Here is a 72,089-nt window from a genome sequence, read left to right as displayed (position 1 = left end):
GGCCGCCCCCAGGTGTTAAGGGTAGGTAACAACACATCCGCCACGCTGATCCTCATAACAGGGGCCTCTCATGGGTGCGTGCTCAGTCCCTTCCTGTACTCCCTGTTCACTCACGACTGCACAGCCAGGCACGACACCAACACTGTCATTAAGTTTGCCAATGACACAACAGTGGTAGGCCTAATCCCTGACAACGACGAGACAGCCTATAGGAGGAGGTCAGAGACCTGACCGTGTGGTTCCAGGACAACAACCTCTCACTCAACTTGATCAAGACAAAGGTGATGATTGTGGACAACAGGAAAAAGAGGACCAAGCACTCCCCCATTCTCATCGAAGGGGCTGTAGTGGAGCAGGTTGAGTTTGAGTTTATTTTATTTTAACAGGTACAGTGCACATTAATCAACGTTTCAGTAAAAGTGACGGTTTTAGCCAGCCGGCTAATTTTCAACCGCAGTCCCTGGGCAGGTTATTAAAAACAATTACAATATAGACAATCATTGAGCAGTGAGCACACGCATAGCAACATAGGACAAGCAAGACATAGCATACAGACAGAGCAACATAGGACAAGCAAGATGTAGCATACAGACAGAGCAACATAGAACAAGACAAAATCCATAAAAGCAACAGTGTTTCCACACCTCACAAGCTACAGACAACAGACAACATGGAAAGCAGCAATACACAGCTAGGGATTATGTTTACAAATCTGATTGACCTTTAGCCATGTCTTCATGCATTTTGTGAAAGTGTGATATGTGGTGCAGTTATGTGTGTCTGATGGCAGTGTATTCCAGACATGGGAAGCTCTCACCAGAGAAAGCGGATTTACTAAAAGTGCTTTTCCTTAAGGGAACTATACAGTCACTTCTCATGGCAGACGTTGTGGATCTGCTGCCATATGTTTGGGTTTTCTGTTTAACAAAAATACTGAGTGGCGGGGGAGCCAGGCCATTTAGGATCTTGAATACAAGACATGCGTCGGTGTATTGCACAAGATTTTCCCAACTCAGGAGCTCATGCTTTTTGAGGATGTAACAGTGATGATGGCTATTGGGCTTCCAATCAAGCACTTTGAGAGCCTGTTTGTAGACAGACTGAATAGGTTTTAATGTTGTACAACAAGCTTGGGCCCAACTAGTCAAGCAGTATGATAAGTGGGGGAGTATCATAGATTTGAAGTACAGTTTTGCTACCTCTGTACTCAAACAATTTTGTATATATCGGGAATTAGCTGGGTTCAATTTGGTTATTTGAATGACCTTTTTCACATGCTTTTTAAAACAGAAGTTGGAATCAAGTATGATGCCAAGGTACTTAAAATCAGATACCACCTGGAGTTTCTCCCCTGACACATAGACATCTGGCTCAGTAGCATCTCTTGCCCTCTTTGTGAAGAACATGCAAACAGTTTTTTTCACATCGAGATGCAAACACGAGTCATTGAGCCCCTTTGTAACCTAGACCATTACAGTAGTGAGTTCTTGTGCAGCTTGTTGTTTGCTCTTTGCATGCACATATATCACTGTATCATCTGCATACATTTGAACTTCAGACCCAGTACAGACAGAGGGCAGATCATGAATGTACAGGCTGAACAGGAGGGGCCCCAGTATTGACCCTTGGGGCACGCGCACATCATAGCTAAGAGTGGGCGACAGCGCATTGCTCACTCTGACACTGAGTTCTGCCTTCAAGGTATGATTTCATCCATCTCAAGGCATCGGGGGAAAAGTTGAACTTGGACAATTTTGTGATGAGAATCTCATGGTTAACAGTATCAAAAGCCTTCCTTAGGTCCAGAAACACAGCCCCAACAACGCACCCTTTGTCCATCTTGGACTTCACATTTTCCAGAAGAAAGCAGTTGGCCGTTTCTGTGGAGTGTTTCGCTCCGAAGCCAAACTGCATGGAGTGTAATGTGAAGGGCCTGTTGTTAAGGTGGGCAATCAGTTGTTCTGCTACACACTTTTCAACAACCTTTGACACCACAGGTAGTATACTAATGGGCCTGTAGTTACCCACGTCAGCAGGGTCGCCCGATTTAAAGATGGCCGTTATTATGGCCGACTTCCATACACTTGGAAACACCCCCAGACCAATAGATGTGTTGGTGACCTTAGTAATGGGGCCAATGAGTGACTCTTTGTAGTTTTTAAGAAAGGTAGAGTCCAGCCCAAACACATCTTTGGATTTAGAGTTCTTTAGTGAGCTAATCACCTTGTTCACCTTTGACTCAGAAATCTCCCTTATGATGAAGACAGGTTGAGCGTCATTCACTAGCACTGAGCCCAAGAAACCAGTGGAGGGGTTCTGTGTCAGTACCCTGACAGAGTCAATAAAGTAGGAATTGAAGGCTATTGCTATTTCGACTGCATCCTGTGTTAGATTGTTATTCACCATGATTTCTAGTCTTTTTGCAGTGTTACTATGGTCTTTGCCTGTTAAGTTTTTTAGATTCTCCCAGATCAATTTAGAATTTCCCTTTGCCTCACCAATTAGGTTAATAAAAAAGTTTGCCTTGGCCTGTCTGATTTCTTTCATCACCTTATTTCTCAACATGGTAAACCTACGTCTGTCATGCTCTAATTTGGATTTTAGGGCTGTTTTTAGAGCATAATCTCGTTCTTTCATCAATTTCCAGATTTCTCCATTTAGCCAAGGAAGAGTGCTCTTTTGGCCAGGTTTGGATTTGATTTTCTTTAGGGATAGATTGTGGATAGAAAAACCTGACTATCAGCTTCCACGTCTGTATAGGACAAGAGATCATTCCAGTTAATTCCATTAATTGCGTTTTCAAAATATTTGAATTCACTCTTAGGTATTCTTAGTTGATCCGTCTTTCTAACAGTAGAGAGGTTAAACCTGCTCTTAGACAGCTTTCTGGCTATAAGTGTCAGGTTATGATCAGATAGCACAGTAACCATATTGAATGATTTAGTCACTCTCTCTGGTTTATTACTGAACACCAAATCAATCTGTGTTTTAGAACAACAAGTCACCCTGGTTGGCCCTTTAACTAGCTGTGTAAGGTCAAAGGTATTAGTGATCCGTTTGAGGCTTTTCCTACAAGACTTGTCTTCATAATTAATATTAAAATCTCCCATTAAGATGACCTCTTTCCCAAAATCACATTCCCTAAGCATGTTATTAAACTGATCAAAAAACACACTTTTGGTGGAAGGTGGTCTATACATTCCATAAGGGTAAAAGACATTTGGGGAGACAGTGTAACGTTCAGGCCAATACATTCCAGTTCATTATCACATGACCACTCAATTTGTTTACATCGGATATGTTCTTTAATGTAAATCATCAGACCCCCTCCTTTTCCTTCAATCTTGTCTCTCCTGAAAACATTGTAGCCAGGTACAATCAAAGCAGCATATGGAGAGTTTTTATGGAGCAATGTCTCTGAGAGGCAGAGGAAGTCAAGGTTGGAGTCTGTGAGTAGATGTTGAATTTGATCACTTTTTGGAATGACACTACGAATGTTCAAGTGCCCCCCTAGTAGTCCCTTGGGCATAGCTTGTGGGTTCCAGATGACTCGAGAGTGATTGACACATTGAAAAAAGTTAAATTTTCTGTGTTTTCTGACGGCTGGGTTTAAGCCGTTTTGTTTCGTTTTGATTAGGGGCGGCTTGGGTATGTTTGAAGAGTCAAAATCTATCCTGGAGCCGGGTGGGTCGGCTCATAAGACTCAAATGGCTACCCAGACTATTCACATTGCCCCCCCCCCCTTTTTGCACCGCTGCTACTCTCTGTTGTTATCATCTATGCATAGTCACTTTAATAACTCTATATGTACATATTACCTCATTTACCTCGACTAACCAGTGCCCCCGCACATTGACTCTGTACCGGCTCCCTCCTGTGTACAGTCTCACTATTGTTATTTTACTGCTGCTCTTTAACTACTAGTTACTTGTATTTCTTATTGTTATTCATATATATATTTTTAATTGCATTGTTGGTTAGCATTTCACCTGTTGTATTCGGAGCATGTGACTAATAAAATGTGACTTGATTTTAAGGTGCTGGGGGCATAAGGCAAAATCTCTTCAAATGTTGATATTTGGTTGCGTTGACAATCAAACACAATTCAATATCACTAACTATCATTACATGCTAACCACAGCTTGAAACCCTAGGCCTACTGATTTGTCTATTTTTAGTTGAATTCTGGGTTGAATTTAAGCAATAGCTGTCGTGGCAAATGCTATAGGCTTAAATGGCATCATTGATGATGAGTGATAAAATATGGTCACACTTTATTTGGTCTGTTAAACCTTCCCTTTGGAATGACTTCAATAGCAACAGTGAATCTATTTTTTTTAAATCATTCTCAAGAGGGCACATTGGTAATAGTATCACGGAAAATTACAAACTCTGTCATGCATATGCACTGTATAAGCTTTGAACCCGTACATTTCCACTGTCTGTTTGTTTCATGTAAGAAGATGCCAGTGTTTTTCGTCTCTTGTTTTGAGTAACTTAGTCATGCGGCCAAAGACAAAGGGCCATTTGAGCAGTGTTGCCATCTCATTTTCAGGGGAAGTTGCTAGAGGCAGGTCGATTTGTTGCTAACAGTTGCTAAATTACGTTGTGATGTCATTACGTAATAACGTAAAACTGCGTCATTACGTAGAATACACAATAATGTTACTCAATTGACTGGCTATCTTGGCGAAAAAATATGATTTGACGTTTGTTAGTGTAACGATCGTCATGGTGGATGGACCAAGGCGCAGCGGGTTGAGTGCTCATATTCACTTTATTTGAACACTATTGAACAAAACAAGGAAAAACGACCGACAAACAGCCTTGCATGCAACACACAGCTACGCAACAAACAACCTCCGACAAAACCCCATGAAAACAAACTCCTAATTATAGGACCTTCAATCAGAAGCAACGATTACCAGCTGCTTCCAATTGAAGGTCCAACCCCAATAAACTAAACATAGAACTACAATAGACTAGACAGAACATAGAAACATACTAACATAGAACAATTACAAAAAAAAACGGAATACATAAACCAAACACCCCTCTACATACACACACAACCCGAACCATATAAAACAAATACCCCCTGCCACGTCCTGACCAAACTACAATAACAAATAACCCCTATACTGGTCAGGATGGGACAGTTAGTTTATTATCACATATTTTTATTTGTAAAAGTAATATAAACACAACACATTTTATATGATCAGATATTTTATTTTTAAACACAACACATTGAAATATTGAACAATTACACATTACAAACTATTGAACAATTACATTTGATTTATTTTCTTTTTAACTAGTAAACCTACACATTCTGAACAATTATAGTTTTAAGCAGTGTATTGGTAGTTAGTTAATATGCAACCTAACTGATCAACAATTATAGTACAAGCTAATAACAAGGTATATATGCTATCTTTTTGAACAAGCAACTTAACTCAAATAATGATGTGTGCACCATGCATCTCTCTCCAGCTCTCTCCAGGTTGTTGTGCTGCTTGGCTGTCTAGCTGCTCAATGGTTTCCTCCAGATATTGCCACTGTTCTCGCTCACACTGCAGTGCACACTGCCACCATCAGCTGTGTGTCTCCGCCAGTTCCAGATAGTCCACTCCTTGCATACGTACTGTAAATATGATGAATCAAAGATTGGCAAGGAAATCCTCTTCATCTACACTGTCCAACTGCATTGTCATGGAGCTGGAACCAGCAGAAGAGGATGGAGTGGCCTAAAAGCTGTATGTTGCTGTGGTGCCAAACTGCTGCAGAACTTCACTTGGTAGTTTATGCTGGTAACAGGTATCATCAGCCAGCTTCAGTCCATACCGCACCAGGATTATGGAGTTGAGAGTGTGCAGTGACATTCTATTTCTTAACTTTGACTTAACCACACTGATTTGGCTGAACAGCCGTTCAACCTCCGCATTTGAGTGTGGCAAGGAGAGGGCACGGAGTGCAGCTTTGCACAGTTCTTCAAATGGATTTGTCCCGGAAGAGTCCGTTTAGTTATTCACTTCACTCCAAAACTCGACTGTATTTTCAGTTGAGTCCCACCTAAACAGATGGATGTTTCTACATTTGGAAACAATTTTAGCAATTGTTTTGGACTAGTACTCCAGTAGCTCAGCTACTTTAATAATTTCAGTGGTGCCTTTATTGTACTTTAGCTTTTCCTCGTCAGTGAAGAGCACTTTTTGCCAGTCCTGTCTGCTCCAGCAACGGTGGGTTTGAGTTGACTTTGAGTTGACCAAGGCCAGTGAGCATTGCTACATGGTGGATGTGCTCCACGCCATGTACATGGACAAGACCAACTATATCTACCTGACATTCTTAAAATCAATCCTGTCCAACGTACAAGTTGCAGTGAAGTCAGTCCATAAGATTGCAAGAACAGCTCAAATAAGCAAAGAGAAATGACAGTCCATCATTACTTTAAGACATGAAGGTCAGACAATGCGGAAAATTTCAAGAACTTTGAAAGTACCTTCGAGTGCAGTTGCAAAAAACATCAAGTGCTATGATGAAACTGGCTCTCATGAGGACCGCCACAGGAAAGGAAGACCCAGAGTTACCACTGCTGCAGAGGACAATTTCATTAGAGTTAACTGCACCTCAGATTGCTTCACAATTAACAGACAAATCTCAACATCAACTGCTCAGAGGAGACTGCTTGAATCAGACCTGCATGGTCAAATTGCTGCAAAGAAACCACTACTAAAGGACACCAATAATAATAAGAGAATTGATTGGACCAAGAAACACAAGTAATGGACATTAGACCAGTGGAAATCTGTCCTTTGGTCTGATGAGTCCAAATTTGAGATTTTTGGTTTCCAACCTCTGTGTCTTTGTGAGATGCAGAGTAGGTGAACGGATGATCTCAGCATGTGTTGTTCCCACCGTGAAGCATGGAGGAGGAGGTGTGATGGTGGAGGGGGCTTGGAAAAGTGTTCCTCATGAAGCTGGTTGAGAGAATGCCTAGAGTGTGCAAAGCTGTCATCAAGGCAAAGGGTGGTTACTTTGAAGAATCTAAGATCAAATATATATTTTGATTTGTTTAACAATTTTTGGTTACTACATGATTCCATTTGTGTTATTCCAAACCCTTGAATGAGTAGGTGTGTTCAAACTTTTGAGTGCTACTGTATATGTGAAATTAAATTAAACAGTAATGTATGTTAATGTTAATCCTATGCTAGTGCTAATGATAACAATAGCCTAATATATTCAATATGCTGTGATCTGTAGAGAGAATATATTAGAGGGGATGTGTCAAAAAGTGATTGATGAGCTATTTTAGTGTCATGTGTTTATACCCTTTTATGGTCATCCTGCCCGGATGTTCTCACGCTATCGAGTGAGTGTTTATGTAACATGATAGCGCAGCTGTTCCTTTGAAGTAAAGCAAATGTTTGCAATAAACATGTCCTGGTGATAATGTGTTGTGACCTTGTTAAACTGTTGAATGTGTTTGAACATTTGAAACAGTTGGGAATTTATGTAGTGTGTGGGGGAGGCCTGAGTTTGAAAAGTTTAAACATTTGGGAATTTTTGTAGTGAACTTATGGACTTATGAATAAGTCATTTCCGGAGAAGGTCTGTCTGAGTATAAGTAAGTGTTAGGCTAGTCCTGTGCCATGTCTAACACAGATAAACTATAGAAAACATGTCTCCTAGACCAATTCTAGGTGTATTGTGTGCTTCATGTCTGGGACACAATGACAAAACCATCTTAAGCCATTTTCTCCTGCATTTCGCTTGAGAGAATGACTTAAGATAAGACTGTCAGATCGAACCGGCCCTGGGTGGAACATCCCTGCCTGGCTATGCATTGTGAGAGGACATCTGCGGGCGAGATGATTTGAAAGCCATAAGAATCTCTTCAGTCTCATATAGTCCAGACTCAAAAGTGACCATTTTAGGTTATTCCAAATTCAATAGCTCAAATGCCACCAAATTTGTTCGTTAGTATGTATCTTCAAAAGCATGCACAGAGGTCAACTATTTTGTGCTTGTCTTTAGCTTCAGGTGGGGAGATTATTTTAAAGTGCTTGATATCATGAAACAAGTACAGCAGTTTTTTTTACCATCGTGAACATTTACGAATATGGGCCCTTCTGTCCTCAAGACATAACTTGGGCTGAACGGCAAGAAGGTTGATCTATCATGGTGTAACGATCGTCTGAAAGAGGGGACCAAGATGCAGCGTGGTTCGTGCTCATCATGAAATGTATTTACTGAGAACACTTTAGACAAAATAACAAAACGACCAACAGTTCCGTCAGGTGCAAAACACTAAACAGAAATAACTACCCACAAAACCCCAAAGGAAAACAGGCTGCCTAAGTATGGCTCCCAATCAGCGACAACGATGTACAGCTGTCCCTGATTGAGAGCCATACCAGGCCAAAACAAAGAAATACAAAAACATAGAAAAAAGGACATAGAATGCCCACCCAAATCACACCCTGACCAAACCTAAATAGAGACATAAAAAGGCTCTCTCAGGTCAGGGCGTGACACATGGAAAATAAAATATTCAAAACCTGTAAGGCCCTGGAGATCCAGGGTGGAAGAAACATTGTCTGAGGTGCTCACTGCTTGAATAAGGGGATTTGGAGACTCATGGGGGTGTTGGGTTAGAATTGGCCCTTCCCAAGGGCTTCTTTTTCTCTAAGAAAGGAATTAAAGAATAATTATACATATAAACATGTATTGTGTAGTAAAGTGTATGATATCTATAAAGATTTAGAATAACATGAAGGTTTTTAAAAACCTTACATTCAATGAATGAAATCTCTCCTCTAAGAGATGTGTGTGTGTCTGAGGCCTGGTGTCGGGTTACATGCAGCGAGTGAGAGAGAGAGAGAGAATCCCTGAGCAAACCTTATTTTCATGAACAAAATACATTTTTAGAAATAGTCTTTCCACCAAGTGTATTTATACATATAAACACTTATTGGTGTACTATTGTGAAATAATATGTATGATTTATATACAGGTTTAGTAAAAATAAAAAAACAATAATACAAAAAAGAACATTCTGGCATATTTTGATATTGTATAGTAAACTTTTAATAATTGCAATATGTTTACATTTATGTACTAAAGTTTAGAAAGAAAAATAAAAGGACTTTAAAAAGAAAATTGTATTTACCTTCAATGAATGACAGCTCTTCCTCTGGCCCTATGTCTCTGTGTTCGTGTTAGATTACAAGCAGAGAGAGGTACAAAGAGAGAGATCCCTGAAAAGGATAAAAAACATTTCCTACAAAAAAACACAAAAAATACAAAATAATGATTATACATGTAAACATGTGATGGTATTACAGTTTAATAATAATATGGAGGATGTGTATAGATTTTTAGAAGAAAAAAATAATTTTTATAAGAAAAAAACATTATGGTTATAGTTTCATAGTACACCTTTTAATAATAGTATTATGTTTTAAGGTCTGTACTAAAGATTTTGAATTAAATAAAGGGGTTTAAAATTGTATTTACCTTCATTGAATGAAATCTCTCTGTCAGTCTCCCCGATCTGTTTCTCTCTATCTCTACACAAGAGAATGTGGTTCTTAGGGATGTGTGTGTGTGTGTGTGTGTGTGTGTGTGTGTGTGTGTGTGTGTATGTGTGAGCGTGTGCATGTCTTTGAAAACAACTGTCCGGGGGCCTCCGAGGATGTCCCCCCACCCAAACAGTTGGCACATCAGGGACGTCTGGACCTCTGTCTCTCACCCCGTTGGTGCGAACGTGTAAGTATGTCTATTTGAACCAACGTTTTTTAAAACCTGTCTAACCTTTAACCTTGTAAAAAAGAGTTCTCATCAAATCCATATGTAAATAGTCAACAGGTTGGCCCTTACACATTAGGTTACTATATGTACATAAGGGTCCCCCCAAACAACTGTTGTTTTTTTCCCCGAGGATGTCCGTTGGATATGTCCAAGGATGTCCGGGGTGTCCAAGGATGGAATGTACGTTGTATGTCTCTGTCAATCACACCCACCTCTTTGAAAGGGTTATTGTATTATTTGTTTTAAAGATGGGCCCATTTTAATGATGACCTAAACAGATCCATTTTACCCCCTTAGTAACCTTTTACTGCAGTGGGCTAAATCTGTGGAAAACAGAGAGTTTCTTGGTGGTCTTAAACAAATATGACCCTGATAATCATCTATAGTATGAACATTGGAACATCTTGAATAACAATAAGGGGCACATGTACTCTTAAATGTCCACTCAGCACAGCCCTCGGAGCGTGGTTCCTCTCTAATTTTGTTCCTAGGTTTATGACTTCTAGGGAGTGTTTCCTAGATGCTGTGCTTCAGCATATACATTGATGGGTCTTATATTTTTAGACTGCGTATCTCTAAAACACTTGTGACAACTGCTCATGCAAAAAGGGGTTTTAAGAAGTACATTTGGTTGATTGACAGATTTGTATTATTATAAAAAGTGTCACGCCCTGATCTATTTCACCTGTCCCTGTGATTGTCTCCACCCCCTCCAGGTGTCGCTAATTTTCCCCAGTGCATTTATCCCTGTGTTTCCTGGCTCTTTGCCAGTTCGTCTTGTATGTTTAGTCAAGTCAACCAGCGTGTTTTTCCCCATACTGTCATGTCCTGACCAGTATAAGGGGTTATTTGTTATTGTAGTTTGGTCAGGACGTGGCAGGGGTGTGTTTGTTTAGAGTGTCTCGGGGTTTGTTGGTCTATGTGCTTATGTAAGAGGGGTGTTTGTTTAGAGTGTTCCGGGGTTGTTGGGCTATGTTCTATGTTAGTATATTTCTATGTTAGTTCTAATCTTTCTATTTCTATGTTTAGTTTATGGGGTTGACCTTCAATTGGAAGCAGCTGCTCCTCGTTGCTTCTAATTGAAGGTGTTATTTAAGAGGGGTGTTTTTTCGATTGGGATTTGTGGGAAGTTGTCTCCTGTTTTGTGTCTGTGCACCTGACAGGACTGTTTAGTGTCGTTTATTGTTTTGTATACGTGATTTGTTTGTTTTCCTTCTTCAAAATTAAAAAGAAGATGAGTATACACGTTCCCGCTGCGTTTTGGTCTGATCGTTACGACACCCGTTACAGAACTACCCACCAACAACGGACCAAGCAGTGGAGGAAGGAGCAGCAGGTGGACTAAAAGGAGTCGTGGACATGGAAGGAAATTCTGGATGGGGCTGGACCATGGCACCAGGCTGGTGAAAACCGTCGCCCACCGGAGGAGATAGAGGCAGCCAAGGCGGAGCGGCGCCGTCATGAGGCTTTATACGCGCCGATTGGGAAGCACGAGAGGCACCCCCAATAAAAAAAAATTGTTGCAATTGCAACAAATAATCTGCTCAGACCCCAACCAAGGAGCATTAAAAGTCGTGCTATAAATTCTCAGACAACCCAAAGATTCCTTGATGCCCTTCCAGACTGCCTCTGCCTACCCAAGGACGTCAGAGGACAAAAATCAGTTAACCACCTAACCGAGGAACTCAATTTAACCTTGCGCAATACCCTAGATGCAGTTGCACCCCTAAAAACTAAAAACATCTGTCATAAGAAACTAGCTCCCTGGTATACAGAAAATACACGAGCTCTGAAGCAAGCTTCCAGAAAATTGGAACGGAAATGGCGCCACACCAAACTGGAAGTCTTCCGACTAGCTTGGAAAGACAGTACCGTGCAGTATCGAAGAGCCCTTACTGCTGCTCGATCATCCTATTTTTCCAACTTAATTGAGGAAAATAAGAACAATCCGAAATTTCTTTTTGATACTGTCGCAAAGCTAACTAAAAAGCAGCCTTCGCAAATGGAGGATGGCTTTCACTTCAGCAGTAATAAATTTATGAACTTCTTTGAGGAAAAGATCATGATCATTAGAAAGCAAATTACAGACTCCTCTTTAAATCTGGGTATTCCTCCAAAGCTCCATTGTCCTGAGTCTGCACAACTCTGCCAGGACCTAGGATCAAGGGAGATACTAAAGTGTTTTAGTACTATATCTCTTGACGCAATGATGAAAATAATCATGGCCTCCAAACCCTCAAGCTGCATACTGGACCCTATTCCAACTAAACTACTGAAAGAGCTGCTTCCTGTGCTTGGCCCTCCTATGTTGAACATAATAAACGGCTCTCTATCCACCGGATGTGTACCAAGCTCACTAAAAGTGGCAGTAATAAAGCCTCTCTTGAAAAAGCCGAATCTTGATCCAGAAATTATAAAAAACTATCGGCCTATATCGAATCTTCCATTCCTCTCCAAAATTTTAGAAAAAGCTGTTGCACAGCAACTGACTGCCTTCCTGAAGACAAACAATGTATACGAAACGCTTCAGTCTGGTTTTAGACCCCATCATAGCACTGAGACTGCACTTGTGAAGGTGGTAAATGACCTTTTAATGACGTCAGACCGAGGCTCTGCATCTGTCCTCGTGCTCCTAGATCTTAGTGCCGCTTTTGATACCATCGATCACCACATTCTTTTGGAGAGATTGGAAACCCAAATTGGTCTACATGGACAAGTTCTGGCCTGGTTTAGATCTTATCTGTCGGAAAGATATCAGTTTGTCTCTGTGAATGGTTTGTCCTCTGACAAATCAATTGTAAATTTCGGTGTTCCTCAAGGTTCCGTTTTAGGACCACTATTGTTTTCACTATATATTTTACCTCTTGGGGATGTCATTCGAAAACATAATGTTAAATTTCACTGCTATGCAGACGACACACAGCTGTACATTTCAATGAAACATGGTGAAGCCCCAAAATTGCCCTCGCTAGAAGCCTGTGTTTCAGACATAAAGAAGTGGATGGCTGCAAACTTTCTACTTTTAAACTCGGACAAAACAGAGATGCTTGTTCTAGGTCCCAAGAAACAAAGAGATCTTCTGTTGAATCTGACAATTAATCTGGATGGTTGTACAGTCGTCTCAAATAAAACTGTGAAGGACCTCGGCGTTACTCTGGACCCTGATCTCTCTTTTGAAGAACATATCAAGACTGTTTCAAGGACAGCTTTTTTCCATCTACGTAACATTGCAAAAATCAGAAATTTTCTGTCCAAAAATGACGCAGAAAAATTTATCCATGCTTTTGTTACTTCTAGGCTGGACTACTGCAATGCTCTACTTTCCGGCTACCCGGATAAAGCACTAAATAAACTTCAGTTAGTGCTAAATACGGCTGCTAGAATCCTGACTAGAACCAAAAAATTTGATCATATTACTCCAGTGTTAGCCTCCCTACACTGGCTTCCTGTTAAGGCAAGGGCTGATTTCAAGGTTTTACTGCTAACCTACAAAGCATTACATGGGCTTGCTCCTACCTATCTTTCCGATTTGGTCCTGCCGTACATACCTACACGTACGCTACGGTCACAAGACGCAGGCCTCCTAATTGTCCCTAGAATTTCTAAGCAAACGGCTGGAGGTAGGGCTTTCTCCTATAGAGCTCCATTTTTATGGAATGGTCTGCCTACCAATGTGAGAGACGCAGACTCAGTCTCAACCTTTAAGTCTTTACTGAAGACTTATCTCTTCAGTAGGTCCTATGATTAAGTATAGTCTGGCCCAGGAGTGTGAAGGTGAACGGAAAGGCTGGAGCAACGAACCGCCCTTGCTGTCTCTGCCTTGCCGGTTCCCCTCTTTCCACTGGGATTCTCTGCCTCTAACCCTTTTACAGAGGCTGAGTCACTGGCCTACTGGTGTTCTTCCATGCCGTCCATGGGAGGGGTGCGTCACTTGAGTGGGTTGAGTCACTGACGTGGTCTTCCTGTCTGGGTTGGCCCCCCCCCCCTTGGGTTGTGCCATGGCGGAGATCGTTGTGGGCTATACTCGGCCTTGTCTTAGGACGGTAAGTTGGTGGTTGGAGACATCCCTCTAGTGGTGTGGGGGCTGTGCTTTGGCAAAGTGGGTGGGGTTATATCCTGCCTGTTTGGCCCTGTCCGGGGTATCATCGGATGGGGCCACAGTGTCTTCTGATCCCTCCTGTCTCAGCCTCCAGTATTTATGCTGCAGTAGTTTATGTGTCGGGGGCTAGGGTCAGTCTGTTACATCTGGAGTATTTCTCTTGTCCTATCCGGTGTCCTGTGTGTATTTAAATATGCTCTCTCTAATTCTCTCTTTCTCTCTTTCTGTCTTTCTCTCGGAGGACCTGAGCCCTAGGACCATGCCTCAGGACTACCTGGTATGATGACTCCTTGCTGTCCCCAGTCCACCTGGCCGTGCTGCTGCTCCAGTTTCAACTGTTCTGCCTGCGGCTATGGAACCCTGACCTGTTCACCGGACGTGCTTGTTGCACCCTCGACAACTACTATGATTATTATTATTTGACCATGCTGGTCATTTATGAACATTTTAACATTTTAACATTTTGACCATGTTCTGTTATAATATCCACCCTGCACAGCCAGAAGAGGACTGGCCACCCCTCATAGCCTGGTTCCTCTCTAGGTTTCTTCCTAGGTTTTTGGCCTTTCTAGGGAGTTTTTCCTAGGGAGTTTTTCCTAGCCACCGTGCTTCTTTCACATGCTTTGCTTGCTGTTTGGGGTTTTAGGCTGGGTTTCTGTACAGCACTTTGAGAATATCAGCTGATGTACGAAGGGCTATATAAAAATAAATTTGATTTGATTTGATTTGATTTGGGGGCACACGGGTAGTTTGGCTGGGCCAAGGGTGAGCCCTAAGCCAACTCCCCATGCTTATTATGGGGAGCGTATGGAGTGGAGAGCGCCGGAGTATGCGGAAGTGCGCACGATCTCGCCCATGCGCACGCATAGTCCGTTGCGAGCGATCCCAGCCCCTCGCAAGTGCCGTGCTAGAGTGGGCATCCAGCCTGGAAGGAGGATGCCTGCGCAGCACATCTTGCCACCAGTGCGCCTCCTCGGCCCAGGCTACCCTATGCCTGCTCTACGCACGGCAACCATCAGGCCTCTGCACAGCCCAGTTCGCACTGTGCCAGCACTCCGTTCGTACAGGGCTACTATTACCATCCAGCCAGGACGAGTTGTGCAGGAGGTATGCTCCAGACCTCCAGTGCCTACTCATGGCCCGGTGTATCCTGTTCCCACTCCTCGCACTAGCCTTGGGGTGCATGTCTCCAGTCTGGTACCTCCACTACCAGCCCCATGCACCAGGCCTCCAGTGCGTCAGCCCAGTCCAGCTCGTCCTGCTCCTCGCACTAGCCATGTGGTGCGTGTCCCTAGTCTGGCGTGTCCTAAGCCAGCCCCACGCATCAGGCCTTCAGTGTGCAGTCCCCGTCCAGAGCTTCCGACGACAGTGCCTCGTCCAGAGCTTCCTGCAACAGTGCCTCGTCCAGAGCTTCCGGCAACAGTGCCTCGTCCAGAGTGTCCGGCGACAGTGCCCCGTCCAGAGTGTCCGGCGACAGTGCCCCGTCCAGAGTGTCCGGCGACAGTGCCCCGTCCAGAGTGTCCGGCGACAGTGCCCCGTCCAGAGTGTCCGGCGACAGTGCCCCGTAGAGAGACGGCCCACAGTCCGGAGCCAGCAGAAACGGCCCACAGTCCGGAGCCGAGAGAGACGGCCCACAGTCCGGAGCCGAGAGAGACGGCCCACAGTCCGGAGCCGAGAGAGACGGCCCACAGTCCGGAGCTGAGAGAGACGGCCCACAGTCCGGAGCCGAGAGAGACGGCCTACAGTCCGGAACCGGCGCAGCGAGAGTCGCCCTACAGTCCGGAATTAGCGCAGCCAGAGTCGCCCTACAGTCCGGAATCGGCGCAGCCAGAGTCACCCTTCAGCCCGAGGTCTCCAGCAACGCACATCAGCCTGAGGTCTTCAGCGATACGCCATAGCCCAGAGACTTTGGGAGGGGTAAAGTTTAATGAGTATTTAGCGGGGGTGGACAGGTTAGGTTGGAGAGTAAGGCCGGAGCCTGATCCACCTCCATAGTAGGTGGGTTGGGGAGGGGGGGTGTAGCACAAGAACCGTCGGTGACGGTGGCCACCCTCCCTTCCCTCCCATTAGTTTGGGATTATTTTTGTTTTGGGGTTATTTTTTTTGTTTAAGGTGCATCCGGGGTCTGCACCTTTGGGAGGGGTACTGTCACGTCCTGACCAGTATAAGGGGTTATTTGTTATTGTACTTTGGTCAGGACGTGGCAGGGGTGTGTTTGTTTAGAGTGTCTCGGGGTTTGTTGGTCTATGTGCTTATGTAAGAGGGGTGTTTGTTTAGAGTGTTCCGGGGTTGTTGGGCTATGTTCTATGTTAGTTCTAATCTTTCTATGTCTATGTTTAGTTTATGGGGTTGACCTTCAATTGGAAGCAGCTGCTCCTCGTTGCTTCTAATTGAAGATCTTATTTAAGAGGGGTGTTTTTTCTATGGGATTTGTGGGTAGTTGTCTCCTGTTTTGTGTCTGTGCACCTGACAGGACTGTTTAGTGTCGTTTATTGTTTTGTATACGTGATTTGTTTGTTTTCCTTCTTCAAAATTAAAAGAAGATGAGTATACACGTTCCCGCTGCGTTTTGGTCTGATCCTTACGACACCCGTTACACATACTCCTTTTCTATTCTCTTTTGCTAGTCTTCCCGGTTTTGACCACTGCCTGACTCGACTTCTTTCCGCCTTCCTGATCATCCTGCCTGCCCTGACCTTGAATCTGCCTGCCCTTCAGTACCTATTGGACTCTGAACTGGTTTTGACCTTTTGCCTGTACACAATCATTCTCTTGCCTACCACTTTTTGGATTAATAAACATTGTAAAACTCCAACCATCTGCCTCATGTGTCTGTATCTGGGTCTCGACCTTGTGCCTTGATAAAAAGAATAACAATATTATTATAATCATTATTATGTTACAGGTGAGACCTACCCAAATGTTTAAACTTTTCAAACTCAGGCCTCCCCACACACTACATAAGTTCCCAACTGTTTCAAATGTTCAAACACATTCAACATTTCAACAAGGTTACAACACATCAATCACCAGGACATTTTATTGCAAACACTTGCTTTACTTCAAAGGAACAGCTGCAATATCATGTTATATAAGCAATCACTCGATAGCGTGAGAACATCCGGACAGAATGACCACAAGAAGACATAAACACGACACTAAAAATAGCTCATCACTCACTTTGACACATTCAAACTTTTCAACCGCAGGTCACCCACATTCACCACATAAATTCCCAACTGTTTCAAATGTTCTAACAGATTCAACAGTTCCACATCAATCACATCACATCAATCACCAGGAAATTTTTATTGCAAACATTTGCTTTCCTATAAAGGAACAGCTGCACTATGATGTTACATAAACAATCACTCGATGACATCTACAATATTCTCTCATTGTCTAACAGTTTCACTCAATTCATTTTAATTAAAAATAATAACTATGACTCACCCCCTCTAGTCATTAGTTTGCACTAATTGCACTGTTTTGTCTACATAACCTGGCTCAAGCATTCATGACATCACCCTGAAGAAGGCACAGTGATGCCGAAACATTGGTGGTTTACCCAATAAATTACGGTGAGTTTATACATAGAGTGTGCGACTCTCTTTGTTTTTATAGAAGCATTTATAGTGAACATAAAGTTAGGATTATTTACTTTACATAGGTTACACATAGACTTCAATTTGATTTGTATTTCTCTGTATTGCCAACTTAACTTTTGGTTTTCTGTCAATCACTTGTATTACTGTGACATCAACGTCATGTTTACTATAACTGGAAAAATAACAAATTAATTTGCTGTTGAGAGTGGGGTGTAAATAAATAAAACGTACAGTGCAGATGACTGGAGTGACATACTTCAAACAGTACTTAATGATGGGTTATGGTCATTAAGTACATGTCCTCTATATTATCGTACAGACGGTCTGCACCTGTGGAGTAAACATATCAACAGAGTCTCAAAATCACAGCAGTCAATAAAAGGGTCTGGTCAGTTGGTCTGTCAAATACCCAGGTAAACATTCTCAAACCACCAAGTGACAGACTGGTTTAAACAATTGCAGATCAGGAAACCTGGACAACAGCTCTAACCAGGGTTTCCCAAACTCGGTCCTGGGCCCCCTATAGCTGATTCAAATAACCAACTCATCATCAAGCTTTTATTATTTGATTCAGTTGTGTAGTGTTATGGCAAAAAACAAAACATGCACCCAGGGGTGGGCCCCAGGACCGAGTTTAGGAAACACTGGTTCAAGGTGCCTGTATTTATTTGTTTAGAAAACAAGAGCTCACGTTATGGCCAATCTTCTGAAAAAGTGGTGAAAAAAAATCTAAGTAATGTAAAAAGAGGACCAGTGTCACGAATACTCTCTCTCCGGCTCTCTAGGTCACCAAGCTGCTCATTATTACACTCACCCATCACCATCGTTACACGCACCAGTGCTCCATCAGACTCACCTGGACTTCATCACCTTCCTAACTACCTTCCCTATATCTGACACTTCTTTTGGTTTCTTCCCCAGGCATTATTGTTTCTGTTCCAGTGTTCATGTCTGTACTCTACCTGTGTTTCTTATTATGCTAATTTTTTGCTTCCCCAGTCCCAGCGTACACGCTACAGAATAACGCCTCACCAAAGGGGAGCATCAATGTCTTTAGTTTTTTTGTGTTGGCAGGTGATGTCGGGTCCGGGTCCTCGGCCGGCTTGTTAGGCTTCGCTCCTGGTCCCCGGGATCGTTCCTCTGGTTGGCGTCCTGCGGCTAAAGACGTGCGTCAGGGAGGGGGTACTGTCACATATACTCCCTGTCCGGCGCTCTAGGTCATCAGGCTGCTCATTATTACACACACCTGTCACCTGGAATTCATCACCTTCATGACTCCTAAACAGCTAATCAAAGGGCTACCCAGACCCCTCTTTTACGCTGCTGTTGCTCTGTTTAAAATGTATGCATAGTCACTTTAACTCTGCCTACATGTACATATTACCTCAATTACCTCGACTAAACTATGTCCCCGCACATTGACTCTTTACCGGTACCCACTGTATATAGCCTCGCTTGATCTTTAGCTGCTGCTGTTAAATTAGTTGTTACTTTTATTTTCTATTTTTTACTTGACACTTATTTGTTTTCTTAAATTCTTAAAGCATTGTTGGTTAAGGGCTTGTAAGTAAGCATTTCACTGTAAGGTCTACACCTGTTGGATTCAGCGCATGTAACAAATAACGTGTGATTTGATTACCTTCCCTACATCTGCTACCCCTTTATTTCCTTCCCAAGGCGTTATTGTTTCTGTTCCAGTGTTCATGTCTAAACGCTACCCATCTTTCTTGTTTTGTTCGAATGTATGTTCACTTAGTTATTAAATACACTCCCTGAACTTGCTTCCCGACTCCCAGCGTACATGTTACAACCACAACCTGCGATGTGAATAATCAAGGACTCAGGACTATAAAGTTATATCTGCAAAATGTATAGTTTTGAGATAATGAGTATTTTTAAGTCCCAAATCTCAGAACTGTTTTGTGATGTCCTCCTGTTTTCAAGTATATCACCTTACTTATGTACAATTATTTGTTATTGACAACACAGCATTGTGTGATTGGATTGCATATAGAACCTTAAAGCACCAAGTTAAAAGGTGTTTGCGTAAATAGAACTTCCGATTTTTTAATTTTTTTTCATTGTAAATGGACTTAAAAAAAATCTGACATATCTCACATGTAAAGGACCACCTGAAGAGCAACTCTATGTGAATAATTCATTTTTGACCAACATGTCAGAACTTTAAAATCCCCAAATAACGAGGTGTCGTTTCACATCAATGTCCAAAGTGGCAATGTGTGCCAGAGGAACAACTTGGATAATGCCATAAACACCTTGAACAGAAACATCCTGAGGGAAGCTGACCTGCAATTAGGGTTTCTGTGATTGATTATCTGTGATTGAAGGAATGGGGCCATGCAGGGTATTTTACCACTCCTTGCTATCAGGGATCCTTGGGACGTTCCTACTCCATTGAAGTGGACAATTAAAATAGTTAGGGTGAGGGTAGGGGTTAAGGTTAAGGTTAAGGTTCAAGGTAGGGACATCCCAAGGATTTCTGATAGCACTGATTTTACTATTATGTTTTCATAAGACCTACAATGATAGTGGTAAAACGTAATAATAACTTACATGAAAATACCTTCATAAATGTTTGTAATATAATACAAGGTTTAGATAGCTGGCTAGACTAACTTACCTAGTAAACAATAACATGTTAGCTGACATGGGTTAATTGGGTGAATGTCGGTGACTGACATAACAAGAGGAAAACTGCGGCTGCACTACCACATTTCAAAATGTCACATTGTGTATTCTACTATCTTAACTAACAGTAGGTTGAGAACCTGACTGACATTGAACAAAAGTGATTGCGGGCCCTAAGTGGCCGCTTATACCTAGAAACGGCACTGGGAGTAGGCCGGGCTAACTCACCATAAACCCAGCTGATACACACTGACTGTAGTATAGAGAAGAGAAGCAGAGTCATCCCACTGCAGGCATAGTAATCAAACAGCTGGAAGATATACAGGCCTCCCTGCAAATAGAGGAGGGGTAGAAAGAGAAAGAAAGTATAAGGTACAGTCTTACTGAGCACAACAATATGACTATAATCTACCTCCAGGGTGTACAAAACACTCAGACAATGATCGTAGGTGTGTCCAGCAGCCCAATCGCTTACAGAATAAGTGGAATCTACCAACAGTTTTGCGGAAGAGGAGGTATGTTGAAACACAGGGATATGTTGAAACAGATCACTTAGGAGGAAGGCTATCTATCGATCATATATCTGGTTAATGTCATGATAGATCTAATAACGATGGCCTTGAAATTCCATATTTTAAATCCTATGTCCTTATAGAATGATGACTTCAAATGACCTCTCACCTCTGTGACCATGACCAGGCCGATGAAGAAGCCACCCACACTGATGATGATGAGCAGGATTTTACGCCGATGGCCAACCAGGAAGAAGGAGGGATTCATGTCTAAGATAGCTGTCACCAAAGCCTCCACACCTACAAACTGAAAGAGAGAGAATAGGGAAGTTCAGTGGAAACTCTCTTCTTTGAAATACTAGCTACTCCTTCACAGTTTCACATCCATTGAGTTTAGTGATGATTGTAGCATCTATTGTAGGTTATGTAATTATCCTTCACTAAGAAAATATTCCGTAGGCCTTCAGGGACACTCTAACACACCTCACTGTCTAACACCGGTAGGATTATCATGATGAAGAAGAAGATGGCCCAAAGCTGGGGTAATGGCATCATGGCCACGGGACGAGTGTAGGCGATGAATGCTAGGCCTGGACCTGTATGCTGCAACAAAGGTAAATAGTTAGATCCCTCAAATGCTAAGACATCTGTCTTGCAACAAAGCAGAACTTAAAAGGGTTTGTTATTTTGTTTGTTTGTGCATTTGTTAATTTCATATCTCACTGCTGCAACACTTACCAGATTCGACCACGGTTGAGATGTCTGTCCCTTATTCATAAGCCATGAAGCCCAGTACAGAGAAGATAGCAAAACCGGCCACAAAGCTGGTTCCACTGTTCAAAAGGCACAGGTACACACAGTCCCTAAAAAGTGATTCATTTCCCTGTTAGTCACAACACGAAGGCATCCAATTGACCTACAACATGGAGATCAAACTTTCCAGATACCCTACCATTAATGCAACCCAACCTCCAAAGAATTATAGGCACAGGGGAGATTTTTGCAGGCACGTTTACTGTTTGTGTACTTAATTCTTCCACTCACTTGTAACAGTTGTTGTCATGTTTGTTGTAGCTGCCAAGCAGTCAGGCAGCCGAGGCAGATAGCATAGGAAAATAAGATTTATGTTCCAGCATCCATCCACACCAGCATCCATGACTGCTCATGTAAATGAGATATTTATGTATTTCATTTTCAATATATTTTCAAACATTTCCCAAAACATTTTTTCATCACATTCTCATTATGTGGTATTGTGTGTAGTTGGGTGAGATTATATATTTTTTTACTCCACCTTGAATTCAGGCTGTAACACAATAAAATGTGGAATAAGTCAAGGGGTATGAATACTTTCCGAAGGCACTGTATTTGGCCTTGCATTTTAGGTTATTGTCCTGCTGAAAGGTGGATTTGTCTCCCAGTGTCTGATGGAAAGCAGACTGAACCAGGTATTCCTCTAGGACTTTGTCTGTGCTTAGCTCTTTTCCATTCATTTTTATCCTAAAAAAAACTTCTTAATCCTTGTTAATGACAAGCATACACATAACATCAACCAGCCACCACCAAGCTTGAAAATATGAAGAGTGGTACTCAGTGATGTGTTGCATTGGATTTGCCCCAAACATATCACTTTGTATTCATGACATAGAGTTAATTTCTTTGCCACATTTTTGCAGTTTTAGTTTAGTGCCTTACTGTTTTGGAATATTTTTATTCAGTACAGACTGCGTTATTTTCACTCTGTAATTTAGTTAGGATTGTGGAGTAACTAGGCAATGTTGTTGATTTTATTTTATTTAACCTTTATTTAACCAGGTAGGCCTGTTGAGAACAAGTTCTCATTTACATCTGCGACCCGGCCAAGATAAAGCAAAGCAGTGCGAGTTACACATAAACAAACGTACAGTCAGTAACACAATAGAAAAATCTATGTACCGTGTTTGTAAATGTAGAAGAGTAGGGAGGTAGGCAATAAATAGGCCATAGAGGCGAAAATAATTACAATTTAGCATTAATAGTGGAGTAATAGATGTGCAGATGATAATGTGCAAGTAGAGATACTGGGGTGCAAAAGAGCAAGAGGGTAAGTAATAATATGAGGATGAGGTAGTCAGGTGTGCTATTTACAGATTGGCTGTGTACAGGTACAGTGATCGGTAAGCTGCTCTGACAGCTGATGCTTAAAGTTAGAGAGGGAGATATAAGACTCTAGCTTCAGAGATTTTTGCATTTTGATCCAGTCATTGGCAGCAGAGAACTGGAAGGAAAGACGGCCAAAGAAAGTGTTGGCTTTAGGGATGACCAATTGCAATATACCTGCTGGAGCGCGTGCTATGGGTGTGTATTGCTATGGTGACCAGTGAGCTGAGATAAGGCGGGGCTTTACCTAGCAAAGACTTATAGATGACCTGGAGCCAGTGGGTTTGGCAACGGATATCTAGTGAGGGACAGCCAACGAGAGCATACTGATCGCAATGGTGGGTAGTACTGTCTATGGGTCTTTGGTGATAAAACGGATGGCACTGTGATAGACTACATCCAGTTTGCTGAGTAGAGTGTTGGAGGCTATTTTGTAAATGACATTGCCGAAGTCAAGGATCGGTAGGATAGTCAGTTTTACGAGGGTATGTTTGGCGGCATGAGTGAAGGAGGCTTTGTTGTAAAATAGGAAGCCGATTCTAGATTTAACTTTGGATTGGAGATGCTTAATGTGAGTCTGAAAGGAGAGTTGACAGTCTAACCAGGCACCTAAGTATTTGTAGTTGTCCACATATTCTAAGTCAGAACCGTCCAGAGAAGTGATGCTAGTCGGGCAGGAGGGTGCGGGCAGTAATCGGTTGAAGAGCATGCACTTAGTTTTACTAGCATTTAAAAGTGTTTGGAGGCCACGGAAAGACTGTTGTATGGCGTTGAAGCTCATTTGGAGGTTTGTTAGCACAGTGTCCAAAGAAGGGACAGATGTATACAGAATGGTGTCGTCTGTGTAGAGGTGGATCAAATAATCACCAGCAGCAAGAGCGACATCATTGATATTTACAGAGTAAAGAGTCGGCCCGAGAATTGAACCCTGTGGCACCCCAATAGAGACTACCAGAGTACTGTTTTTATCGATGGCGGTTATGATATCGTTTAGGACCTTGAGCATGGCTTAGGTGCACCCATGACCAGCTCGGAAACAAGATTGCATAGTGGAGAAGGTACGGTGAGATTCGAAATGGTCGTTGATCTGTTTATTAACTTGGCTTTCAAATATTTTAGAAAGGCAGGGCAGGATGGATATAGGTCTATAACAGTTTGGGTCTAGAGTGTCTCCCCCTTTGAAGAGGGGGATGACCGAGGCAGCTTTCCGATCTTTGGGGATCTCAGACGATACGAAAGAGAGGTTGAATAGACTAGTAATAGGGGTTGCAACAATTTCGGCAGATAATTTTAGAGAGGGTCCAGATTGTGTAGCCCAGCTGATTTGTAGGGATCCAGATTTTGCAGTTCTTTCAGAACATCAGCTGTCTGGATTTGGGTGAAGGAGAAGTGGGGGGGGGTGTTGCTGCAGGGGGTGCTGAGATGTTGGCCGAGGTAGGGTTAGCCAGGTGGAAAGCATGCCCAGCCGTGGAAAAATGCTTATTGAAATGATCGATTATCGTAGATTTATCGGTGGTGACAGTCTTTCCTATCCTCAGTGCAGTGGGCAGCTGGCAGGAGGTGCTCTTATTCTCCATGGACTTTACAGTGTCCCAAAACTTTTTGGAATTAGTGCTACAGGATGCAAATCTCTGTTTGAAAAAGCTACCCTTAGCTTTCCTAACTGACTGAGTATATTGGTTCCTGACTTCCCTGAAAAGTTGCATATCACAGGGGCTTTTCGATGCTAATGCAGAATGCCACAGGATGTTTTTGTGCTGGTCAAGGGCAGTCAAGTCGGGGGTGAACCAAGGGCTATATCTGTTCTTAGTTCTACATTTTTTGAATGGGGTGTGCTTTTATAAGATGGAGAGGAAAGCACTTTTGAAGAACAACAAGGCATCCTCTACTGACGGGATGAGGTTAATATCCTTCCAGGATACACGGGCCAGGTTGATTAGAAAGGCCTGCTCACTGAAGTTTTAGGGAGCGTTTGACAGTGATGAGGGGTGGTCGTTTGAATGTGGACCCATTACGCACGCAGGCATTGAGGCAGTGATCGCTTAAATCCTGGTTAAAGACAGCAGAGGTTTATTAACCCCTGTGCAGCCTCCAGCGAAAAATCCTATCGCCATTAGCATAACAAAATGTAATCATTTTTTCCCCCAATTTTTTTTCAAAATTATATCGTTTTATAGATACACCTCTCCTGAATCGAACCACGTTGTCCGATTTCAAAAAGGCTTTACAGCAAAAGCAAAACATTAGATTACGTTAGAGGAGTATATCGTAAAAGTAGCCACATAGCCATTTTCCGACCAACCACATGCATCACAAATAACCAAAAAACAGCTAAATGCAGCACTAACCTTTGACAATCTTCATCAGATGATATACCTAGGACATCATGTTACACAATACATGCATTCTTTTGTTCGATAAAGTTCATATTTATATATAAAAACAGCATTTTACATCGGTGCGTAACATTGACTAACTATTTTCCCTCAAATGTATCCGATGAAACAGCGCTACAATTTACTAAATTACTATTCGAAAACATTTTTAAAATGTAATATTGTCATTCTAAGATTTATAGATGAATATCTCTTGAAAGCACCTGTAATGCCAGATTTAAAAATAACTTTACTGGGTAATCACACTTTGCGATAAAAGGGGATGCGATACTCAGAACAATAGGCTAGCAATACAGGTCAGCGCCATCTTGGAACAATCACATATCAAATCTAGTCTTGTATACATTTGTCAATAATCCCTTACCTTTGATTATCTTCATCCTTAGGCACTTCCAGGAATCCCAGGTCCACAACAAATGTATTTTCGTTCGAAAAAGTTCATCCTTTATGTTCCATTAGCTTGTTGTTGTTAGCGCGTTCTGAAGGCTGCACCAAAAGTTCCGACGTGCGCGGGGCTACTCTTTCAACAAAATGCATTTTTTTCTTATTTAGGTTCGTTCAAACATGTCAAACGTTGTATAACATAAATATTTAGGGCCTTTTCAACCAGAGCTCCAATAAGATTCAAGGGGGACGATTGCATTGTCTTTATAAACGTTTCGAAAGGGGAGGGTAGCCAGGGGCGCCGGCGTCATAATGGTGATGGCCCTCTCCGTGTGACCACTTTCCACAGCGTGTCATTCTGTCAGTTTTCACAGTAGGAGACTCAAATCACTTTGTAAAGACTGGGGACATCTAGTGGAAGCAATAGGAAGTGCTCAATGAACCATAGCTCACGGTGTGATTAATAGGCAACGTGATGGAGTTGAGTCCGCAATTCAGAATGCCACTTCCTGTTTCGATCTGTCTCGGGGTTTTGACTGCCATATGAGTTCTGTTATACTCACAGACACCATTCAAACAGTTTTAGAAACTTTAGGGTGTTTTCTATCCACAAGTATTAATTATATGCATATCCTAGCTTCTGAGTTTGAGTAGTAGGCCGTTTAAAATGGGCACGAATTATTTTCAAAATGCGCTGTGGCACCCCCTATCCTAGGCGACCGTCAAGAGGTTAATTAAGAGGACAAGTTGGTCAGGATGATATCTAAGAGGGTGCCCATGGTTTCGGATTTAGGGTTGTACCTGCTATCTTCCTTGATAATTTGTGTGAGATTGAGGGCATATAGTTTAGATTGTAGGACGACCGGGGTGTTAAGCGCGTCCCAGTTTAGGTTACCTAACTGTACGAACTCTGAAGACACATAGGGGGCTATCAATTCACATATGGTCTCCAGAGACAGGCTGGGGGCTGAAGGGGGTCTATAGCAAGCGGCAATGGTGAGAGACTTGTTTCTGGAAAGGTGCATTTTTAAAGTAGAAGCTATCTCTGCAGTAGATTTCAACTCCGCTCCCTTTGGCAGTTCTATCTTGTCAGAAAATGTTTTAGTTAGGGATGGAAATTTCAGGATTTTTGGTGGCCTTCCTAAGCCAGGATTCAGACACGGGTTGGCGGGGTGTGCGGGGTGTGCTAATGCAGTGAATAAAACAAACTTAGGGAGGAGGCTTCTAATGTTAACATGCATGAAATGAATGCTTTTACGGTTACAGTCAACAATTGAGAGCACCTGGGGAATGGGAGTGATGCTGGTGGCTGCAGGGCCTGGGTTAGCCTTTACATAACCAGAGGAACAGAGGAGGAGTAGGGTAAAAGTGCGGCTAAAGGCTGAAAGAACTGCTCGTCTGGTGTGTTCGGAACAGAGAGTAAAAGGAGCAGGTTTCTGGGCGCGGAAGAATAGATTCAAGGCATAATGTACAGACAAGGGTATGGTAGGATGTGAGTACAGTGGAGGTAAGCCTAGGCATTGAGTGACGATGAGAGAGGTTTTGTCTCTAGAGGCACCATTTAAGCCAGGTGAGGTCACTGCATGTGTGGGGGTGGAACATAAGGGCTAGCTAAGGCATATTGAGCAGAGCTGAAGGCTCTACAGTGAAAGAAGACAACAATTACAGAACAAAACAGCAATTGACAAGGCATATTGACATTAGGGAGAGGCTTGTGTAGCCGAGTGATCATAAGGTCCAGTGAGTAGCTAGGCGAGCTGGAGGCACGGCGATTCAGACAGCTAGCAGGCCGGGGCAAGCAGCAGGCTAGCAGATGGGCCTCAAGGGGACGTCGCAACGGGAGAGCCTGTTTAAACTCCCTTGGTCGGTTACATCGGCAGATCAGCCGTGAGGGATCGGCGGTGCTCCGTGTCAACAGCAAAGGGTCCAGGCAAATTGGCAAAAGAGGTATTGAAGCCCAGGAATTATCTGATAGACATCAGTGTTGTTCTGTTCTTCTTTATTTACTGTAATACAATACCATAACAGGGCAACAAGGGACCCTTTCAAACGCTTGTTAATGTTAAGATGACTTCGGCATTATACCTTGTTAGTCTCTCCCTGGATTGGCTACTCTATGAAATTTCAAATCAGTTTTAAAAAGGTAGGAAATAATGGGCCAGTTTCCCAGACACAGATTAAGCCTAACCCAGGACTAAAAGGCAATCTCAATGGAGATTCTGAGAGATATGTTGTGTGAATTCATGAATTATAATTCAACTTCTTCGTCCAGAAAACCTGAATAACCCAGGGGTCTATTCAATCTGCATCGCAAAAATTCATCTTTGCAGAGTGATTGAGATTTAAAGGCAATGTTCCTGCTTTAGTGGAGACTGCATTCACCGTAAACGCTGTATATGTCGGTCCAATTGTAAATTACCTTTACATTTCTATCACAAAATGTGTTACGCTTCAGCTTTACAGATTGAATATAGCCCCTAGTCTTTAAACTCAGAGGAGTTTAGAACCAGAGTCTAACATCTCTGTTAGAGCTAGTATTACAAGTTTCTGAAGCACACCAGATGATAGCCTGAAATTTGGAGTGACACAACCAATCACTGGACCACAATGTCAAATACTAGTGAAATACATCACGTGCAGCTGGGGAATTGTGTAAAATGATCACGAGAACAACAATAAAATATCCAAATCTTGAAACAATATTATCACCATACACTGGGGTTCGTAATGGTATCTATGAATGAAAAAACACAAACTGTCATCAGGGATAGTAGAGATGGAGCTGCCACTTTTGGTCAGCAATCATCAGAGCCATTTGTACACTGTAATACAGACCATAATACTTCATTAAAGGATGAATATAGATATTGTACAAACAACTGTCTAAAGCTACGAGTATTCATTTTTCATATCAAGCTAAATTCACCTCAGACACAATTGCAGGTGGGGTGTGCTCTTTGTTGGTTTAGCCTGAACGAATGATAACTGCTGTTACCTACTGGTCTTACCAGTAACTCATAGAAGGGCATTGTTCCTGTATTAGTCTTCAGATCGGCTATAGAACACTGTCTGTATCCTCTGGGGAAAACATATTTGCAGTCAGTGGAATGACGATGTCTCTGTTAAATTATCTCAGAGTAGGAGTGCTTATCTAGGTTCAGTTTAGCCTTTTCTATGATCCTAGATCAGCACTTCTACTCTAGGACGCTTTATGAATACGGGCTCAGGTCTCAGATTAATGTTAGGTCTGAATATCGGAAGAAATTTCTGCAGCGAATTCCACTTTTTATTTAAAGTACTCCAAAGAATAAGGATGGAAAAATGACATATAAGTCACGGCACAAGGTTTGATGATTTTATTGATATTGGCATCAAATCCTATCACAGTTTTTTACAATGTTTCTACTGTATATTCATCTACACAATCCCTTCTTGTTACCCATCGATATATTTTCACAATTGTCATACTTCACAAAGTCTTAGGAAATGACATAGTAGTAGAAAAAACTATGTAAGATTATTAAACCCACCCAAATCAAAGATAAAATGTATATTTAACAAAAAAAAATAGTTTGTTCACTTGTATATACAGACTCAGATAACCAACCGGGACTAATAGCACGAATGTCATGTTTTTGTTTCCACCATGATGTGTGACAGGTCTTCGATCCATTCATCCATTACTCTGCCATGACCCAAGTCCTGGTTAAAGGACAACTGCAAAGGTCCATATTTTGTGCCGGACCTTACTTAATATGTTTTCTCCTCATTCTGACATGAGTCAGCACGATTGACCTATAATTTTAATAATTCTAGGTAGGGTTTTTTCAACCAGAATGACCGCATCTCTCTCTTTCACACCAAGACTTCACAGAACCAGTGCTTCTACGTCTCATCAGCGCTACATACAGGAAATAGTGTGTGTTTTGGAAACACCTGCCCACATCGCCCTTACAAGAAAAAGGTATGGGGTGGATTATGTTCTGTACTATACTTTTCTAAGCCACTCAGACCAAGCGAAGGGTCACATAAGCCTCTGTTACACAACAGGAAGTATTTGTATTGTTTATGTGAGGACCTTGTGTGACTGGCTGGACCTGCTTATCTCTAGTCCTATAGGGATGGTGGCTGAGAGAGGGGGCCAGTGTCTCTACAGGGGGCCAGTGTCTCTGTCTAGGAGGTTGTGGCCCCAGGCTGGTATCTCCATGTCCCCCAGGGGTCTGTCTTGCTCTGACTGCTTGGCCAGGAGGGAATTCTTCTGGGCCTTGGTCATGGGGAGATCCTCTGACGGCGTGGTGAGGATGGACAGTCTCTGAGGAATAAGAGAGAGGACAGAGGAACATTTCAAAGAGAGACCACCAAAAGAATGAGACATAAAATAACTGGTGATGTTTGCAGAGCGTTGATTGTTTGTCATCTTTTCTTAGTTGGTAAAGAAACAACATCATCAGTGTGTATTGGGGAGTAAATGGGGTTTGGGTTATGGTTCTGATCATTCGATAAAGAGAGACATAACAACACAAGTGGTACTTGCCACCTTTTAAAAGATCTGAAGTTTGGAATTGATAGTGAGAAATTAACCATGGCCTCTCATGACCATTGCTCCATCTTTGGAGGATGTACTCAAAGACTTCGCCTCTATCGTTGACCTACATAACTAGCTATAGCTAGGCTACCTATGATATATTGCTTGTTTTTTTTGTTGCTTTTGGACCACTTTGAGATGCCTTTCTGTTTTGAAACTCCAGTGCTTTACTTACATTTACATTACATTTACATTTAAGTCATTTAGCAGACGCTCTTATCCAGAGCGACTTACAAATTGGTGCATTCACCTTATGATATCCAGTGGAACAACCACTTTACAATAGTGCATCTAAATCTTTTAAGGGGGGGGGTTAGAAGGATTACTTTATCCTATCCTAGGTATTCCTTAAAGAGGTGGGGTTTCAGGTGTCTCCGGAAGGTGGTGATTGACTCCGCTGTCCTGGCGTCGTGAGGGAGCTTGTTCCACCATTGGGGTGCCAGAGCAGCGAACAGTTTTGACTGGGCTGAGCGGGAACTGTGCTTCCTCAGAGGTAGGGGGGCCAGCAGGCCAGAGGTGGATGAACGCAGTGCCCTTGTTTGGGTGTAGGGCCTGATCAGAGCCTGAAGGTATGGAGGTGCCGTTCCCTTCACAGCTCCGTAGGCAATCACCATGGTCTTGTAGCGGATGCGAGCTTCAACTGGAAGCCAGTGGAGAGAGCGGAGGAGCGGGGTGACGTGAGAGAACTTGGGAAGGTTGAACACCAGACGGGCTGCGGCGTTCTGGATGAGTTGTACTTGGGCTGAGACAGTTGCCGGTACTCATGTTTGGTGTCGGTAGTGTTTACATTTAGGTGCATGAGCTCCAGAATACTTTTGAGCTAATATTGTAAAAGAGGAACAGGAGCTCAAGCTGTTAAATATTTTAGGTGCCGGTACTCAGCTCCGGTGAGCTCCTGCCCAAGTCAAGCAAAGTGAAACTCTATAGAAACATAATAAATGATGTCCCTATTTACCTGTCGCAGTGTACCAGGAGTGACGCTCATGATGTACACCGTCCATAGAGGAACCATGAGGGTGGAGGAGAGAGTGAACCACCAGCCAACGGCGTAACCCCACCAAGGATACTGGAAGGTGTTGTTGAACTTCAGTGGGGTAAACTTTATCAAGGAGAAGACAAATGTAGCCTAGAACAAAAGATATGGATGGAGGTTGTAAAATAAACATTAAAGAACACAATGTATTTTCCGATAGCATTGTACTAATTATAACATATTAGGGTAACAGTGAGGGTTGAGTGAGGACAGAGATGAACAAGATAAGGTTAAGAACAAGGTTGTGGTTTCTCCAGTACATTTAGGTCAGGCTTCTGGTGAAGCATTTATAATGGTCTAATAAAAGGCATGAGCTGGCGCACACCCAATATGTTCCCCCTGTTGATGATGCTTATCATGCATTATAGTTGAAACTAAAGATTAGATTTAACAAACATTTTATGAAATTGGAAACAATTAAATATACATTACCAGTCAAAACTTTCTACACACCTAATCATTCAAGGTCTTTTCTTTATTTTTACCATTGTCTACATTAAAGAATAACAGTGACGACATCAACTATGAAATAACACATATGGATTCATGTAGTAACCAGAAATGTGTTAAACAAATCAAAATATATTTTATATTTGAGATTCTTCAAAGTAGCCATTTGCCTTGATGACAGCTTTGCACACTCTTGGCATTCTCTCAACCAGCTTCATGAGGTACAGTAGTCACCTGGAATGCATTTCAATTAAAAGGTGTGCCTTGTTAAAAGTTAATATGTGGAATAAATGCGTTTCAGCCAATCAGTTGTGTTGTGACAAGGTAGGGGGTGTTATACAGAACATAGCCCTATTTGGTAAAGACCACGTCCATACGATAGCAAGAACAGCTCAAATAAGCAAAGAGAAATGACAGTCCATCATTACTTTAAGACATGAAGGTCAGACAATGCAGAAGATTTCAAGAACTTTGAAAGTTTCTTTGAGTACAGTTGCAAAAAACATAAAGTGCTATGATGAAACTGGCTCTCATGAGGACCGCCACAGGAAAGGAAGACCCAGAGTTACCACTACTGCAGAGGACAAGTTCATTAGAGATAACTGCCCCTCAGATTGCAGCCCAAATAAATGCTTCACAGAGTTCAATTACACATCTCAACATCAACTGTTCAGAGGAGACTGCGTGAATCAGGCCTTCATGGTCAAATTGCTGCAAAGAAACCACTACTAAAGGACACCAATAATAAGAAGAGACTTGATTGGGCCAAGAAACACGAGCAATGGACATTAGACCAGTGGAAATCTGTCCTTTGGTCTGATGAGTCCAAATTTGAGATTTTTGTTCCAACCCCCGTGTCTTTGTGAGATGCAGAGTAGGTGAATGGATGATCTCCGCGTGTGTGGGGGGGCTTGGAAGCATTCCTCATGAAGCTGTTTGAGAGAATGCCTAGAGTGTGCAAAGCTGTCATCAAGGCAAAGGGTGGTTACTTTGAAGAATCTAAGATTTGTTTTACACTTTTTTGGTTAGTTCATGATTCCATGTGTTTTTTCATAGTTGTGATGTCTTCACTATTATTCTACAATGTAGAAAATAGTAAAAAGAAAGAAAAACCCTTAAATGAGTAAGTGTGTCAAAGCTTTTGAGTGCTACTATATATGTGAAATTAAATTAAACAGTAATGTATGTTAATGTTAATCCTATGCTAGTGCTAATGATAACAATAGCCTAATATATTAAATTATTATTATCTTCTAACTGTTTCACTCAATTCATTCTAATCAACCTAGTAACTATGACACACCCCTCACTATTGTCATCAGTTGCACTAATTGCACTGTTTTGTCTACATAACTTGGTTCAAGCATTCATGACATCACCCTGAAGAAGGAACAATTCTGTCGAAACGTTGGTGGTTTACCCAATAAATTACAGTGAGTTTATACATAGAGTGTGCGACTCTCTTTGTTTTTATAGAAGCATTTATAATGAACATAGTGTTAGGATTATCTACTTTACATAGGTTACACATAGACTTCAATTTGATTTGTATTTCTCTGTATTGCCAACTTAACTTTTGGTTTTCTGTCAATCACTTGTATTACTGTGACATCAACGTCATGTTTACTATAACTGGAAAAATAACAAATAAATTTGCTGTTGAGAGTGGGGTGTAAATAAATAAAACTTACAGTGCAGATGACTGGAGTGACATACTTCAAACAGTACTTAATGATGGGTAATGGTCTATAACCGATCATGTCTTCTATATTATCGTACAGACGGTCTGCACCTGTGGAGTAAACATAGCAACAGAGACTCAAAATAACAGCAGTCAATAAAAGTGTTTGGTCAGTTGGTCTGTCAAATACCCAGGTAAACATTCTCAAACCACCAAGTGACAGACAGGTTTAAACAATTGCAGATTAGGAAACCTGGAAAGCAGCTCTAACCAGTGTTTCCCAAACTCGGTCCTGGGCCCCCTATAGCTGATTCAAATAACCAACTCATCATCAAGCTTTTATTATTTGATTCAGTTGTGTAGTGTTATGGCAAAAAACAAAACATGCACCCAGGGGTGGGCCCCATGACCGAGTTTAGGAAACACTGGTTCAAGATACCTGTATTTATTTATTTAGAAAATTGGAGCTTACATTATGGCCATTCTTCTGAAAAAGTGGTGAAAAAAATCTAAGTAATATAAAAAGAGGACCAGTGTCACGTGTACTCTCTCCGACGCTCATTATTACGCACACCCATCACCATCATTACACACACCAGGGCCTCATCAGACTCACCTGCACTTCATCACCTTTCTGATTACCTTCCCTATATCTGTCACTTCTTTTGGTTCCTTCCCCAGGCATTATTGTTTCTGTTCCAGTGTTCATGTCAGTATGCTACCCGTGTTTCTTGTTATGTTCATTTAGTTATTAAATACACTCCCTGAACTTACTTCCCGACTCCCAGCGTACACGTTACAGAATAACGCCTCACCAAAGGGGAGCATCAGGGAGTGTTTTTATTTTTTTTGTGTTGGTCGGTGACGTCGGGTCTGGGTGACGCTGCCGGCCGAGGATGCCTCAGCTAGCTCGTCAGGCTTCCCTGCCTTAGCTGGCTCGCCAGGTTCACAAGACTCGGAAGGCTCGGGAGGCTCCCATAACTCTGTTGGCTCAAAAGGTTCCCGTGCCTCAGCAGAGATGACTGGTCCGCTCCTGGTCCATGGGATCGTCCCTTTGATCAGCATCTGGGAGGGGGTACTGTCACGTATGCTCACCGGCGCTCCAGGTCATCAGGCTGCTCATTATTACACACACCTGTCACCTAGACTTCATTACATTCCTGACTCCTGAACAGCTAATCAAAGGGCTACCCAGACCCCTCTTTTACACTGATGTTAACTCTACCTACATGTACATATTACCTAAATTACCTTGACTAACCGGTGCCCCCGCACATTGACTCTGTGCCGTTACCCCCTGTATATAGCCTTGCTTGTTATTTTACTGTTGCTGTTTTAATTATTTGTTACTTTTATTTTCTATTTTTACTTATCTATATTTTACTTAACACTTATTTGTATTTGTTTTCTTAACTTCTTAAAGCATTGATGGTTAAGGGCGTGTAAGTAAGCATTTCACTGTAAGGTCTACACCTGTTGGATTCAGCGCATGTAACAAATACCATTTGATTACCTTCCCTATATCTGTCACTCCCTTTGGTACCTTCCCCAGCTGTTATTGTTTTTGTTCCAGTGTTCATGTCTGTACGCTTCTTGTTTTGTTCTATGTTCATTTAGTTATTAAATTCACTCCCTGTACTTGCTTCCCGACTCCCAGCGTACATGTTACAACCAGAACCTGTGATGTGAATCATCAAGGATTCGGGACTATAAAACGAATAGTTTTGAGATAATGAGTATTTTTCAAACCCCAGATCTCAGAACTGTTTTGTGATGTCCTCCTGTTTTCAAGTATATCACCTTACTTACATACAATTATTTGTTATTGACAACCCAGCATTGTGTGATTGGATTGCATATAGAACCTTAAAGCACCAAGTTAAAAGGTGTTTGCGTAGATAGAACTTTCGTTTTTTCATTTCGTCATTGTAAATGGACTTTTTCAAAAATCTGACATATCTCACATGTAAAGGACCACCTAAAGAGCAACTCTATGTGAATAACTCATTTTTGACCAACATGTCAGAACCTTAAAATCCCAAAGTAATGAGGTGTCGTTTCACATCAATGTCCAAAGTGGCAATGTGTGCCAGAGGAACAACTTGGATAATGCCATAAACACCTTGAACAGAAACATCCTGAGGGAAGCTGACCTGCAATTAGGGTTTCTGTGATTGATTATCTGGGATTGATAGAATGGGGCCATGCAGGGTATTTTACAGCTCCTTGTTATCAGGGATCCTTGGGACATTCCTACTCCATTGAAGTTGACATTTAAAATGGTTAAGGTAAGGGTTAGGGTAAGGGAGGGGTTATACCTTGAAACGGCATAGGGAGTAGGCCCGGGCTAACTCACCATAAACCCAGCTGATAGACACTGACTGTAATATAGCGAAGAGAAGCAGAGTCATCCCACTGCAGGCATAGTAATCAAACAGCTGGAAGATATACAGGCCTCCCTGCAAATAGAGGAGGGGAAGAAAGAGAAAGAAAGTATAAGTTACAGTCTTACTGAGCACAACAATATGACTATAATCTATCTCCAGCGTGTTCAAAACACTCAGACAATGATCGTAAGTGTGTCCAGCAGCCCAGTCGCTTACAGAATAAGTGGAATCTACCAACAATTCTGCGGAACTAGGAGGTATGTTGAAACACAGGGATATGTTGAAACAGATCACTTGGGAGGTAGATTATTCATCATATTATTCATCATATTTATTTTATTTATTTTGCTCCTTTGCACCATATTATTTATATTTTAACTTTGAACTTTCTTCAAACTACAAATCTACCATTCCAGTGTTTTACTTGCTATACTTTATTTACTTTGCCACCATGGCCTTTTTTGCCTTTACCTCCCTTATCTCACATAATTTGCTCACATTGTATATAGTCTTATTTTTTTCTACTGCATCATTGATTGTATGTTGTTTTACTCCATGTGTAACTGTGTGTTTTTGTATGTTGTCGAACTGCTTTGCTTTATCTTGGCCAGGTCGCAATTGTAAATGAGAACTTGTTCTCAACTTGCCTACCTGGTTAAATAAAGGTGAAATAAAATAAAAAATAAAATAAAAAATATATCTGGTTACTGTCATGATTGATCTAATAACGATGGCCTTGAAATTCAATATTTTATAACCTATATCCTTATAGAATGATGACTTCAAATGACCTTTCACCTCTGTGACCATGACCAGGCCAATGAAGAAGCTACCCACACTGATGATGAGGAGGAGGATTTTACGCCGATGGCCAACCAGGAAGTAGGAGGGATTCATGTCTGAGATAGCTGTCATCAAAGCCTCCAGACCTACAAACTGAAGGAGAGATGATGGGGAAGTTCAGTGGAAACTCTTCTTTGAAATACTAGCTACTTGTCACGTCCTGACCAGAAGTAGGGGTTATTTGTTATTGTAGTTTGGTCAGGGCGTGGCAGGCGGTGTTTTTCTGTGTGTTCTGGGGTTACATTCTATGTCCTTTTTTCTTAGTTTGGTATTTCTATGTTTTGGCCTTGTATGGCTCTCAATCGGGGACAGCTGTACTTCGTTGTCGCTGATTGGGAGCCATACTTAGGTAGCCTGTTTTAGTTTGGGTTTTGTGGGTGGTTAATTTATGTTTAGTTCTACTTCACCTGACAGAACTGTTTGGTTCCTTTTTCCCATTAACCTGTTGGGGCTAGGGGGCAGTATTTTAACGGCCGGATAAAAAACGTACCCGATTTAAACTGGTTAGTACTCTTTTCCAGAAATGAGAATATGCATATTATTAGTAGATTTGGATAGAAAAAACTGTAAAGTTTCTAAAACTGTTTGAATGGTGTCTGTGAGTATAACAGAACTCATATGGCAGGCAAAAACCTGAGAAGATTACAAGCAGGAAGTGCCCTGTCTGCGATTTTGTAGTTCTGCTTTTGCTTGTCTATCGAAACTACAGTATCCGTGGGGTTATGTTGCACTTTCTAAGGCTTCCATTGGCTCTTTAAAGCCACCAGAAAGTGGATTGGGGGGTCACCTGTCTCTGGGCAAAGTATAGGAGCTCTGTTTGTTAGTGGACTGCCTGAGGACAAAGGGAATGGAAATGCTCGTTCACGAGAGATCACCATTTTTTCTTTCCCTGTTTGAATGAATACAAGGTTGTCCGGTTGGAATATTATCGCTATTTTACGAGAAAAATCGCATAAAAATTGATTTTAAACTGCGTTTGACATGCTTCTAAGTACGGTAAAGGAACATTTTGAATTTTTTTGTCACGAAATGCGCCCGCGCGTTACCCTTTGGATAGTGACCTGAACGCACGAACAAAATGGAGGTATTTCGACATAACTATGGATTTGTTGTTGAAGTAGAAGTCCTGGGAGTGCATTCTGACGAAGAACAGCAAAGGTTATCCAATTTTTCTAATAGTAATTCTGAGTTTACTGTGCCTCGACGTTGGCGGGTGTCTGAATAGCAAGCCTTGATGGCCGAGCAATGTACTCAGAATATTACAAAATGTGCTTTCGCCGAAAAGCTATTTTAAAATCTGACACCGCGATTGCATAAAGGAGTTCTGTATCTGTAATTCTTAAAATAATTGTTATGTTTTTTGTCAACGTTTATCATGAGTAATTTAGTAAATTCACCGGAAGTTTTCGGTGGGTATGCTAGTTCTGAACATCACATGCTAATGTAAAAAGCTGGGTTTTGATATAAATATGAACTTGATTGAACAAAACATGCATGTATTGTATAACATAATGTCCTAGGAGTGTCATCTGATGAAGATCATCAAAGGTTAGTGCTGCATTTAGCTGTGGTTTTCGTTTTTGTGACATATATGCTTGCTTAGAAAATGGCTGTGTGATTATTTCTGGCTGGGTACTCTCCTGACATAATCTAATGTTTTGCTTTCGCTGAAAAGCCTTTTTGAAATCGGACAATGTGGTTAGATTAACGAAAGTCTTATCTTTCAAATGGTGTAAAATAGTCATATGTTTGAGAAATTGAAGTTATAGCATTTTTGTATTTCGCGCCTCGGTCTTCCACTCACGCTCACGTCCCACGTTTCCCATAGAAGTTAAATTACAAAGATGAACAAATTCCACGCTGCACCTTGGTCTACTCCATTCAACAGCTGTTACACTACTCCTTCACAGTTTTACATCCATTGAGTTTAGTGATGATTGTAGCATCTATTGTAGGTTATGTAATTATCCTACACTAAGAAAATATTTTGTAGGCCTTCAGGACCCCACTCTCACCTCACTGTCTAACCCCAGCAGGATTATCATGATGAAGAAGAAGACGGCCCAAAGCTGGGGTAATGGCATCATGGCCACAGCACGAGGGTAGGCGATGAATGCCAGGCCAGGACCTGTATGCAGCAAAACAGGTAAACTCATTTTTGAACTCTCAGGGGCAGAGGGAATAGTTAGTTGCCTGAAATGCTAAGACACCTGTCTTGTAACAAAGCAGAACTTACAAGGGTATGTTAATTTGTTTGTTTGTGCATTTGTACATTTGTTTATGAATTAATTAATTAATTAATTCTTATCTCACTGCTGCAACACTTACCTGATTCCGCCACGGTTGAGATGTCTGTCCCTTGTTCATAAGCCATGAAGCCCAGAACAGAGAATATCGCAAAACCGGCCACAAAGCTGGTTCCACTGTTCAACAGGCACAGGTACACACAGTCCCTAAAAAGAGATTCACTTCCCTGTTAGTCACAACACGAAGGCATCCAAATGACCTACAACATGGAGATCATCAAACTTTCCAGATACCCTACCATTTCTGCAACCCAACCTCCAAAGAATTATGTGCACAGGGGACGTTTTTGCAGGCTAGAGAAAACGTTCTGCCTGCACGTTTTATCTAGCAAGGCACATTTACGGTTTGTGTACTTAATTCTTCCACTCACTTGTAACAGTTGTTTTCATATTTGTTGTAGCTGCCAAGAGCAGTCAGGCAGCCGAGGCAGATAGCATAGGAAAATAAGATTTGTGTTCCAGCATCCATCCACACCTGTGAGACACACCAGAGAGAGACACAATAGTCTTCATAGTTTCACAATTCTTATACACTAGTCTCATCCCAGGGTGTTAGAGGCAAATTCAAATGGTACCTTTTTTGACCTTGTACAGTGGCAAGAAAAAGTAAGTGAACCCCTTGGAACTACCTGGATTTCTGCATAAATTGGTCATACAATTTGATCTGATCTTCATCTAAGTCACAACAATAGACAAACATAGTGTGCTTAAGCTAATAACACACAAATTGTTGTATTTTTCTTGTCTATATTGAAAACATCATTTAAAAATTCACAGTGTAGGTTGGAAAAATGACATGAACCCCTAGGCTAATGAGTTCTCCAAAGGTGAATTGGAGTCAAGAGTCAGCTAACCTTGTGTCCAATCAATGAGACTAGATTGGAGATGTTGGTTCGAGCTGCCTTGCCCTATAAAAAAACACAGAAAATTTGAGTTCGCTATTCACAAGAAGCATTGCCTGATGTGAACCATTTAAAAAAAAAAAAACATTTCACCTTTATTTAACCTGTTAGGGCTAGGGGGCAGTATTGACACGGCCGGATAAAAAACGTACCCGATTTAATCTGGTTACTACTCCTGCCCAGTAACTAGAATATGCATATAATTATTGGCTTTGGGTAGAAAACACCCTAAAGTTTCTAAAAGTGTTTGAATGGTGTCTGTGAGTATAACAGAACTCATATGGCAGGCCAAAACCTGAGAAGATTCCATGCAGGAAGTGGCCTTTCTGACAATTTGTTGTTCACCTTGGCTCCTTTTATTGAAGACTGAGGATCTTTGCTATAACGTGACACTTCCTACGGCTCCCATAGGCTCTCAGAGCCCGGGAAAAAGCTGAATGATATCGAGGCAGGCCCAGGCTGAAACACATTATCGCGTTTGGCAAGTGGCCGATCAGAGTACTATGGGCTTAGGCGCGTGCCCGAGTCGACCCAATGCTTTATTTTCTTTCGTCTGTTTACCTAAACGCAGATTCCCGGTCGGAATATTATCGCTTTTTTACGAGAAAAATGGCATAAAAATTTATTTTAAACAGCGGTTGACATGCTTCGAAGTACGGTAATGGAATATTTAGAATTTTTTTGTCACGAAATGCGCCATGCTCGTCACCCTTATTTACCCTTTCGGATAGTGTCTTGAACGCACGAACAAAATGCCGCTATTTGGATATAACAATGGATTATTTGGGACCAAACCAACATTTGTTATTGAAGTAGAAGTCCTGGGAGTGCATTCTGATGAAGAACAGCAAAGGTAATAACATTTTTCTTATAGTAAATCTGACTTTGGTGAGTGCTAAACTTGCTGGGTGTCTAAATAGCTAGCCCTGTGATGCCGGGCTATCTACTGAGAATATTGCAAAATGTGCTTTCACCGAAAAGCTATTTTAAAATCGGACATATCGAGTGCATAGAGGAGTTCTGTATCTATAATTCTTAAAATAATTGTTATGTTTTTTTGTGAACGTTTATCGTGAGTAATTTAGTAAATTCACCGGCAGTGTTCGGTGTGAATGCTAGTCACATGCTAGTCACATGCTAATGTAAAAAGCTGGTTTTTGATATAAATATGAACTTGATTGAACAAAACATGCATGTATTGTATAACATAATGTCCTAGGGTTGTCATCTGATGAAGATCATCAAAGGTTAGTGCTACATTTAGCTGTGGTTTGGGTTTATGTGACATTATAAGCTAGCTTGAAAAATGGGTGTCTGATTATTTCTGGCTGGGTACTCTGCTGACATAATCTAATGTTTTGCTTTCGTTGTAAAGCCTTTTTGAAATCGGACAGTGTGGTTAGATTAACCTGTTAGGGCTAGGGGGCAGTATTGACACGGCTGGATAAAAAACGTACCCGATTTAATCTGGTTACTACTCCTGCCCAGTAACTAGAATATGCATATAATTATTGGCTTTGGATAGAAAACACCCTAAAGTTTCTAAAACTGTTTGAATGGTGTCTGTGAATATAACAGAACTCATATGGCAGGCCAAAACCTGAGAAGATTCCATGCAGGAAGTGGCCTGTCTGACAATTTCTTTCCCTTCTTGATTATCTCTATCCATTACAGAGGATCTCTGCTGTTACGTGACACTTCCTACGGCTCCCATGGGCTCTCAGAAGGCGGCAAAAAGCTGAATCGTGGCTTTGCAGGCTCTGGTTGAAAAAAAGTAGCGCGTTTGGGTAGTGGCTGGTTACAGTACTGTGAGACTCAGGCACGTGTCCGCGTCGACCGAATGCTTTGTTTTCTTTTGTCTGTTTACCTAAACGCAGATTCCCGGTCGGAATATTATCGCTTTTTTACGAGAAAAATGGCATAAAAATTGATTTTAAACAGCGGTTGACATGCTTCGAAGTACGGTAATGGAATATTTAGAATTTTTTTGTCACGAATTGCGCCATGCTCGTGACCCTTATTTACACTTCGGATAGTGTCTTGAACGCACGAACAAAACGCCGCTATTTGGATATAACGATGGATTATTTTGGACCAAACCAACATTTGTTATTGAAGTAGCAGTCCTGGGAGTGCATTCTGACGAAGAACATCAAAGGTAATCAAACTTTTGTAATAGTAAATCGGAGTTTGGTCAGGGCTAAACTTGGTGGGTGTCTAAATAGCTAGCCGTGATGGCTGGGCTATGTACTCAGAATATTGCAAAATATGCTTTCACCGAAAAGCTATTTTAAAATCGGACACCTCGATTGCACAAAGGAGTTCTGTATCTATAATTCTTAAAATAATTGTTATGCCTTTTGTGAACGTTTATCGTGAGTAATTTAGTAAATTCACCGGAGGTTTGTGGGGGGTATGCTAGTTCTGAACGTCACATGCTAATGTAAAAAGCTGGTTTTTGATATAAATATGAACTTGATTGAACAAAACATGCATGCATTGTTTAAACAAATCAATACACATTTTATTTTGAGATTCTTCAAAGTAGCCACCCTTTGCCTTGATGACAGCATGGCACACTCTTGGCATTCTCTCAACCAGCTTCATGAGGAATGCTTTTCCAACAGTCTTGAAGGAGTTCCTACATATGCTGAGCACTTGTTGGCTGCTTTTCCTGCACTCTGCGGTCCAACTCATCTTAAACCATCTCAATTGGGTGGAGGTCTGGTGAATGTGGATGCCAGGTCATCTGATGCAGCACTCCATCACTCTCCTTCTTGGTCAAATAGCCCTTACACAGCCTGGAGGTGTGTTTTGGGTCATTGTCCTGTTGAAAAACAAATGATAGTCCCACTTAGCGCAAACCAGATGGGATGGCATATCGCTGCAGAATGCTGTGGTAGCAATGCTGGTTAAGAGTGCCTTGAATTCAAAATAAATTGCTGACAGTGTCACCAGCGAAGCACCCCCACATCATCACACCTCCTCTTCCATGCTTCACTGTGGGAACCACATCTGCGTCACGGCGGTTGGAACCAAAAATCTCCAATTTGGACTCATCAGACCAAAGGACAGAATTCCACCGGTCTAATGTCCATTGGCCCAAGTAAGTCTCTTCTTATTATAGGTGTCCTTTAGTAGTGGTTTCTTTGCAGCAATTTGAGCATAAAGGCCTGTTTCATGCAGTCTCCTCTGAACAGTTGATGTTGAGATGTGTCTGTTACTTGAACTCTGTGAAGTATTTATTTGGGCTGCAATCTGAGGTGCAGTTAACCTGTTGGGTCTAGGGGGCAGCATTTGCACGTCTGGATAAAAAAAATGTACCCGATTTAATCTGGTTACTAATCCTACCCAGTAACTAGAATATGCATATACTTATTATATATGGATAGAAAACACTCTAAAGTTTCCAAAACTGTTTGAATGGTGTCTGTGAGTATAACAGAACTCATTTGGCAGGCAAAACCCTGAGACATTTTCTGACAGGAAGTGGATACCTGATGTGTTGTATTGACTTTAAACCTATCCCATTGAAAAACACAGGGGTTTAGGAATATTTTGGCACTTCCTATTGCTTCCACTAGATGTCACCAGCCTTTACAAAGTGTTTTGAGTCTTCTGGAGGGAGATCTGACCGAACAAGAGCCATGGAACGGTGATGTCCCATTAGACACCTGGCGCGCTACTTCATGTTGGGTACCCTCGTTCCAATACGTTATAAAAGAGTATGCATTCGTCCACCTTGAATATTATTCATGTTCTGGTTAAAAAAGGCCCTAATGATTTATGCTATACAACGTTTGACATGTTTGAACGAACGGAAATATATTTTTTCCCCTCGTTCATGACGAGAAGTCCGGCTGGCTTACATCATGTGCTAACGAGACGGAGATTTTTGGACATAAATGATGAGCTTTTTTGAACAAAACTACATTCGTTATGGACCTGTGATACCTGGAAGTGACATCTGATGAAGAGAATCAAAGGTAATGGATTATTTACATAGTATTTTCGATTTTAGATCTCCCCAACATGACGTCTAGTCTGTATCGCAACGCGTATTATTCCGGGCGCAGTGCTCAGATTATTGCAAAGTGTGATTTCCCAGTAAGGTTATTTTTAAATCTGGCAAGTTGATTGCGTTCAAGAGATGTAAATCTATAATTCTTTAAATGACAATATAATATTTTACCAATGTTTTCTAATTTTAATTATTTAATTTCTGACGCTGACTTGACTGCCGGTTATTGGAGGGAAACGATTTCCTCAACATCAATGCCATAGTAAAACGCTGTTTTTGTATATAAATATGAACTTGATAGAACTAAAAATGCATGCATTGTCTAACATAATGTCCTAGGAGTGTCATCTGATGGAGATTGTAAAAGGTTAGTGCATCATTTTAGCTGGTTTTATGGTTTTGGTGACCCTGTCTTTGACTTGACAAAACATTACACACAACTCTTGTAAATGTACTGTCCTAACATACTCTAAATTTATGCTTTCGCCGTAAAACCTTTTTGAAATCGTAAAACGTGGTTAGATTAAGGAGATGTTTATCTTTCAAATGGTGTAACATAGTTGTATTTTTGAAAAATTTGAATTTTGACATTTATTTGGATTCAAATTTGCCGCTCTTGAAATGCACCTGCTGTTGATGGAGTGCACCACGGGTGGCACGCTAGCGTCCCACCTAGCCCCAAGAGGTTAACTCTAATGAACTTATCCTCTGCAGCAGAGGTAACGCTGGGTCTTCCTTTCATGTGGCGGTCCTCATGTGAGCCAGTTTCATCATAGTGATTGATGGTTTTTGCGACTACACTTGAAGAAACTTTCAAAGTGCTTGAAATGTTCCACATTGACTGACCTTCATGTCTTAACATAATGTCCTAGGTGTGTCATCTGATGAAGATCATCAGAGGTTAGTGCTGCATTTAGCTGTCTTCTGGGTTTTTGTGACATTATATGCTAGCTTGAAAAATGGGTGTCTGATTATTTCTGGCTGGGTACTCTGCTGACATAATCTAATGTTTTGCTTTCGTTGTAAAGCCTTTTTGAAATCGGACAGTGTGGTTAGATTAATGAGAGTCTTGTCTTTAAAATGGTGTAAAATAGTCATATGTTTGAGAAATTGAAGTAATAGCATTTCTAAGGTATTTGAAAATCGCGCCACGGGATTACACTGGCTGTTGCGTAGGTGGGACGATTTCGTCCCGCCTAGCCCAGAGAGGTTAACGAGAGTCTTGTCTTTAAAATGGTGTAAAATAGTCATATGTTTGAAAAATTGAAGTTTTTGCATTTTTGAGGAATTTGAATAACGCGCCACGGGATTACACTGGCTGTTGAGTAGGTGGGAAGCAAGCGTCCCACCTAGCCCATAGAGGTTAAAGCTAGTGAGGGAGATAAGTGTTTCCAGTTTTAGAGATTTTTGTAGTTCGTTCCAATCATTGGCAGCAGAGAACTGGAAGAAGAGGCGGCCGAAGGAGGAATTGGCTTTGGGGGTGACCAGAGAGATATACCTGCTGGAGCGCGTGCTACAGGTGGTTGCTGCTATGGTGACCAGCGAGCTGAGATAAGGGGGGAACTTTACCTAGCAGGGTCTTGTAGATGACTTGGAGCCAGTGGGTTTGGCAACGAGTATGAAGCGAGGGCCAGCCAACGAGAGCGTACAGGTCACAGTGGTGGGTAGTATATGGAGCTTTGGTGACAAAACGGATGGCACTGTGATAGACTGCATCCAATTTATTGAGTAGGGTATTGGAGGCTATTTTGTAAATGACATCGCCGAAGTCCAGTTTTACGAGGGTATGTTTGGCAGCATGAGTGAAAGATGCTTTGTTTTGTGAAATAAGAAGCCAATTCTAGATTTAACTTTGGATTGGAGATGTTTGATGTGAGTCTGGAAGGAGAGTTTACAGTCTATCCAGACACCTAGGTATTTGTAGTTGTCCACATATTCTACATATTCTATATTCTATTTATATATTTAGAAGGGCAGGGTAGGATAGATATAGGTCTGTAGCAGTTTGGGTCACGAGTGTCCCCCCCTTTGAAGAGGGGGATGACCGCAGCTGCTTTCCAATCTTTGGGAGTATCAGACAACACGAAAGATAGGTTGAACAGGCTAGTAATAGGGGTTGCAACAATTTCGGCAGATAAATTTAGAAAGAAAGGGTCCAGATTGTCTAGCCCGGCTGATTTGTAGGGGTCCAGATTTTGCAGCTCTTTCAGAACATCAGCTGACTGGATTTTGGAGATTGAGAAATGGGGAAGGCTTGGGCGAGTTGGTTTGGGGGGTGCAGTGGTATTGACCGGAGTAGGGGTAGCCAGGTGGAAAGCATGGCCAGCTGTAGAAAAATGCTTATTGAAATTCTCAATTATAGTCGATTTATCGGTGATGACAGAGTTTCCTATCCTCAGTGCAGTGGGCAGCTGGGAGGAGGTGCTCTTATTCTCCAAGGACTTTACAGTGTGCCAGAACTTTTTTGAGTTTTTGTTGCAGGAAGTACATTTCTGCTTGAAAAAGCTAACCTTTGCTTTTCTAACTGCCTGTGTATATTGGTTTCTAACTTCCCTGAAAAGTTGCATATCACGGGGGCTGTTCGATGCTAATGCAGAACGCCACAGGATGTTTTTGTGTTGGTTAAGGGCAGTCAGGTCTGGAGAGAACCAAGGGCTATATCTGTTCCTGGTTCTATATTTCTTGAATGGGGCATGCTTATTTAAGATAATGAGGAAGGCATTTAAAAAAAATAACCAGGCATCCTCTACTGAAGGGATGAGGTCAATTTCCTTCCAGGATAACAGGGCCAGGTCCATTAGAAAGGCCTGCTCGCTGAAGTGTTTCAGGGAGCATTTGACAGTGATGAGTGGAGGTCGTTTGACCGCTGACCCCTTACGGATGCAGGCAATGAGGCAGTGATCGCTGAGATCTTGGTTGAAAACAGCAGAGGTGTATTTAGAGGGCAAGTTGGTTAGGATGATATCTATGAGGGTGCCCATGTTTATGGCTTTGGGGTGGTACCTGGTAGGCTCATTGATAATTTGTGTGAGATTGAGGGCATCAAGCTTAGATTGTAGGATGGCTGGGGTGTTAAGCATGTCCCAGTTTAGGTCACCTAGCAGCACGAGCTCTGAAGATAGATGGGGGGCAATCAGTTCACATATGGTGTCCAGAGCACAGCTGGGAGCTGAGGGTGGTCTATAGCAGGCGGCAACGGTGAGAGACTTGTTTTTAACCTCTTACATCTAGACGTTCCGCTAGCGGAACCCCTAGCCAACAGCCAATGGCGTCGCATGGCGCGAAATACAAATACCTGAAAAAATCTATAATTTCAATTTCTCAAACATATGACTATTTTACACCATATGAAAGACAAGACTCTCGTTAATCTAACCACATTGTTCGATTTCAAAAAGGCTTTACAGCAAAAGCAAAACATTAGATTATGTCAGGAGAGTACCCAGCCAGAAATAATCACACAGCCATTTTCAAAGCAAGCATATATGTCACAAAAAAACTAATCACAGCTAAATGCAGCACTAACCTTTGATGATCTTCATCAGATGACACTCCTAGGACATTATGTCATACAATACATGCATGTTTTGTTCAATCAAGTTCATATTTATATCAAAAACCAGCTTTTTACATTAGCATGTGATGTTCAGAACTAGCATACCCACCAAAAACTTCCGGTGAATTTACTAAATTACTCAGCATAAACGTTCACAAAATACATAACAATTATTTTAAGAATTATAGATACAGAACTCCTTTATGCAATCGCGTGTCAGATTTTAAAATAGCTTTTCGGTAAAAGCACATTTTGCAATATTCTGAGTACATAGCTCGGCCATCAAGGCCAGCTATTCAGACACTCGCCAACGTCGAGGCTCAGTAAACTCAGAATTACTATTAGACAAATTGGATTACCTTTGCTGTTCTTCATCAGAATGCACTCCCAGGACTTCTACTTCAACAATAAATGTTGTTTTGGTTCCAAATAATCCATAGTTATATTCAAATAGCTCCGTTTTGTTCGTGCGTTCAGGTCACTATCCGAAGGGTGACGCACGAGCGCATTTCGTGACCAAAAATTTCAAAATATTCCATTACCGTACTTAGAAGCATGTCAAACGCTGTTAAAAATCAATTTTTATGCTATTTTTCTTGTAAAATAGCGATAATATTCCAACCGGGCAACGTTGTATTCATTCAAAGGCTGAAAGAAAAAAATGGAGTAGTCTCGTGAACGCGCATCTCAGTCTCACTGTCCCCAGGCTGACCACTTACAAACAGAGCTCCTGAACCTTGCCCAGAGACAGCAGACACCCCATTCCACTTTCTGGTGGCTTTAGAGAGCCAATGGAAGCCTTAGAAAATGTCACGTTACAGCACAGATGCTGTATTTTCGATAGAGATGCAACAGAAGGACAACAAAGTGTCAGACAGGGCACTTCCTGTATGTAATCTTCTCAGGTTTTGGCCTGCCATATGAGTTCTGTTATACTCACAGACACCATTCAAACAGTTTTAGAAACTTTAGCGTGTTTTCTATCCAAACCTACTAATTATATGCATATTCTAGGAGTAGTAACCAGATTAAATCGGGTACGTTTTTTATCCGGCCGTGAAAATACTGCCCCCTATCCCAAAGAAGTTAACCTCTATGGGACCGGCGGGACGAATTCGTCCCACCTACGTAACATCCACTGCCAGCCTGTGGCGCGATTTTCAAAATCTTCAAAATCCTATTACTTCAATTTCTCAAACATATGACTATTTTACAGCCATTTAAAGATAAGACTCTCGTTAATCTAACCACACTGTCCGATTTCAAAAAGGCTTTACAACGAAAGCAAAACATTAGATTATGTCAGCAGAGTACCAAGCCAGAAATAATCAGACACCCATTTTTCAAGCCAGCATATAATGTCACCAAAACCCAGAAGACAGCTAAATGCAGCACTCACCTTTGATGATCTTCATCAGATGACAACCCTAGGACATTATGTTATACAATACATGCATGTTTTGTTCAATCAAGTTCATATTTATATCAAAAACCAGCTTTTTACATTAGCATGTGACGTTCAGAACTAGCATACCCCCCGCAAACTTACGGGGAATTCGCTAACATTTTACTAAATTACTCACGATAAACGTTCACAAAAAGCATAACAATTATTTTAAGAATTATAGATACAGACCTCCTCTATGCACTCGATATGTCCGATTTTAAAATAGCTTTTGGTGAAAGCACATTTTGCAATATTCTAAGTATATAGCCCAGGCATCACGGGCTCGCTATTTAGACATCCGGCAAGTTTAGCACTCACCATAATCATATTTACTATTATAAAAATGTCATTACCTTTTGTTGTCTTCGTCAGAATGCACACCCAGGACGTCTACTTCAATAACAAATGTTGGTTTGGTCCAAAATAATCCATCGTTATATCCGAATAGCGGCGTTTTGTTCGATGCGTTCCAGACACTATCCGAAATAGTAAAGAAGTGTCGCGCGCTTGGCGCAATTCCTGACAATAAAATTCAAAAGTATTCAATTGCCGTACGTCGAAGCATGTCAACCGCTGTTTAAAATCAATTTTTACGTCATTTTTCTCGTAGAAAAGCGGTAAAATTCCGACAGGGAATCTCCTTTTCGGCAAACAGAGGAAAAAATCCCAAAGGCGGGGGCGGTCGGGGTCACGCGCATAAGCTAGTGTCTCTTGATGGGCCACTTGAGAAAGGCGATAATGTGTTTCAGCCTGGGGCTGGAATGACGACATTCTCTTTTTTCCCGGGCTATGAGAGCCTATGGACGACGTGGGAAGTGTCACGTTAGAGCAGAGATCCTTAGTAAATGATAGAGATGGCAAAGAAGTTCCAGAAATGGTCAGACAGGCCACTTCCTGTAAAGGAATCTCTCAGGTTTTGACCTGCCATTTGAGTTCTGTTATACTCACAGACACCATTCAAACAGTTTTAGAAAATTTAGGGTGTTTTCTATCCATATGTAATAAGTATATGCATATTCTAGTTACTGAGTAGGAGTGGTAACCAGATTAAATCGGGTATGTTTTTTATCCAGCCGTGTCAATGCTGCCCCCTAGCCCTAACAGGTTAAAGAGGTGGATTTTTAAAAGTAGAAGTTCAAAATCTTTGGGTACAGACCTGGATAGTAGGACAGAACTCTACAGGCTATCTCTGCGGTAGATTGCAACACAGCCCCCTTTGGCCGTTCTATCTTGTCTGAAAATGTTGTAGTTAGGGATGGAGATTTCAGAGTTTTTGGTGATCTTCCTAAGCCAGGATTCAGACACGGCTAGGACATCCGGGTTGGCAGAGTGTGCTAAAGCAGTGAATAAAACAAACTTTGGGAGGAGGCTTCTAATGTTAACATGCATGAAACCAAGGCTACTACGGTTACAGAAGTCATCAAAAGAGAGCGCCTGGTGAATAGGAGTGGAGCTAGGCACTGCAGGGCCTGGATTCACCTCTACATCGCCAGAGGAACAGAGGAGGAGTAGGTTAAGGGTATGGCTAAAAGCGGGGGTGATAAAATAGCTTCAAGGTATAATGTACAGACAAAGGTATGGTAGGATGTGAATACAGTGGAGGTAAACCTAGGTATTGAGTGATGATGAGAGAGATTTTGTCTCTAGAAACATCATTTAAGCCAGGTGATGTCATCGCATGTGTGGGTGGTGGAACTGAGAGGTTGGATAAGGTATAATGAGCAGGGATAGAGGCTCTACAGTGAAATAAGCCAAAAAACACTAACCAGAACAGCAATGGACAAGACATATTGACATTAACCTGTTAGGGCTAGGGGGCAGCATTTGCACGTCTGGATAAAAAAAATGTATCCGATTTAATCTGGTTACTAATCCTACCCAGTAACTAGAATATGCATATACTTATTATATATGGATAGAAAACACTCTAAAGTTTCTAAAACTGTTTGAATGGTGTCTGTGAGTATAACAGAACTCATTTGGCATGCAAAACCCTGAGACATTTTCTGACAGGAAGTGGATACCTGATGTGTTGTATTGACTTTAAACCTATCCCATTGAAAAACACAGGGGCTGAGGAATATTTTGGCACTTCCTATTGCTTCCACTAGATGTCACCAGCCTTTACAAAGTGTTTTGAGTCTTCTGGAGGGAGATCTGACCGAACAAGAGCCATGGAACGATGATGTCCCATTAGACACCTGGCGCGCGAGTTCATGTTGGGTACCCTCGTTCCAATACGTTATAAAAGAGTATGCATTCGTCCACCTTGAATATTATTCATGTTCTGGTTAAAAAAGGCCCTAATGATTTATGCTATACAACGTTTGACATGTTTGAACGAACGGAAATATATTTTTTCCCCTCATTCATGACGAGAAGTCCGGCTGGCTTAGATCATGTGCTAACAAGACGGAGATTTTTGGACATAAATGATGAGCTTTTTTGAACAAAACTACATTCGTTATGGACCTGTGATACCTGGAAGTGACATCTGATGAAGAGAATCAAAGGTAATGGATTATTTACATAGTATTTTCGATTTTAGATCTCCCCAACATGACGTCTAGTCTGTATCGCAACGCGTATTTTTCTGGGCGCAGTGCTCAGATTATTGCAAAGTGTGATTTCCCAGTAAGGTTATTTTTAAATCTGGCAAGTTGATTGCGTTCAAGAGATGTAAATCTATAATTCTTTAAATGACAATATAATATTTTACCAATGTTTTCTAATTTTAATTATTTAATTTGTGACGCTGACTTGACTGCCGGTTATTGGAGGGAAACGATTTCCTCAACATCAATGCCATAGTAAAACGCTGTTTTTGGATATAAATATGAACTTGATAGAACTAAAAATGCATGCATTGTCTAACATAATGTCCTAGGAGTGTCATCTGATGGAGATTGTAAAAGGTTAGTGCATCATTTTAGCTGGTTTTATGGTTTTGGTGACCCTGTCTTTGACTTGACAAAACATTACACACAACTCTTGTAAATGTACTGTCCTAACATACTCTAAATTTATGCTTTCGCCGTAAAACCTTTTTGAAATCGTAAAACGTGGTTAGATTAAGGAGATGTTTATCTTTCAAAGGGTGTAAAATAGTTGTATGTTTGAAAAATTTGAATTTTGACATTTATTTGGATTCAAATTTGCCGCTCTTGAAATGCACCTGCTGTTGATGGAGTGCACCACGGGTGGCACGCTAGCGTCCCACCTAGCCCATAGAGGTTAATGAGAGGCATGCTTAGCCAAGTGATCAAAAGGGTCCAGTGAGTAGTGAGGTCGGCTGCGGTCACGGTGATTCAGACAGCTAGCCGGGCCATGGGTAGCAAGTTGGCAGAAGATGGTCTGTTTTTAGCCACCTCGTGCATTTCCGTCAGTAGATTAGTGGGGTTCCGTGTGGTAGAGGGGACCAATCCAATTTGCAAAATAGTTATAGTTATAGTGCCCAAGAAAATTGGCCGATAGACCTATTCAGATAGCAGCCGATAAGACAGCTAACAATTAGCTGGCTGCAGATGGGCGTTCAGGTTACGTCGCGACGGAGGGGCCAGTTGGATAACTCCCTCGGGCAGATAACGTCGGTAGTCCAGTCGTGAAGGCCCGATGGGTAAAACGGGTCCGGATAGGTGATTGTAGCCCAGGAGTGGCTGATGGAACTCTTCAGCTGGCTAGCTCTGGAATAATTGATGTTAGCTCCGGGACCGATGTTAGCCAATAGTCACTCGGATAGCAGCTAGCTAGCTGCAAGATCCAGGTGTAAATGCCCAGAGCTTGCGGTAGAAATCCGGGAATATGGAGAGAATATAGGTCCGGTATGCTCTGGTCTGAGTCGCGTTGTACAAAACTGGCGATAGCTTTTCGAGCTAAGGGATAGCTGATGACCGCCAACCGTGGTTAGCTGAGTTCTAACGTTAGCTAGTGAACTGGCTAACTTCTGGCTAGCTTCTGTTGTGGATTTCAGATTTGAGGTAAATAATATATATATATTTTTAATTGCCTCAAACCATGCCTCAAACAAAATAGATCTCAGAAGACCTAAGATTAGGAATTGTTGACTTGCATAAAGCTGGAAAGGGTTACAAAAGTATCTCTGAAAGCCTTGATGTTCATAAGTCCACGGTAAGACATATTGTCTGCAAATGGAGAAAGTTCATTACTGTTGCTACTCTCCCTAGGAGTGGCCATTCTGCAAACATGACTGCAAGAGCACAGCGCAGATTGCTCAATGAGCTTAAGAAGAATCCTAGAGTGTCAGCTAAGGACTTACAGAAATCTCTTCTGGCAGCACTACTGGCAAAATATTCTGTGGAGAGATGAAACTACATTTGAGTTATTTGGAAGGAACACACAACACTACGTGTGGAGAAAAAAAGACACAGCACACCAACATCAAAACCTCATCCCAACTGTAAAGTATGGTGGAGGGAGCATCATGGTTTGGGGCTGCTTTGCTGCCTCAGGGCCTGGACAGCTTGCTATCATCGACAGAAAAATGAATTCCCGAGTTTATAAAGACATTTTGCAGGAAAATGTAAGGCTATCTGTCTGCCAATTGAAGCTCAACAGAATTTGGGTGATGCAACAGGACAACGACCCAAAACAAAGAAGTAAATCAACAACAAAATGGCTTCAACAGAAGAAAATGCGCCTTCTGGAGTAGCCCAGTCAGAGTCCTGACATCAACCCGATTGAGATGCTGTGGCATGACGTCAAGAGAGCAGTTCACACCAGACATCCCAAGAATATTGCTCAACTGAAACAGTTTTGTATAGAGGAATGGTCAAAAATTCCTCCTGACCGTTGTGCAGGTCTGATCCACAACTACAGAAAACGTTCGGTTGAGGTTATTGCTGCCAAATGAGGAAAAACCAATTATTAAATCCAAGGGTTCACATATTTTTTCCACCCTGCACTGTGAATGTTTACACAGTTTGTTCAATTAAGACATGGAAACGTATAGTTGTTTGTGTGTTATTAGTGTAAGCAGACTGTGGTTGTCTATTGTTGTGACCTAGATGAAGATCAGATCAAATTTCATGACCAATTTATGCAGAAATTCAGGTATTTCCAAAGGGTTCACATGCTTTTTCTTGCCACTGTAGCTATAATAAGTCAACAGGAAATGCATTTGCTTTGAAATTCAGAGTTATTTTTTTTATCAGGTATTGATATTGTAACAAATCTGATGCTCTTAAAACCACAAACTATTCCACCAAGGGAGTTACGTTTCTTGGACCAGTGGTAATGGTTGCTGCCCTCGGTCATGTTGAAAAGGGTTCAAACACCGGCAGACACATTACCATTTATCCCCACGAATCACTACAGTATGTACTGATAGTTTTTGTTACACCTGAACAGAAATTATACAGTGAAGTGTGTTCCTACCTGTGGGTCAGTGAGGCGGGCTGGGTCTGGGTAGAGGTAGAACTTGATACCATCTATTGCCCCCGGCAGTGTGAGTCCACGGACCAGCAACACCACCAGCATCAGATAGGGGAAGGTGGCAGTGAAGTAGACCACCTGAGGAGAGGGGGACCAGACCAGCATTACATTCCCTCAGTCTATGACTCATCTTAACAACTCTACAGTGTTCATGGTGTCATCAGGTTGAATGGCAGAGATCCCACCTTACCTTCCCAGTAGACTTCACTCCTTTCCAGACACAGAAGTAACAGAGAATCCATGACAGTAGAAGACACAGAGCCAGCTCCCAGCGAACACTGCCTAGATTGCTTGGACTGTCTGTGAGATTCAAAACTCTTCTCCTGAAAATCAACTTTTGAGTTACAATCCCACCACTTGCTTTTCACCATTCTCTCTGCGCCTCCTAAGGCAAATAGCCATGATTTCCATCTGTAAGGACTTAATAAGGAGTTGATAAATTGGAATGATTTTGTGTACTCACTCCCAGAACTCTCTCACTGGCGATGTTGCATTTCCTGCTACTGTCCAATTTAGATGTCCCACTACTCTTCTTTCAAACTCCATGCAGGTTACTGGTTAGGAGGAAATTACACAATAACAAGCATGTCTCAGAGCTCTCTGAATCTTTCCTGGATAAGGAGACATTTACAACAAAAAAAAAATCACTTGTCAAAAACAGAATATCTCAGTTTGAAGTGGTGTCCATAAATTTAAGATACGATCTCTCATTTGGGCATGACAAAGGTATGTCAACATCAACATGTCTACACACTGAAGTTAACCTGGTCCCAGATCTGTTTCTGCTCTTTGCAATGCCAATTCCATTGCTGTCCTTGTCAATCCAAACAGGTTTGTTATGACAATGAGTGACAAGCAGTTGGTATGACAGCACAAGTAGACTGGCACTCAGGCTACACTGAAGTACATACCTGTGTTCCAGCTGTTTCTACAACTGGCCCAGGGGAGCTCAGAGCTGAATGAGGAGAAGAGGTAGAAGAAGGCCCAGGCTAGAATGATGATGTAATAGATGCTGGAATATAGAACCACCACCTGACTACCATAACCCAGTCCTGAGGAGGAGGAGGAGGAGGAGGAGGAGGAGGAGGAAGAAGAAGATATTTTACTGACAAACATGGAGACTCAATGTCATCAACCCTGATTAATGAATGATGGCGCCATTCCAACAAGACAGAAATTTGTGAATGTTTGAACACAGGACAAGTGTCCTGAATGCACGTGTCATGTCACTTTAAGGACTGTCACTTACTCTATCATGTAATAGCTCATGAATTAGTGTGAGCCTGAGTAAATCTGTTGATGTTTAATCCAAGCTTCTTCCAATAACTTGAATGAAATGTCTTGTTACTTTAACCCCTTTTTCATTTTTGAAGTTAAATCAGGTCAGAAACAGACCAGTCGTCCCCCAAGCAATCTAAAATGTGTCCTTATATTGTTTCAAACTGGTAAAGCAATGTGATCAAAATCATGGTGGATTGACTTTTACAAGTACAATAGTGCAATATCATTTACGGAAGAAAAAGCCTGCATGTACTGTGCATATATTGTACCTATTATGGCTAATTGTCTGGCCGTATATGTCACCCTCAACCGGCACATTCTTAACAAAGACTCTAGACAGAAACCTTGAGTTTACGTGCTGAATACCATTTTAAATCATATTGACATTGCTTTGGATTACAATGCTACTTTCTCAAGTTTAGATATTGCAGCTAGGAGTTTTCCTGAGTATGAATACAAAAAAACGATGAAGTTTGGTCTACAGTCCCTCTGAATGTTATCTTTTCTTTTGGCACAGATTATAGTACTATCAAATCTTTACTTTTCTGAAGGCTATAGCCTTTTTTCCTTTTAGCTGTCAGGCTTTCACATCTATTTCCCCAATGTGGCATTCACATTAGGAAGTAAATGCTATCAATTGTCAGACAAACACTGACAATTTAATTCCTAATATGGATGCAATACGTACAACAAGACCCCGTGGCCACATTCATATAGCATACCAGTAGGATTTTTTTATTTAACTAGGCAAGTCAGTTAAGAAACAAATCTTAACTACAATGATGGCCTAGGCAGTGGCAGTTCTAGACCATTTCAACTGGGGGGCCAAGCTGGGGCCAGTTGTACTGTTAGAGGGGCCAGTTACATTGGACGTTATTGTTGTCATTTCGTTTTCTTCACTGTATTGCAGGCATTAGCAGGCAAAAAAACATGTTCATAATCATCATCGTTGCCACTGTCTAATATCGGATGTAAAAAAAGAACGATAGCAAAAATTTGTTATGTAAAAATTATTTCATACTCCACATTTAGTGGGGCCACAATGGGGTCCAAAGTTGTTGTCACAGGGGCACTGCCCCCCCCCCAGAACCGCTAGTGGGCCTAGGATCAGTGGGTTAACTGCCTTGTTCAGGGGCAGAATGACAGATTTTTACCTTGTCAGCTCGGGGATTAGTTCTAGCAACCTTTCGTTTACTGGCCCAATGCTCTAACCACTAGGCTACCTGCCATCCCTAGGATGGCTGCTCTAGGGTCATATTAGCCTTTTAGATCATAATGACTAAGCTTATATGGACAGAGGGGACCTGATTCTAGATCAGCAGTCTTACTCAATGACGCTTATAAAAATGAGCCCTGATATTTACCTTCAAACAGGGGGCAGATCTTCCTCCAGCAGGTGATGCTGCCCTGCGTGGTGTACTGGCCCAAGGAGGTCTCCAGGAGAAAGAGTGGAATGCCACAGGTGAACAGAAAGAGCACATAAGGGATGAAGAACACCCCTTATGAACAACACAAGTTAAACCACAATTAAACATATGGCCCAAGACCATAACTTAATGTTTCACTTCATGTGATTATTTTTTTACAAGACACATTTTTTTCCCCCGAAGCCATCTCAACCACCTCAACCCCCAAGTATTTTTTATTCATATATATTTTTTGGGGGTGGGGGGGTGGATCGGCTTTAATATCGCAGATAGATTGTCACTTCCATCAAAGTAATTGTCTGCATCATTTCCAATCCCCCATATATTTTGGGGGGTAAATATATATATCTATATACATACATACACATATCCACACATATATATATATATATATATATATATATATATACATAAACATGCATACATATACACATACATATACATACACACAAATACACATACATATATAAATATATAATTTAGAATATCTTTTTCCTTTATTATTCCCCGCAAACCTGATGAGGTTCACCTTGGGGTCATGATAGGGGTTACACCACATGAATGATGTATTATAATAATTGATTATGCTTATGTTGTATTAATAGAGGGGGAAGGGCTATAAGACCCTCCCCCACTACATTTACAGGGTCCTGGACCACAGATTAGCAATATATGCATTATAAGGTTTAATACTGTTCCACAGTTCTTTTCTAGTCTCTGCCTCTTATAAGAAACGGTCTGAGAGATGTGTGAGTTATTGCAGTCAAAACAGGGTGTCTGCGAGAAAGCGCCTCAAGGCTAAAAGAGATTCATAGACACAGAAACCTGCAGGAGAGTAAAAGAGATAAGAGACAAGTCAGACATAGCACTATAAGCCACATAGGAATGGAAAATTACTGCTGAGCCCTTAGAAAACACTGGACTATTGTTTATCCTGCAAGTTTGTATAACTGTACATGCATGGGCTTGGCCTCATCAGTAGAAGGTGTTGACGTATGCAGTTACATCACTAGGGGTTGACTGCAAGCATATTAAAGCAACTTTGACCTTTTTTATTTTGCAGAACTTACTCTGAAACACACGTGCTATGTTTCCATTGTCAACTTCTGTCTGCAATTGCATTAATAAAGGTTTGGTTTGATTGATTTACTTTAAGAAGATATTGCCTGATTGCTGATTTCACCAATAAGCCAATGATTGACAAGGAACAAGGAACCTACCCTGACAAACCCTACCACCCCTCCCCAATTGCGTAAACTAATAAACAATAACACTTAGGCTTCTACTTCCAGCTAATACATTTTACAGAAATAATCTATTTTACAATAGTTATATTTTGTTTGTTTTTAGTCCTGGACTTCCTCTATTGCAGGTGTCTCTATTTGCCATATTTTACAACAGTTCTGAGCCTATATACATTTTACAGACCCCGAATATTTTACATTTGTTATCTTGTTGTTATTAGTCCCACCCTTCAGCTCCATTCAACCCCTCCCATCTATCTCTTAACATCATCCATATTGGATTTATATTTGCCATACATTTTTCAACTGTGCTGTGATGCTTCACAAAGTACTGAACCTTTCTATTCTCATAGTTTCTACAGATTGTAAATTACAGATAACATTTTTTGCTAAAATTATTGATCGATTGACTATGACTTTTCAAATCACCGAGTATTGTTATCTGCAGCGTTAGATATAGGTAAATGTTGCAATTCTTCTGCCATTCATGGACCTGTGACAAAAAACGAGCTACATATGGACAGTACCAAAATAAATGATCTAATGACTGGGTCCTCGCAGCAAAACCTGCAGAGCTGGGAAGATTGCATCCCCCATATATATATGTAACATTTTATTCGTTGCAAGAATTTTGAATAATAATTTAAATTGAACAATTTGAAGTTTTGAATCCGGTGTCATTTTGCGTGTCATTTCATAAACCATGTGCCATGGAATCGGTACATCGAAAATCTCTTCCCAACTATTTTGCAATTTATATGGCACAGCTGTCAATTTTTTGGTCCTTAAATAAAACTGGTATATATTTTTATTTATCACAATTGTCTTTAACCAATTTTGGTCTTTAATGCAGGGCCGACAGACAAGTTCCTTACTTTTTCCCCCTTCCACTTGCCTCTTCCATTTTTGTGGTAGTGCTGCAATTACTTGGTTGTAATTTTGGGTTTAGCAGACATTTCCGTATGTCTGTGTTAGCTGCATGTGTGACATAACTCCACCAGTCCTATTTTTGATATCATTTACAAAAGATGGTAATTAAAAATAAAAATAAATCTTTTATCAATTATTATATTTGAGTTTAACCACAGGAACGCAAATATTTGTTTGTGTGGCTGACGGACTTAGCTACCACCTGAAGTGTTGTGTGTACATTTGGCATGTAAGTGTTAGGGATATTAACGTGGGGTTTCTGGGACACGTTCAGTAGCCTAACATCATTGAACATTGCAGATAGAAAGGCCATGAATAGAGTCGTCTTGATTCCTAATTCTACATGTCAGAGTGGCATGTTTGTTCTCCATAGCATATTTCTATCAGAGCATAACAAAATGTTGTACAGTAGTGATGTGCATATCAGTATAGAGATTCTGGAAGCACCTAGAAGGTTTTGGTTCCTTTTGTGCACCCAGGCACGCACTGTTGTTTTTATGATTGTGCCGCCAGATAACATCTAGCCCTAGTGTGTAAATATCCCTATAATATTATAGCAACCACTGATATGTGTATATCAGGCCATGATTACCCATCTCTTAATGATTATTCCATTACCATCTTGTAATTGTGTGATTTCAATATTAGACTAAGATATGAAAAGAACAACTCTGTACTGTCTCCACCACAATGAAGTTAAATTAAGTGACTAGCTCTTTTGCATTGATAATGTAAAAGACAAAGGCTCACCTTGCCATACATTTAATGTGTGTTTAATTGTATGACCATGTAAAGATGTGATGTGAGACTCACCTCCTCCATTTTTGTAGCACAGATATGGGAACCTCCATATATTCCCCAAGCCTATGATCTGTCCGGCCACAGCCAGGAGGAACTCCAGCTTGCTGGACCACTGTCCCCTGGTCTGGGTGCTTGGCACAGGGACAGGCTGCACCAGACCCATCTCCTGCTGGGCAAGCGTATTGAACCTCAAATTGGGATCATTATGCTTCTCCATAACACTGAGGAAAACAAAGACAACGTTGTTTATTTGCGGTGAACACACGTTTATATAACATAGTCTGTGTGTTCTGAAGACAGTATAAGGACACACAGCTAACAGCTACATATGACCAGCTCCATATGACCAGCTACATACAGTGCCTTGCAAAAGTATTCACCCCCCTTGGTGTTTTTCCTATTTTCTTGCATTTACAACCAGTATTTTAAATTGATTTTTATTTGGATTTCATGTAATGGACATACACAAAATAGTCCAAATTGGTGAAGGGAAACTTAAAAAATAACTTGTTTTAAAAATAATATATGTATTAAATTGTAAAGTGCATATGCATTTTGCTGTGAAGCCCCTTAAAAGCCCCTTAATACGATCTGGTGCAACAAATTACCTTCAGAAGTCACATATTAGTTAAATAAAGTCCACTTGTGTGCAATCTAATTGTCACATGATCTGTCACATGATCTCAGTATATATACACCTGTTCTGAAAGGCCCCAGAGTCTGCAACACCACTAAGCAAGGGGCACCATCAAGCAAGTGGCACTATGAAGACCAAGGAGCTCTCCAAACAGGTCAGGGACAAAGTTGTGGAGAAGTACAGACCAGGGTCGGGTTATAAAAAATATTCAGAACTTTGGACATCCCACGGAGCACCATTAAATCCATTAAAAAAATAGATGAACATGGCACCACAACAAGTCTGCCAAGAGAGGGCCGCCCACCAAAACTCACGGACCAGGCAAGGAGGGCATTAATCAGAGAGGCAACAAAGAGACCAAAGATAACCCTGAAGGAGCTGCAAATCTCCACAGCGGAGATTGGATTATCTGTCCATAGGACCACTTTAAGCCGTACACTCCACAGAGCTGGGCTTTACGGAAGAGTGGCCAGAAAAAAGCCATTGCTTAACCTGTTAGGGCTAGGGGGCAGTATTGACACGGCTGGATAAAAAACATACCCGATTTAATCTGGTTACCACTCCTACCCAGTAACTAGAATATGCATATACTTATTACATATGGATAGAAAACACCCTAAAGTTTCTAAAACTGTTTGAATGGTGTCTGTAAGTATAACAGAACTCAAATGGCAGGTCAAAACCTGAGAGATTCCTTTACAGGAAGTGGCCTGTCTGACCATTTCTTGAACTTCTTTTCCATCTCTATCTTTTACTAAGGATCTCTGCTCTAACGTGACACTTCCTACGTCGTCCATAGGCGCTCAGAGCCCGGGAAAAAACAGAATGTCGTCATCCCAGCCCCAGGCTGAAACACATTATCGCCTTTCTCAAGTGGCCGATCAAGGGACTCTGGGCTTATGCGCATGACCCGACCGCCCCCGCCTTTGTGATTTTTTTCCTCTGTTTGCCGAAAAGGAGATTCCCTGTCGGAATATTATCGCTTTTCTACGAGAAAAATGGCGTAAAAATTGATTTTAAACAGCGGTTGACATGCTTCGAAGTACGGTAATGGAATATTTTGAATTTTATTGTCACGAATTGCGCCATGCGCACGACCCTTCTTTACCATTTCGGATAGTGTCTGGAACGCACGAACAAAACGCCGCTATTCGGATATAACGATGGATTATTTTGGACCAAACCAACATTTGTTATTGAAGTAGCAGTCCTGGGAGTGCATTCTGACGAAGACAACAAAAGGTAATCAAACTTTTATAATAGTAAATATGATTATGGTGAGTGCTAAACTTGCCGGGTGTCTAAATAGCGAGCCCGTGATGCCTGGGCTATGTACTTAGAATATTGCAAAATGTGCTTTCACCAAAAAGCTATTTTAAAATCGGACATATCGAGTGCATAGAGGAGGTCTGTATCTATAATTCTTAAAATAATTGTTATGCTTTTTGTGAACGTTTATCGTGAGTAATTTAGTAAAATGTTAGCGAAATCCCCGGAAGTTTGCGGGGTCTAGTTCTGAACATCACATGCTAATGTAAAAAGCTGTTTTTTGATATAAATATGAACTTGATTGAACAAAACATGCATGTATTGTATAACATAATGTCCTAGGGTTGTCATCTGATGAAGATCATCAAAGGTGAGTGCTGCATTTAGCTGTCTTCTGGGTTTTGGTGACATTATATGCTGGCTTGAAAAATGGGTGTCTGATTATTTCTGGCTTGGTACTCTGCTGACATAATCTAATGTTTTGCTTTCGTTGTAAAGCCTTTTTGAAATCGGACAGTGTGGTTAGATTAACGAGAGTCTTGTCTTTAAATAGCTATAAAATAGTCATATGTTTGAGAAATTGAAGTAATAGGATTTTTAAGGTTTTGAAAATCGCGCCACAGGCTTAACCTGTTGGGGCTAGGGGGCAGTATTTTCACGGCTGGATAAAAAAACGTACCCGATTTAATCTGGTTACTAATCCTACCCAGTAACTACAATATGCATATACTTATTATATATGGATAGAAAACACCCTAAAGTTTCTAAAACTGTTTGAATGGTGTCTGTGAGTATAACAGAACTCATTTGGCAGGCAAAATCCTGAGACATTTTCTGACAGGAAGTGGATACCTGATGTGTTGAATTACCTTTAAGCCTATGCCATTGAAACACACAGGGGTTGATTCATGTTTTGGCACTTCCTATTGCTTCCACTAGATGTCACCAGCCTTTACACAGTGTTTTGAGTCTTTTACTGTGAGATCTGACCGAACAAGAGCCATGGAACGGTGATGGCCGATTAGACTCTGGCGCGCGAGTTCATGTTGGGTACCCTCGTTCCAATACGTTATAAAAGAGAATGCATTCGTCCACCTTGAATATTATTCATGTTCTGGTTAAAAAAGGCACTAATGATTTATGCTATACAACGTTTGACATGTTTGAACGAACGTAAATATATTTTTTCCCCTCGTTCATGACGAGAAGTCCGGCTGGCTTAGATCATGTGCTAACAACACGGAGCTTTTTGGATATAAATGATGAGCTTTTTTGAACAAAACTACATTCGTTATGGACCTGTGATACCTGGAAGTGACATCTGATGAAGAGAATCAAAGGTAATGGATTATTTACATAGTATTTTAGATTTTAGATCTCTCCAACATGGCCGTTTGTCTGTATAGCAAAGCATATTTTTCTGGGCGCAGTGCTCAGATTATTGCAAAGTGTGATTTCCCAGTAAGGTTATTTTTAAATCTGGCAAGTTGATTGCGTTCAAGAGATGTAAATCTATAATTCTTTAAATGACAATATAATATTTTACCAATGTTTTCTAATTTTAATTATTTAAATTGTGGTGCTGACTTGACTGCCGGTTATTGGAGGGAAACGATTTCCTCAACATCAATGCCATAGTAAAACGCTGTTTTTGGATATAAATATGAACTTGATAGAACTAAAAATGCATGCATTGTCTAACATAATGTCCTAGGAGTGTCATCTGATGGAGATTGTAAAAGGTTAGTGCATCATTTTAGCTGGTTTTATGGTTTTGGTGACCCTGTCTTTGAATTGACAAAACATTACACACAGCTATTGTCAATGTACTCTCCTAACATAATCTAACTTTATGCTTTCGCCGTAAAACCTTTTGAAATCGGACAACGTGGTTAGATTAAGGAGATGTTTATCTTTCAAAGGGTGTAAGATAGTTGTATGTTTGAAAAATTTGAATTTTGACATTTATTTGGTTTCAAATTTGCCGCTCTTGAAATGCACCTGCTGTTGATAGGGTGCACCACGGGTGGCACGCTAGCGTCCCACATAGCCCCAAGAAGTTAAAGTGGCTGTTACGTAGGTGGGACGAATTCGTCCCGCCTAGCCCAGAGAGGTTAAAGAAAACAAGAAGCAAACACGTTTTGTGTTTGCTAAAAGGCATGTGGGAGACTCCCCAAACATATGGAAGAAGGACCTCTTGTCAGATGAGACTAAAATTTAGCTTTTGGCCATCAAGGAAACGCTCTGTCTGGCGCAAACCCAACACCTATCATCACCCCGAGAACACCATCCCCACAGTGAAGCATGGTGGTGGCAGCATGCTGTGGGGATGTTTTTCATCGGCAGGGACTGGGAAACTGGTCAGAATTGAAGGAATGATGGATGGCACTAAATACAGGGAAATTCTTGAGGGAAACCTGTTTCAGAATTCCAGAGATTTGAGACTGGGACAGAGGTTCAACCTTCCAGCATGACAATGACTCTAAGCATACTGCTAAAGCAACACTCAAGTGTTTAAAGGGGAAACGTTTAAATGTCTTGGAATGGCCTAGTTAAAGCCCAGACCTTAATCCAATTGAGAATCTGTGGTATGACTTAAAGATTTCTGTACCCCAGTGGAACCCATCCAACTTGAAGGAGCTGGAGAAGCTTTGCCTTGAAGAATGGGCAAAAATCCCAGAGGCTAGATGTGCCAAGCTTACAGAGACATACCCCAAGAGACTTGCAGCTGTAATTGCTGCAAGAGGTGGCTCTACAAAGTATTCACTTTGGGATGGTGAATAGTTATGCACGCTCAGGTTTTCTGTTTTTCTGTCTTATTTCTTGTTTGTTTCACAATAGAAAATATTTTGCTTCTTCAAAGTGGTAGGCATGTTGTGTAAATCAAATGATACAACCCCCCCCAAAATCTATTTTAATTCCAGGTTGTAAGGCATTAAAATAGGAAAAATTCCAAGGGGGTGAATACTTTCGCAAGCCACTGTATGAACAGCTACATATGACATATGACCAGCTATATATGACCAGCTACTTATGAACAGCTACATATGACCAGGTACATAGGCACACCTACATATGACCAGCTGCATTTGCACACCTACATATGACCAGCTACCTATGAACACCTACATATGACCAGCTACATATGACCTGCTACATATGACCTGCTACATATGACCAGCTGCATATGACCAGCTACAGTACATATGACCAGCTACATAAGAACAGCTACATATGAACAGCTACATATGACAAGCTACATATGCAGTACATATGACTAGCTACATATGACAAGCTACATATGACCAGCTACATATGACCTTCTACATATGAACAGCTACATATGACCAACTACAGTACATATGACCAGCTACATATGACCTGTGTGAGAGCAAAATTGTAAGATTATGTTATAATACTATAATTGCACGAAATGGTTGTTTTATGCAACAGAATAGAAGGTTGTCATAACTCTACTGTGTCTGTGTGAACTGAAAGTGGGCCTCTGGGAGATTTAACACTGACAGGAGATTCACAATGTCTTTGGGTGATACCGCATTCCAGAGCATGAGTTAATGTTTCTGTTCTATAAGGTACCAAGTAGAGATGGCTCGGGGTCAGACCCTGGTTTCTACACAATGAGAACAGTTTTTACAGCAGATACTGTCTGCTGTGAATTATAAGTATCTTAACCTTGTGACCCTTTCCATACATCTGTTGTTTGTCATGTAGACTGAAGGGGGTGTATCTTGGCTATAAAAAACCTTTGTAACTTTGTCTCGGGGCTCTCAACGAATCATCTGAGGTTGATTCGTTGACCAGCCATCATTATTGTAGAGCACTCAATCGATTCACTTTATATATGTGTGTTGTATTGACTTGCTCCCTTATTAATACGTGAATACAGATTTAGTTTAAGTATAACTCTGACTTGTGTGATAAGTTTGTCTCTCCTCATTTGATAGTAAAGAAATTAACCACCAAATGTAATGTTAACCTGTTATGGCTAGGGGGCAGTATTTTCACGGCTGGATAAAAAACATACCCGATTTAATCTGGTTACCACTCCTACCCAGTAACTAGAATATGCATATACTTATTACATATGGATAGAAAACACTCCAAAGTTTCTAAAACTGTTTGAATGGTGTCTGTGAGTATAACAGAACTCATTTGGCAGGCAAAAACCTGACAAGGTTTCAGGCAGGAAGTGGCCTGTCTGACAAGGTGTCGTTCTTCTTGTCTCTGTTTATTGAAGAGTGAGGATCTTAGCTGTCCCGTGACACTTCCTACGGCTGCCATAGGGTCTCAGAAGGCGGTAAAAAGCTGAATCGTGGCTTTGCAGGCTCTGGCTGAAAAAAAGTAGCGCGTTTGGATAGTGGCTGGTCACAGTACTGTGAGACTCAGGCTCGTGCCCGAGTCGACCCCATGCTTTATTTTCTTTCGTCTTTTTACCTAAACACAGATTCCCGGTCGGAATATTATCGCTTTTTTACGAGAAAAATGGCATAAAAATTGATTTTAAACAGCGGTTTATATGCGTCGAAGTACGGTAATGGAATATTTAGAAATCTTTTGTCACGAAATGCGCCATGCTCGTGACCCTTATTTACACTTCAGATAGTGTCTTGAACGCACGAACAAAACGCCGCTATTTGGATATAACAATGGATTATTTTGAACCAAACCAACATTTGTTATTGAAGTAGCAGTCCTGGGAGTGCATTCTGACGAAGAACACCAAAGGTAATCAAACTTTTCTAATAGTAAATCGGAGTTTGGTCAGGGCTAAACTTGGTGGGTGTCTAAATAGCTAGCCGTGATTGCTGGGCTATCTACTCAGAATATTGCAAAATGTGCTTTCACCGAAAAGCTATTTTAAAATCGGACACCTCGATTGCACAAAGGAGTTCTGTATCTATAATTCTTAAAATAATTGTTATGTTTTTTGTGAACGTTTATCGTGAGTAATTTAGTAAATTCACCGGAGGTTTGTGGGGGGTATGCTAGTTCTGAACGTCACATGCTAATGTAAAAAGCTGGTTTTTGATATAAATATGAACTTGATTGAACAAAACATGCATGTATTGTATAACATAATGTCCTAGGTGTGTCATCTGATGAAGATCATCAAAGGTTAGTGCTGCATTTAGCTGTGGTTTTGTTTTTTGTGACATTATATGCTAGCTTGAAAAATCGGTGTCTGATTATTTCTGGCTGGGTACTCTGCTGACATAATCTAATGTTTTGCTTTCGCTGTAAAGCCTTTTTGAAATCGGACAGTGTGGTTAGATAAAGGAGAGTCTTGTCTTTAAAATGCTGTAAAATAGTCATATGTTTGAAAAATTGAAGTTTTTGTATTTTTGAGGAATTTGTAATTCGCGCCACGCCTATCATTGGATATTGGAGCAGGTGTTCCGCTAGCGGAACGTCTAGATGTAAGAGGTTAACCAGATCACTGTGAACTACAGTTACCCGCTACCTCTCATAGCCACAGTGATTGAGTCAATGCACGGGGCGCGTCTTCACCAAACTAGATATCAGGAGCGCTTACAACCTGGTGCGTATCCGGGAGGGAGACAAGTGGAAGACAGCGTTCAGTACCACCTCAGGGCATTATGAGTACCTCGTCATGCCGTACGGGTTGATGAATGCTCCGTCAGTCTTTCAAGCCTTTGTGGACGAGATTTTTAAGGACCTGCACGGGAAGGGTGTAGTGGTGTATATCGATGACATTCTGATATTCTCCGCTGCGCAGGGTGCTTGGTTGACTGTTGGAGCATGACCTGTATGTCAAGGCTGAGAAATGCCTGTTCTTCCAGCAGTCCGTCTTCTTCCTAGGATACCGCATTTCCACCTCAGGGGTGGAGATGGAGAGTGACCGCATTTCAGCCGTGCGTAATTGGCCAACTCCCACCACGGTAAAGGAGGTGCAGCGTTTTCTTGGGTTTGCCAATTACTACCGGAGGTTTATCCGGGGTTTTGGTCAGGTAGCGGCTCCCATTACCTCACTGCTGAAGGGGGGTCCGATTCGGTTGCAGTGGTCGGCTGAGGCGGACAGGGCTTTTGTTCACCTGAGGGCCCTGTTTACCTCGGCTCCCGTGTTGGCCCATCCGGATCCCTCTTTGGCGTTCACAGTGGAGGTGGATGCGTCTGAGGCTGGGATAAGAGCCGTGCTCTCTCAAAACTATGACGTGGGGGACCGGGAGCTGTTGGCTGTCGACAAGGCTTTGAAGGCGTGGAGACATTGGCTTGAGGGGGCTAAACACCCTTTTCTCATCTGGACTGACCACCACAATCTGGAGTACATCCAGGCAATGAGGAGACTGAATCCTCGCCAGGCAAGGTGGGCCATGTTTTTTACCCATTTTGTTTTCACCCTTTCATACAGACCAGGTTCCCAGAATGTCAAGGCAGATGCACTGTCCCGGCTGTATGACACAGAGAAGCGGCCCATGGATCCCACCACCATACTCCCGGCCTCCTGCCTGGTGGCGCCGGTAGTATGGGAGCTAGATGCGGACATTGAGCAGGCGTTACGTGCAGAGCCCGCTCCCCTCCAGTGTCCCGCTGGGCGTCTGTAAGTTCCGTCTGCTGTCCGTGACCGGCTGATCTATTGGGCTCACAAGTCACACTCCTCTGGTCATCCAGGTATCGGTCGGATAGTGTGCTGTTTGAGTGGGAAGTATTGGAGGCCCACCTTGGCAAAGGACGTGAGGGTTTATGTTTCCTCCTGCTCGGTGTGCACTCAGTGTAAGGCTCCTAGGCACCTGCCCAGAGGTAAGTTACACCCCTTACCCGTTCCACAATGGCCATGGTCTCACCTGTTGATAGATTTTCTCACAGATCTCCCTCACAGGGTAACACCACGATCTTGGCCATTGTGGACCGTTTCTCAAAGTCCTGCCGTCTCCTTCCTCTGCCCGGTCTCCCTACGGCCCTACAGACTGTGGAGGCCTTGTTCACTCACGTCTTCCGGATGTGAAAGTGCCTGCACTACAGAGTGCCTGAGGATATAGTGTCTGATCAGGGTCCCCAGTTCACTTCGAGGGCATGGAGGGCGTTCTTGGAACGTCTGGGGGTCTCGATCAGCCTTGCCTCGGGTTTTCACCCCGAGAGTAATGGGCAGGTGGAGAGAGTGAACCAGGATGTGGGTAGGTTTCTGAGGTCTTATTGCCAGGACCGGCCGGGGGAGTGGGTGGCGTTCGTGCCCTGGGCAGAGATGGCCCAGAACTCGCTCCGCCACTCCTCCACTAACCTCTCCCCCTTCCAGTGCGTACTGGGGTACCAGCCGGTTCTGGCGCCTTGGCATCAGAGTCAGATCGAGGCTCCTGCGGTGGACGACTGGTTCAGGTGCGCGGAGGAGACATGGGACGCTGCTCATGTTCACCTTCAGCAGGATGTGCTGCGCCAGAAAGCCAGCGCAGACCGTCACCGCAGTGAGGCCCCGGTGACCCGAAACCTGCCCCTCCGCCTGCCCTGCCGAAAGCTGGGGCCGCGGTTTGTGGGGCCATTTAAAGTCCTGAGGAGATTGAACGAGGTTAGTTACAGGTTACAGCTTCCCCCCGATTACCATATTAACCCCTCGTTCCATGTGTCTCTCCTCAGGCCGGTGGTGGCTGGCCCGCTCCAGGAGTCTGAGGTGCGGGAGCTTCCTCCGCCCCCTCTGGGGGCCCTGGCGTATTCCGTTCGCTCCATACTGGACTCGAGGCGTCGGGTGAGGGGCCTTCAGTACCTCGTGGAGTGGGAGGGCTACGGTCCGGAGGAGAGATGCTGGGTTCTGGTGGAGGACGTGTTGGACCCTTCAATGCTGCGGGAGTTCCACCGTCTCCGTCCGGATCGCCCTGCACCTCGCCCTCCGGGTCACCCCCGAGGCCGGTGTCAGCGCCCTGCTGGAGCCGCGCGTCAAGGGGGGGTTACTGTCACGACTTCCGCCGAAGTCGGTTCCTCTCCTTGTTCGGGCGGCGTTCGGCGGTCGATGTCACCGGTCTTCTAGCCATCGCCGATCCACCTTTAATTTTCATTTTTTTTAATTGTTTTCCCACACACCTGGTATTCATTCCCTCATTACATGTTGTTTATTTAACCCTCTGTTACCCCCATGTCTGTGTGTGTAATTGTTTATTGTTGAGGTTGGCACGCAGTTGCGTTCTGTGCAAATGATTGCCTTAGTAAAGTGCTTTTTCCATTTATCTCTGCTCTCCTGCGCCTGACTTCGATCCACCAGCTACACTCACTTCTTGACAACATGCCTGTATAGTTACACAAAACAGGAAGACATTGCTGCTCTCCCTGGCACTGCTGAGTCTCCAGCCTTTGTTCTTCATTCCATGCCTACAACAAGTGCTACTGACTGCAGAGAGAGAGAGAGAGACAGCGAGAGAGAAAGAGAAAGAGAGAAAGCTACAGTACCACTGACTGAAGCATCATGTCTGTCTCTGTCTCTCTATACAACTAGAGAGATGTCTAGTTGTTATCACAGCCCCCGCCTGCCAAGTCTGCTAGATTTCAAATACAAACAGTGATAAACAGTCTAAATAAAAGGTTTCTTGATAGAAATGGAGGAGACTAGAAAGCGAGAGAGAGAGAGAGAGAGAGAGAGAGAGAGAGAGAGAGAGAGAGAGAGAGAGAGAGAGAGAGAGAGAGAGAGAGAGAGAGAGAGTAACTTAAAAACTTCTTCAGGATCGGTGGGTCCCCTGCGGGATGTTGAGCTAACGTAGCCTAATGCGATTAGCATGATACACAATTTTGAACAGAAATGCAATTGTTCATTGGATCAGTCTAAAACATTGCACACACACTGCTGCCATCTAGTGGCCAAAATCTAAATTTGCTGCTGGGCTGGAATAATACATCATGGCCTTTCTCTTGCATTTCAAAGATGATGGTACAAATAAAATACAAAAGAACAGTTGTTTTTTTCTTTGTATTAGCTTTCACTAGATCTATTGTGTTATATTCTCCTACATTCCTTTCACATTTCCACAGTGTTTCCTTTCAAATGGTACCAAGAATATGTACATTCTTGCTTCAGTTACAGGCAGAAAATTGAAAAAAAGGGTCCGTTCCTGAAGAGGTTTTAAGGATGAAGTCTGTTTTAGTAGTCTACTTCTCCATTAAGGAAGACTTGTTCTGGTCCCTTTCATTGGAAGCAAACCTAGACCCTGTGTTTCTCCCTGTCAAATGCCCTTCCCAGAACTAAACATGAGTGAACCCATGTGGATAGTCTGGAGTGTTTGTTCATGTGTGTGTGAGGCGGAGCTATTGAGTCAAGCTAACACTGGCTCCTTCATTGAGGGGAAGAGGAGGGGATTTGCTCTGTGAAAGCGACAGCAGCAGGCAGGCTTTTTCTTTATTTAACAAGGCAAGTCAGTTAAGAACAAATTATTATTTACAATGACAGCCTACTGGGGAACAGTTGGTTAACTGCCTTGTTCAGGGGCAGAAGGACAGATTTTTACCTTGTTAGCTCTCGGATTCGATCCAGCAATCTTTCAGTTACTGGCCCAATGCTCTAACCATGAGGCTACCTGCTGCCCCAAAATTGAATGCTGAAGGGGCATAGATTTGTGGAATGTGAGCAAATGAACTCTCTGCATTATGACTTTACAATGGATAGAGGAGAGGAGTGAAGGAACTTGAACACTTAAATGAATAGGAAAAGGGGGCATAATACATCTAATGTACATTACTTGCAAAACTTTAAAAATGTAATGGAGAGTGATAATGTTACATCGAGTTTGACAGATGTATTTTTTTAGTACCTCATACCAAAGTCCACTGATTTCAACAGTCTAAAATATGCTGTACATTATGTAGTATTTCAACATATCAGCATGATCAACAATTGCTAGCTGGATGGATGGTGTCTAATGACTGTGGATGGAATCTAAAACTTCAGCCAATGAAATATGATGTAAACAAAAGCATTCTGTCAAGGCCTCTTTAAAGCCCATAGTGTGATTCCATATGTGCTATTTCATAGTTTTGATGTCTTCACTATTGTTGTACAATGTCGAAAATAGTAAAAATAAAGAAAAACCCTTGAATGAGTACAGTAGTTGTGTCCAAACTATATTTTACAGAACATAAGTGACCAGCCATTTACTAAGAAATAACATGTTAATGACACAGTTAAATGACACATGTTAAAGTAGTGTAAACACATCCAGTGACTTTCAGGTGAGGGTCACGTCAAGAAAATCTGTTGCATTTTACAATACAGTGTAAGT

General features: G+C 41.8%; 1 protein-coding gene and 1 pseudogene across 1 annotated transcript; both read right to left on the bottom strand.

Moving 5' to 3' along the window:
• Positions 1-17,794: 17,794 nt before the first annotated feature.
• Positions 17,795-21,827, bottom strand: LOC106565484 (sodium- and chloride-dependent GABA transporter 2-like; annotated as a pseudogene).
• Positions 21,828-28,953: 7,126 nt separating this feature from the next.
• Positions 28,954-60,168, bottom strand: LOC106565343 (sodium- and chloride-dependent GABA transporter 2). The gene is made up of 14 exons (XM_014132340.2): positions 59,964-60,168; positions 56,914-57,048; positions 55,180-55,320; positions 54,732-54,822; positions 54,459-54,591; positions 54,212-54,346; positions 39,263-39,366; positions 38,914-39,038; positions 38,601-38,713; positions 36,541-36,678; positions 35,712-35,814; positions 33,366-33,466; positions 31,147-31,317; positions 28,954-29,918 (listed from the first exon to the last, which is right to left on the bottom strand). The coding sequence occupies exons 1-14, from the start codon at positions 60,166-60,168 to the stop codon at positions 29,757-29,759; spliced, it is 1,857 nt and encodes a 618-aa protein (XP_013987815.2). The 3' UTR covers positions 28,954-29,756.
• Between the last annotated feature and the right edge of the window lie 11,921 nt (positions 60,169-72,089).

The sequence above is a fragment of the Salmo salar genome, chromosome ssa12 (assembly GCF_905237065.1).
Source record: "Salmo salar chromosome ssa12, Ssal_v3.1, whole genome shotgun sequence".
Classification (NCBI taxonomy): Eukaryota; Metazoa; Chordata; class Actinopteri; order Salmoniformes; family Salmonidae; genus Salmo; species Salmo salar.
This window is presented reverse-complemented; position numbering and strand designations above follow the sequence as displayed.

Coding starts and splice junctions, on each gene's coding strand:
- LOC106565343 (XM_014132340.2), bottom strand. CDS start 60,168: ATGGAGAAGCATAATGATCCCAATTTGAGGTTCAATACGCTTGCCCAG. Junction 38,714..38,913: donor CTCAACCGTGGCGGAATCAG/GTAAGTGTTGCA, acceptor TGCTGCATACAG/GTCCTGGCCTGGCATTCATC. Junction 33,467..35,711: donor GTCTATCAGCTGGGTTTATG/GTGAGTTAGCCC, acceptor TTTACTCCACAG/GTGCAGACCGTCTGTACGAT.